Here is a 72,089-nt window from a genome sequence, read left to right on the forward strand (position 1 = left end):
TATTGTTTACGTCTATATTCTAGGGATCATTTTTATTTATTATCTCATTGATCGATATGATTTTGAAATTTAAAAGTATACTCGTGTAAACTTTAGTCTAAATTCCTTATTGCAATAGGAAAATAACAGGAAAAGAAAATTATAAAACGTTCATTATCGTTTATATTTCCGTCATAAAAGTGTGAACGTCATAAAGTAAAAGTTACTACAAACTAAGCTTTTGTAGCGAGTTGAAACTTAATAGGTCATTACTTAGTGAGTAGCACGAAAATGTTTTCATAAATATTATGATCTTATAACTCTTATTATTGATGTTATATCCAACACAATAAACTAATACTGTTGTGTAGTGTAGTAATGAGGCATATGGCATATACTACATACTGTTATATTTCTGGAAGCACTGGGTCAAATAAAAAATTGTTTTTGTATTAGATCGATCGTCCACTTAGCGAAGAAGGCTTTATAACATGACGCCACAACCAATTAAAGCTAAGTATAAATAAATTTGTGTAAAAATAGAGATGTGTACTTTTTAGAGCTTTCGGTGAGTGCGCTACGTAAACTGTGGAATTTACGCAATTATTTGTCGTTAAATTGTCTAAATAAATATAAAAAATAAACTTGTTTAAACAAAAAAATGAAATTATTAAGAATTATTGCTGACATTGCGATAGAGTTGTTGGAAAGGACTGGGTAGCTAGCATTCGTTTGTTAACATATTTCAAAAATCGGACATGCTGTAGTATGCAACGTTCACTGACAATTGACGGGTGTCAATATTACATATTAAAATGTATAGTTACATCTCTTAATATTACCACGTTTAAAGCTTAGATATGAATCTAAAAGGGTATTTCAAAGTATTTAGGTCTTTGAAATACCTTGAATTCCGCTTTGAACGAAACGAGATACTAGCTTTTATTAGTATGCTATGTTCAAGAAAACTGGCACTGCACCTAACGAGATCTCACAGACACTACAATTTGTAAACACAAAAATAGAAAATACATAAAGACTGACGTTTTCAATTACGCGAATATCCTTTGAAACCAATTTCTATTTTCTATTTAAAGCTTTTGTACTACGAAGCTATATAGGATAATAGTGAGCTTTTAATAGACAATACTTGAATGAATAATACCTCGCGAAAGCTAAAATGAGGCATTGACTAAGTTCTGACGCAATGCGAGTTGTTACCGTGTGCAAGGTTGGGTTGAATAAATTATAGCGCAATTTACATTAAACAAAGAAGATAACACATGGTGACATTCTACGAAACAGCTGGAGTCTTCCAAGTTTTGACGGCTGACGATTGTGACAATTTACCATCACTGGAATATAATGGCTGTCTAGATCATTTTATGTTGATTAATGTGCCTATTGAAATATACTCAAGAAAGTGAAGTAATGAGCGAGTTTTTGTAAGCATAAAAATTCAACTTATCACAAAATTGATATTTATTTTTATTTTTAAATTATACTCAATCTACTGACCTCGGTGTGTAATGGCTTGTTACACGAGTATGCGGTAACATTGGGTCGTCATGTGTGAAACGTGCCTAATCACGCGTTTGTAGAACGACGGTACTTACTTCATTATTATATATCACATAAAATATACCTAAATAACTTGCTTTTGAATGGGCCCTCTATGATATTTGTGTATTCCGCGTATTGAGCTTATTTCCAATATAAAATATACATAAGTGTAAACACTAAGCCATGGAGGTAAAAATGGTTTAAATCCTTTATAGTGTAAACAAAGTTATTTAAAAAGATGCCTAGAACTCTTGTCCCCGATCAATTCTTTAAAATCGATTTACTAATGAAGTTTAACTTAAAAAAAACTCGACATGCAGTAACTACAACGTAAACAAATGACGGTGCTTAATTTTGTTTTCAGGGTACAATTAAGTAAACCAGCATCAGTTATTAAACAAAAGAACAAAATAATTTAATTAAAATTCTCGCAATTGTCTAGCGCGCGTACTGAATAATAACAATAAGTTATTAACGTTGTTCTGATTTACGGAATAACATTGTTTTATTTCAATCCGTAATTAAATTTAACTATAATAATTTTCTACGACATTGTAGTCGACAAGTAAAATTATAACAAAATAAACCACTAAACGAAAATATCCTTTATCCGTTGTGTTAAAAAAAGTCTATTCCTAAAATGTCTTTGTATTGCATCCGGTAATTCAATATCAGTTTTAATCTCATACAATAAACATCGCGAGGCACCTCATATCGGAGACGCAAATATCCTCCTGGCAAGGCTAATTCTCTTAAAGAATGATGATCAATAAAATAGATACAAAGGTGTGTTTGCCAAATTCACAATCGTGTATTACATTTCACGCTTCAACAAATAGTTTAAAAAGCGATATTTTGTAGAACTCTAATTTTATTCACGTTGTTTAGTTAATGTAGTTTTTAAAAAATTCTAAAATCCAACATCGTTGTGAAATAAATAATATATAGTTAGTTTTATCCTTTTCCACCCGAGTTTCGCAAAGCTTTCGTTTGTTTTTGATAACACGTTTTATTCGACGTATTATTAAAGCGTATTTGAATACATCAGACACCTACGTTACAAAGAAAAAGACTGTAAGTCTATTTCTGTTATTAGATATTGAACTCGACATGAGGCATGATGATAATGCCTTATTTTCTTGAACATAAGTTTTAGACAAGCGTCTGCCTTTTTTAGCACCCCATTATAAGCTTATAATGGGGTGCATTGCTGTGCAATTAAATTTTACATAACTCAATTAAAAACTTTGTTATCATTATTTTTTGGTTTTTTTAGGAAGGAGCTGTGTCGCTAGCTCGATAAAAAGTTAAGCCGGCGATATCAAGCAGATAGCAGCTCATAGGTGGCTAGAAGTTACACAAGAAGGGTGGGGAAAATCAAGGAGGTTATACCTAAATGGAGTCTAATTTAATTTTTGTAAATTGAAAACATTTATAAGATACTAAAAGTCTTAAACTAAAAGATACCAGCATTTCTAACAAACTTAATTTAACAAATGTTTATAATCATAATTGTTGCAGTTTCTAAATTAATGCGATTAGTATAGTTAGGTTGCTTAAGTAAAATATGTATAAGCTTCATCTTTATTCCAAAACGCTTTTCGAACCCATCGATTTCTAAGATATATTCAGAAAGATAACCCGCCAATGAATTATTTTTCTCATAGCTCAAGATCCGTAAGGTTGACTATAGAAGGGCTGTTTCGAATAAATAACAACACTAACTCTGAAACTCGGAGACTTGGAAACATGCCAAATGTGTAAATCAATTAAGCTTAGCTAACTTTTCGGTTCTTGCCTTTTGCTGCGATGGAAACAAAAAAGGTACAATGTCGTTACCACTACAATTATATCTTTATGTTCAAATATAATATATGTCAGGGAATGCTTGGATTATCAGGGAATGTTCTGATCGAGTCAATTGAGATTCCTTCTATTACTTTTAAAAATATAGTTTAATTGGATTCCATTTGTTTTGTTATTATTGATTTGTTTCATAATTAAGTATCATTACTTAACGAATATTGATACGATCACTTTCCGTGCGGCTTGACCCCTTAGCGATGCGTAGAGATATTGGGTCTCTCTGCATCTTCCACGGCATTTACCATGGGGAGTGTTCAGAAGAGTTGTTCGGTCTAATACCCGCAGCTGAGTTCCATTCCACGTCAAGGCAAAATACAAAATACCATCCGTATCACCGTCGTTCCACAACTGAGCGTTTTCTAAGGCAGTTTTTGCCACGCACCACCACTATGTGGAACCAGCTGCCCACTGAAGTATTTCAGAACCAATTCGACTTAGGGTCCTTCAAGAAAAGAGCGTACCAATTCTTGAAAGGCTGGCAACGCACTTGCGAGCCTTCTGGCAATCTGAGTGTCCATGGGCGGCGGTATCGCTTCACATAAGGTGAGCCTCTTGCCCGTTTGCCTGCTATTACATAACGACCAATCAGAGCCGAGCAATACCTAATGTAGAATCGAGGAGGTGGAGGAGAAGTACCATCTTGACTTTGGTCAGTGCGTTCAGGGAACGTAGGGTCTGTTGTTCATTGTGGTGATGAGACGTTGGATCGAGTACGGTCTATGTGATTTGTCGTTGAGTAGATGGTGATTAAAAGTTAGATCTACCTTGAACCTTCTGCTTGTTATAATTAAAGCTTAAAGGGTGTTTTGTATTTCATCTAAATTAAATACTATACGATAATTATTCGTGATTTTTGTGCTCCAACTTTACGCAAAAGCCGCTTATGACAATGTCCATAATGTTGGAATATTGACATTTCCATCATTTGGAAACACCTATATATCGGTTATAGGTGTTTTCAAAAATACGCCTAATATAAACTTGTGGATTTATTAAAGTTATACTACTAGTATTTGTAAAATATAATTGAAAAAATCATAAGAATATTTCTTGTATAACTTGCAGCCTTTATCTTAATAATAAATGTATACCAAACAAACCATTTGTAGTTTCGTATTATTCTTCATATTTTTTTTGTAATATCAGTGTATGCTCGTATTCTAGAACGTCAATAAAACTGACATCTAGTTTCAGGAGCAGTCAAAATATTTTTTCTGTATGTTGGACATATTTGGCAGAATATGGACCTAAAACACAAATTATTGTAAGTTTTCAGACACGTAACACAGATTTATATATATATATAGATAATTGTTCTTAATTTTAGAAATCAACGCCGGGGATAAATTTCGTTCGGGGTTGGATCAGTAGGAGAAAATACTGCCAATAGCAATAGATTCAAAAGCGATCAAAAAGAATCGAAATTGTATACTGTTCCTATTGCTATTGAGCATACGAACTTTACCATAAGTTCACGAACTATTTTTACTCGTCGATCTTTGACGGCACGAACACATACATTTACCAAATATTTACAGTACACAATTTGTAAAAAATAAAACAAATCTGTGGTACTACAACCTTTTTAGGTGTGGGCCTCAGATGTCTGTATCAATTTCATGATCATTTGTCAATCTTATAGGTAAGTCGGTGATCAGCTTTCTGTACCTGATCCACGCCGTCAACTTTATGAGCCTAAGGCCTTAAAACGTCGAATAATAATAAATAAGCTTTAATTTGACGTGCAAAATTGTATATGTAATGTAGTTAATATCCTAGTAATAATTGCATAAACTACTTTTATTTTTCCTGAACAAAATAGTTTTTGTTTTTACGACTTTGCTCCCCGTCGCAAGCCATTTTTTTTTACTTCCAAATGTGCGTGTATCCATTAAAAATACACTATTATTCGATATTGTATTACTAATTAATTAAAATTGCATTGACATAAGCTTTTAACTATGTGACATAACTGCAACCTTACCGCGTAACTTCATTAGCACTTTCAATTATTAATTCAATAATTACAATTTACAAGCTAGCTTAAACAAGGCATGAGCACTTTGTTATGGTTAAATTGCCGTTTCAAATATTATTTCGTAACTGAATCTTAAATGTATGACCAACGCATAGTGTTACACGGTGACAATGCATATCTCGTATTTCTCAGTAATAGCAATGTTCATAACACCAATTATGTTATGTTTCAATTAGCCAGTAATTATTAATTGCTACGAAGGGAAGCTAAACAATAACTAGTTCTGATATACTCTCAAAACTAGACCAAATATATAAACGTGTCTGTCATGTAACGAATAATAAATACCTACAAGGATTACATTGTGAAACAGTATTAACGGCCGTACCATCTGCTTATAATACGCTTCTTATCATTATAGATATCATTTATATTATATACCACTTGATATTTAAGTGCTGTCATACTGTGGCCGTGTTAGATAAATAATATCAATTCCACAGTAAGAGCTTTGAAATAAATCAATTTTGTAACCGGATGAAAGCTATTTGTATTATTATAAACTTATAATTTTTTTACATAGTTAGAGCTTTATCCATAAAAAAATGAATCAGTAAATTGCATTGATTTAACGACTAAATCTGTCTCTTTTCTTAGATAAACTGACAGGGAGTCGAAAGAGTACAATTTATTTGTATTCGTTTCGATAATTTTTTTATGAATAAGCGAGCTATTACAGGGTTATGTCATATAGGCAAAATTGTGAATTGGGCAGGTAAACATTTTGTTCTCCAAGTGTGTGTGTTAATTAAATATATTCTAATGCCTGCAATGTCAAAAGGTATTTCTATATTTACCCAAGGAACCGTTCTCCGAACACGGCACTAAGCCACAAAGGCAGCAATCAACAATTAACTAAGTCAGGGAGTAGTAAGAAGTAATTAATAAAATAAATTATTGGTCAAAGGAGGCTCGTTAAGGATCATAACTCACACTGACTAAACTATAATTCAACGCAATTTTAGGTTGCCCTTAACTTAACGTTAATTTCAGTATTAATCATAACTAACGGATAACTTGACGCTAACTCAATGCGTTGATGACGCTTTTGTTGGGTCTTCGTCGACTGTGTGTGTTGTGACGGCTATTTTACACTTTTTTTTTAAACCAGTCTTGTTTAAACTCTCGAAGAAGTCGTGGATACGAGGGCTTATTTAAAAAAAATAAGGTTTAAATTTTGGAATATGCATGGACCTACCAACTCAAAAATATTATTATTTCAAACACCAAACTTCCACTTTAACATTATGGTTCCCATATTTTTTTTTAATTAAACTCACCAACTTTTCTTTATAGCTTAACAAATATGTCCTATTTATTATTTTCGTCAACAACTATTCTCTTCTGCAAGTCATCCTTGTAATACAATGCTCGTAGCTATGAAGATTACATTTCTTACAGACATTTATTCTCAAAATAATCTTGCTAATTAACACGTTATCTCTGGGATAATGGAAATCAATGGATCCCTGGCGACTAAGCGTTATCAGTTTAGGACAATGACAGCTTTTACTTAATTACCGTGATATACTTTAATACTAAACGCCTTTGATAACAGTCAAATACTAACCCTCTTTTTCATAAAAACAAAATCAGTATTGCACTCTATTACCTAAAGCATTCTTACGTATTTTTTTGACAAATTATACAAAAATTTATAATGTAATACCTACTACTACTACCTAAATTTTCGGTCAATTATTTATTATGACTTTCATTGTGGGCTTACTCAACAACAAAGCTATGATAAGCTGCGATTAGCATTTCTTAATGAAGCCCCATCTCGTGCCACTATTTACAATTGGTTTAACGAGTTTAAGCGTGGACGTGAAGCAATCTCAATGATTATCCGCGTGAGGGACGTCCTTTAACATCGACTACTGAAGATAACATCAGTACTGTGCGATGCATGATAGAGGAAGATATGAGAGTGACCTATCAGTAGATACGGGCAAGCGTAGGCATTGGTATGAGTGAAGTTCAAAAAATATTACACGAACATTAAGGCGGCAGGAAGCTTTGCACCAGATGGATTCTCCATACTTTAACCGACGACCAGAAACACCTTCGCATGGACTGGTGAATATTTGACTATGGTCGAGATAATGAGCCCTCCTCAATACAGTACTGACCAGGCGCTTTCTGACTTTCATTTATACCCAAGAACTGAAGATAAAATTCCAGGTATTGATGCGGTGAAAGCGAAAATGCCATAGAAGAGACCCTAAGGAAGAATGGGCCCTATGCTTTTCTCAATGGTTCCATCAAATGCAACGATGTGTAGAGGGGAACGGTGATCACTTCGAAAAACAATAAAAGTATTGGCAACTTTCTACATTAAGCCGTTTTTCATTTTGTAAACATTTTCAGTCTTACCTAAGTATTAGGTGCATACTCCTTATTTAATTCCTCCTTATGTCTTTGCCTTTTGTAGACCAACAAACCAATATATATGTTCTCTGACTGCTTGCTATGCCATACTATTGACTATTTTATAATGTTACATTCACTGTTTTTTAGAAACTACTTGACACCCATCCAATACCTTAAACTTTTCGTTTAGACACCAACATGGTTTGTTAACATTTAAAAATTGTTTTGTAATACAAACAAAACTTCCACGTAACTTAAATTCAAAAATTTCTCGTGCTCTTTCAAAAGAATTCCTTCTAATGAAGTAAAGTTTGAAAAAACTCTTGAACCGCACCGTTTATTCTGGAAGTTCGGAACAAGTTCAACTTTCTTACATTGTTGTAGATCTTAGCGGTACCTATTAACTTGATAAAAATTAATAGAACTGGCAACACTAGTTTTCTAGATAATAGATAGAAAATAAAATAGGGAAGTTTACCAATTCGTTACATAACTACATATATGCTACCCCTTTATATTTATTTAAAAATTACAGAATTATTCTGCATGCTAAAAATACAGATTCAATTTCTTTTTAACGTAGAACTTAAACGGTTTCAAGCGTTTATCAAACACTTAAATTATATTTTTTATAACATTTTTAACGAGTTACGATTTTTAGAAAATATTTATTCACTATTTGCGATAGGTTTAATAAGGTGGGTAAGATTTTTTAATCAAGAGCTTAAATGCTACAAATCATGATTTGTAGCGTTTATTCTAAAGTGTACCCGAGTGCACAGAGGACAAAGCAACATTTACATTTTTTTTATTTATTTGATTACCCCTCGATAGGTAGGAAATAACGTGGAGACCGGCTTTGGGCGCTAGACAAAATTCGACGTTTTGAATTCTACGGGTGAGTGACCGTGATACAATACTGCATTAAGTACGCGTTTTAGTAAGTGGTTTCAAATGTTGGTAGGAATTAGCTACCGTCATTTATTATTGAAGGCAAATTAGTTTGAAAAATATTGTGGTTTTCTATGTATATATAAAACAATTGTTAAAAATGGAAGACATGAAATGAGTGATGGATCCCGAAAGGTAGACAAGACTTCTTGGGGATGATGACTGGCTCAGTTTAAGAGAAACAGACACGAAACCAGGAAGAATGGACGATGGTGGAAATAAAGGAAAAGGGTTCTGTTTCGAGAAGATAAAACGTGAGGCAGAAACTGAGGAAATGGTGTTACATATGCTCAGGTAATTAACAAAGCTAGGAACAGTATAGCTTTACCTGAGTTAGCCATAAGTTACAAAAACATCAGGATGGGCATCTTATTGAGGATATAAAGAAAAGGCAGATTTACTCGTCTGTAAATTAGAAGTTGCGCTGACAACAATGGCAAGAATTAGTAGGCCATTAAAAACGGTGTGTCTGAGTGTTAAAGGCCTTGACGACGCAGTTACTGCTGCCCTGCCGTATGTCAGTAACGTGATTGGTGGGGGTGGGTTTTAGTGTGTAGGCCTGTTAGAACGAGGCCACACTCTGCATTCCCGTCAATAAAATCAAGCAATGAAGAACGTACAAATTTTAATCTACTAAATATGTTAAACAAGATCTGATGACTCACGTTTTAGAATCTTGCAAATAGATGTACCAAGGATATGAACGCGACTACTACACAGTGATCAATGAACAAAGGTTATGTATACTAAATTCTGTTTTCGACATATCGACATATGTCGGCAGCATATACAGTTTACAGAAGCGATATTGTATATTCTCATTAGTATTATTATATTTTTAAGAGATTTTAATCATTCGTCATTATGGTATTGCCATATGGTTGTGTAAGTATAGTGCTTGTATTTTCTTTAATAAAATATCATAGATAAATTTTGAATAAAACTTAGAATAGAAACTAAAGTAAGTCATTTATTTATTTTAAAATATTGAATTTATTTTAAAGTTGCGCGTTGATCCATGTAAGAAAAGCCGTAACTCGCGTGTACACGGAAGGCGTGCCGCGTTCACATCCATCACCCAGTCCAAACGATACTATTCCGATCTGGAAACAAAAATGCCCGTGTGTAGAGTTACTTAAGAAAATATTATATGACTTCAAAAAACATATGTGTAGACTTCGATACGATCTATGACGATTTAGAATGAATGCCTTTATTCATACTAAAAGGGGAATCTTTAATAAGCATTGCAAGAGTTGTGCGGCGACACAAATACGCCTGTAAACTATGGAGACCTAGATGATAATTAAGAGGTTGTGACGGATGCTCGGCTGTGTTACCAATGAGGTTTTTTGTTTATATTTAAGACTTGTTCTTACGCGAAAGTACTGTAAATGAAGTCAAAATAGTGATGCTAACTTGGGGGATTTCCCCACAATTTTTTATAATAAGACGAGACATATTTTTAGTAAGGGGGATTTTAAGGAGGTACGTTATGGAAGATTTTCTTTCTTGAAATCGCACGATTATATACAATTTATATTATACAACCAACAAACCCAATTTATACTCCAAGCGTGGCTAGAACTGAAATATCAATAAGATATAAAAAAAATATCAAAACAATATACCCGAATGTATTTATACATATTTGAAATTACCCCACAAACCGAGTATACATCAACTACATTAGAAGTTTTTGTTCGATATTTTGGTGTATTTGAAGTAGGTTTTAGGTGGAACATTCTGTAGAAGTTGGCATCAGTGAGAGAAAATTTTATCGATTAAGTACGATACGCCAAGCACCATGGAGGCTTATTTGTTTTATTATTTAAATAACGAAACGAAACGAACTTTGTTCAATACATACCAACATGCGCTTATTATTGACAATAGTTGTCAAAGGTCCACCTGAATCACCCTCGCATGTACCGACTCGCTGAGAGCCATCCGTACATAGATGACTTCCGTGTATGGAAACGTCTGAGAATGTTCGTTGACAGACAGCGTTGGTCAAAACTTTCAGGTTGACGTGATGCAGTTGAGTGGTTTTTGGAAATCCGTTTTGATCTAAAAACAACATTTTGTTGTAGTAACAACTACGAATCACTAATTTTTAAACTTTAGTAGGATTTTTCATGTATATTTTTAATACATATAGCTTATACTACAATAGTTCATCAGAAACTCACAATCCTTCGTCTTTCCATAACCCGTAGCGGTAGCTGTCACTCCAGCGAAAGCGTTATTGACATCTGATATAGAGGGCAGTGGTATTGCTTGAATATTATCTGGAATATATCAGAATAGACATAATCGGGAATTAATATAAAATCCAAAAATCTTTTAAGATTTAAACTCGAATTTCGTAGTCTTTTATTGTTTCATATGTGGAGTAAAAATCCAGTACATAATACCGAGTGTAATATGAAATACTCGATAGTATTTATTGTTGTGACGTCAATGAATACACAATAGGTAAAGAATTAGTAAATATACTACGTCGAGCTCTGTTTCAGTAAAAACTTTGCTGTCGGATAAAACAAATGCTAATGTGGAATTAAAGCATTTTTGTATTTCATATTTTTAATAATAAAACTAATTTGTTAACATATTTTCGTTATTACATAAAGAATAATTCACCTAGTTACTAAATTAAGACATCACAGAACCGGCTAAAGTAAGTGAAAAACATCACAAATACTTACTAGTAAACTGCACTCTGGAAATCCTAGCAACCGCTATATCATTAATAATATTCTTATGATTCCAATATGGATGGACCACAACGTCATTAGTAGCAAGTCTAGTTCCCCCTGAGAATATAGTTAGAGTACCTAGCACAACGGTAAATGACCTAGCCTGATTCTCCCCGTCCCACCAACAATGAGCTGCCGTTAATACCCGAGTGTTTGAAACCAGAGCTCCACCACAAATTGACGTCCAGCCAGTTGTCAAAGTAGCTACTATGCCAGCCTAGAACAGATATTTCCAATAAAAAATTGAGTCCTCGTAAGATGAACTTTCTTTGTTATGTGTAGTGATACTTCGGATGACGTAATATCATTACGGGCTTTGCTTGACTTTGAATTAACCAATCGTGAGTATGACATGAATTCAACAATCATTTTAATTTAAATCAGTAAGTATTAAACACAAACATTCATATTCAACATACTGATAGGAATTACTGAAATAGAGCACATATATACAATGCATATAAAGACACAATTATCTTTAAAAATATTTTATTTATCCTACCTTAATTGTACTTATATAAACGTTGAATAAGCAAAGATACACGAGATGGCTCTGTTTTTTGTGTTACCTCGTCTTGTCTTGTGTTAATTTTACTTACAAAATAATACCTGATAAGGATATGTCGTAATGCTAGGCACTTGATTTCCTCCTATTATCCTTCCTATCTTCTCTTGCATCATCAAGTACTCTGCCTGCTTAATACCGACATCCTTATGATACCGAAATGGTACACAAGAACATATATTGAATAAAGCAAAAACTAATAGAAAAAACATCTCACAAACACCAATTAAAAAACTCAATAGTGCACTGTTTTGTTAATAATCTAATTGATTAATATATCCCTTATCAGTATCAAGATAAAATTGTAACAACTGCTGCGGGAATGCGGGACGAGGAACGCAGGGGTGTTAGTGATTGCGTTAGACTTTAGGTAAAAATAGTCTAAAAATATTAATATAACTACATATAATTAATATTTAATTATAAGTAGTAAACTCTATATTTAAAAAAAAATACTTAATGTTTTGCTCTTCATTTTATGAAACTTCAGTTTTTTTTTCTTACAGTCTTACTGAATACACTAATTTTGCCTAATTTAGATCCACACCGGTATTATCGCATTCCTTACCTCAAGGTAAGATTCACAGCTGCGACTTAGCATTAGGTATAAATCTCGTATATTAAAAACGCAAAGCTTAGCACAAAGTGTCGACTCTGAAATAAGTGTAGAAGGTACCTTAAAAAAATAAATAATATTATGATTTATTCATGTTCTTCACGTTGATACGTAGCAAATTGTGTTGAAAATAAAAAAAAAACAGTGAAGCAACGTAAAATGTCTACTCCATAACCGTAATACCATAATTATTACCCGTAATTGGTAAAGACACACCCAGATGCAAAACATCAGCATTCGTCTAGTAGCGATATTTTGTTGTTATGGCTAACAATGACATCATATATTTTATCTGATAACAGTATAAGTGATTAGCTTATTGAGAAATTATTATCGTATTAATTTTATTACAATAAAAATCTTCCTTATTTTTGGATTAGGTAAATCTTTACTACAGATTATATGTCGTCTAAGCAAACGAAAGAAAGTTGAAAGTTGTTAGAAAGCTCTTTACTTAGAAATGATGCTATGTTACGTTTTTGAATAACATATTATTTGCAATTTAAACACAGTAATAAAATAAAAATATCTTTAGACAGAGTCAGCAATTACACAACATTAACAAAGACACTAATTATACTGATTTTACAGCTGATAGTTTATGTTTAAATACCTTTTATCTCAAGAATCACTCGTTCTTATAATTTTGCCGTAATTTTCATTGTTTCTTTATATCATGTGTGTGCGTGTTTTTATGTTTTAAGTTTAATTATTTTGCAGTCAATAACTTCTTGCTAGGTTCAATAAAAAATATAGTATTCAAGACAGAAACAATAAATATTTATATCGATATAAAATTCTAAGTGTTTACATGGATATACAAACTACCAAGTTTATAATTGATAAGAGATGCTTGTTATTTATTAATTGAGGTAATTCAAATTCATCCAATTGGCTTCATCGTATTCTATCACGGCGCACCAAACTCCCCACTCTTTGAAATCAGAGTCCGAATTCATTAGGACTTTATAGGAAACCCTTCAAAGAGAGTTCGCTAAATTTATTTATTCAAAGGCAATTCTATTCTATTGCCTTCCTTATTAGTAGTAGGAACAATAGACATTTTTTTTTTACTGAAATACCGTTGTTTAGCCGAGTATAGTGTAAATTGTGTCTGTAACGAATGTTTCCGTCGGGCTTTCAAGCTGATTTGAAATTAAAAAAAGGAGTCGGTATGTTTTAGTTTTTTACGATAACATTTTGCCGCCCATATAAGTAAGAGGCTAATTCGTATACGCACATACCTGTTTATCAGTCACCCACGTAGTCCTGGAATGCGAGGCTGTGGCTAATCAACGTACAAAAATCCTCGGAACAGTGAGGTCGCTCCGCGAAGCCTGTGAAGTGCCCGGGATACTTCTGTGCTTCTGGAAGGAATGCTTCCGCGAGGCTGGCTAAATTAGCCAGGGCTTCTACGCACAACGGACCGACTACGCGTTTAAGTGCGGAAATTGAGTCCACGCTACCTTACCTTACCATACCTGTTTAAGTTAAAATTTAAGACACACATCATGGAGAATTCTTTCTGTGTGTATTTTTAGGTCTAAGATATGCTGGGTAAATACGAGTTACTAGGCTAAAGGAATATTAGTTAATAATCACCTTATATGGAACTATTATAGTATAATGAGAGGGATATAGCGTTCATACAGAAGCAATATCCGGTTTCAGCTGTACTCTACAAAGCCACGATAACGTACTTTGGAGGTGTCACATACAGTAATGTTGAATTAATAAACTTCATAGATCTAGGCCACAGATCGCATCCGTTTCTTGGAACATTTTTATTTCATAGACAAGTAGGGGATCAGCCTTGAAGTGACACATGTCATCGCCTCATAGAATTAGTTACGCACACAGAAAATCCATTGGTTCACGGCTGGGAATCGAGCCTAAAACCTTTGGGCTAACACAGCTTGAATTATAATGTATTTATGCATACAGCTTCTATCATAAGTATTCATTGTGATTCATATATTTAGTTAGTTAGGTTTTTAAATTTTCTATCATAAAGACGGCTGGAAGCTCTTTAGTCTCTAAGGTTTCAGCGACTGTAAGTTACGAAAGCAGCAGTAGTAGTACTAGCAACTATCACTGTCCGTTTTACACTAGGATATAATCGTAGTTAATAAAAAGTAATTTTAATAGTTAGCTCCGTTAAAGTTAAAGTGATAGACAAGTTAAAACACAGTTTTTCGAGTATTATTTTAAGTTCGAGTATTATTTTCTACATTGTGGGTTTAACAATTTTATATTTCGTCGACATTACATATCACTATGTCACGAACTTAGGCGCCTGCTATAGCTTAGAGCGTTACAAGATGATACGGTATTTCAATTATTTCCAAATGTGTCCTTGAGACGGGATTCAGAATTGATTTTGCCTTTATCTATGGAAAACATAATTTAGTGTTTATCTATGTGATTGTAGGTTAATTTTATCGTAAAGCCAAGCTGAATAAATGATCAAAATCAAATTCTCGAATGGGAATTTAGCAGTGTGACCAATTACCTTATTTATCAATACCAACTTTTAAATAAGAATATAGCAGTGATCGCGGAACAGCTTCGGCGGGCGACGTTCACATCACTGAAGTCATAGGTTCGATCCCCGACTGTTGCACCATTGCACTTTCTGTTATTATGTGCATCTAAAAGTCGCTCGTACGGCGAAGAATAACATCACGAGTAAACCGACACGAGCACAGAACGGATACAATGTAACTATAAGTTGAAACGCACAGTTATTATTATTATTTTATCCAGTTTATAACAGTATTTAATCAAAATTGAACTTTATAAGTAGTAAAGGCCATTTAAACTAATGGGGCGATGGGATAATATTGTCAAATTAGTTAAAGTAGACCATCCTCAAACTTTGGGTTAAACTTTAATGTTTCGCTATCCTAAGCAGTACCACTATTAATTTGAAATATCAATTATCCTAGTTAATATTATCCTGTGATCCATTTATCGTATGACCCGTCACTATTAAGAAAAGCCTTTATTTATAAACGTATTTCTCATGTGATGAGTTATAAGTAATAATAAATAAAGTGGACGGCAAGTTAAGTGGTGTCGCGCTGCAGCCCCTTATTGCTTTTATGTTAAATGGTTCATTTGAAGTGTAAAAGTAATAACTTCAGTTTTAACAAATATTCCTTTAGGAGAGGCCTAAATTTACTCGTGTCACTTGAAAACAAAACATAATCTTTGTAATTAAATAAACTTCATGATCGCTCGTACCAGGCCTGTTAAAATTATAATTTTGTTTGATAATTGTAAGACATCTTGTCATTTAACGGGCATCAAAAAAAATTATTTTTAAGTGAGGTGTTTGTTTCTCAAAGAAGACCTTTATATCCTATAAAACCGACCATACCTTGACGTCGAAAGGGTTGAGGTCTGGACCAGATGAGGGCCAGTTTTCAGCTCTTATAAAGTCCGGAACGTTGGTTTCAAGCCAGGCTTGGGTAGTTCGTGCGACATGATCCACCATCACTGACTACGTTGCACCTTTCCAACCACTTGAGCAGCTTCTTTAGAACTGTGAGTGTGTACACTTTATCATTTTGCTTATTGTGGTGAACTTTAATGGTGAAAAATGTTTCATCGATAAAGAGGATATATACCTATGTGCTTTGTACCTGCGTATCGCGACAAAAGGCGTTTTGATCGATTCCACACTCTTTAATTGTGAAAATTGATTTAGGGCATGTCCTGTATATCGACGATAAGCACCGAGCTTCAGGTCTGGTTTTCTTGGAAGCTTCATTTCTCGCGTTACTAATACCACGCGGCCGGCTCGATCTTTTCTAGTCTTCGACAGACGAAGTGTTGAATATACCTATATATATAATATATATATATAGGCTGATACCAAGCTTTTAAAGTATCTGTAATATGAGATATGACAAATGCACCAATTTGTGCAAAGCGATCACTGCAATCCTACTTTCTTAAACACTCGATTCCATATTGTAATTTGATATGAACACGATAAAATATGTGAAATGGCGCAAAAGTTTTTAAAATAATACACGTGTTCCAAATTCAAAATAATTAAAAAGTTGAAAAAATAAAAGTTTTTATGTAACAGTAATTATGTCAGACTAGTTATAGTATATAGTATGGAGCAGTGATGGCCTAGTGTCTTCAGTGTGCGACTCTCACCCCTGAGGTCGTAAATTCGATCTCCGGCTGTGCACCAATGGACTATCTTTTTATGTGCGCATGTAACATTAGCTTGAACATTGAAGGAAAACATCGTGAGGAAACCGGCTTGCCTTAGACCCAAAAAGTCGACGGCGTGTGTCAGGCACAGAAGGATGATCATCTACTTGCCTATTCGGTTAACAAATGATCATGAAACAGATACATGAAACTCAAATCTGAGGCCCAGACCTAGAAAGGTAGGTGTAGCGCCATTGTTTTGTTTTTTAGTTATAGTATATGACTTATATCTTAATTTGGTCATTCTTGACGCATATATATTTTTTCATCCAAACCAAATCGTAACTTATGTCACAGCCCGCTACTGTGATATTAAAAAAATGTTGTTGAAATTAGTAGAGGATTTGTATTCTAGCTGCTGAACAAACAAGATTAATATAGAATTTCGGCAACGCAGTTATAGATTTGCCTTTCATCAAGATCGCGAGATTGTTCTGCTTATCTTAATTCTTATATATATGGTTACATTATATACTCCCTTTTGTAACTAACGTTATTGATACATTTACTATATTATATATGAATTATTTTAAAGTATTTAGTTATTTTTAAACAAAAGCGCCTACTGAAATGACAAAGGCAAATATAGTAATTAATTGTAGGTTTTATTTTACACCAATTGAATTAAAAAGAAAATAAGTTAAGAATGATTAGATTTTGGATGACTGATAGTTTGACTTGAGCCGAAATATAGTTATAAAAATTATTCCTTATTGAAAAACCGATAATATACTTCTAAATTTGGATATTACTCGCTAGGCATTCCATATACATCAAAAAGCTTATGGTGTACTCTAAATATGACATTTTTCAATTTAAATTGAATAAAATAATAAATTAAATAACAAAGAACCCTTTGACGAAGACAGCAACGAGCTTTGAAGAGTTTTATTACAAACGTCAGAAAACCTTTTTGCTAATTGAATTTTATGAACCTTGCAAGGTGTAATATAAGAGAAAATATCAGAATTTAAAGTAAAGTTTCCTAACATAAATTTTCTTCCCACAAGTGACTGTCTGAAGCGACAACTTACCACTTCAATTTATTGCGATTTTAAACAGCACACTTCTATCTTTTTAATAACCTTACTCCTAATGTAGGAGTAGTCACATATATATTACTAAAGCTTCCGAATATTGCTTCTAATTATTTGAGCCAATATAATGTAGATGCGCTCGACACACGGAATTTTAGTGCACCAAATTATTTACTCAAAATGTGATATTAAGTTTAAATGCTATTGCAATATTATATGTAAATAAAGTATTATTCAGGTTATAAACAACGAATAGAAACATATAATGGTTGATATATATTGTTCTAAAGTGAAGGCCTACATACAGGGTTCGAACAATGGAACAACAATGATAAATTTGACTTTTCGTAAATTGCTAATATATTTCTTCTAGACCTTTATTGATTGAAAAAGTTAAAAATAGTATTGTCTTTTGTTAAAATAGCTTTTACACATTAGGAAAAACACTTTTTGAACGGATTAAAGCTATGTATTATTATTAAAAACGTCACCGTGACCACGCACGCTGAAAAGCACCCGTTTTTTTTTAAATTTAGAATTATGTAAATAATTATAAGTTTGTAATAATAATTCATAGCTTTAATCCGATCAAAAAGGGTTTTTCTTAAAGTTAAAAATATTTTCATCACCCATTTATTCTCTCATATTTCGACAATTAAACAAATAACCTTATCATCGAAACGCTTTCTTTATTTCAAGTACATTAAATTTTTGTGCCCAAAATCGTGTGCAGATTTTACATTGCAGACTTGTGACGAAGGCTTTTTCGTTTTTGTGTAAAGTTTGGTACATTATCCGGACGTTGCCTGTCTGGGCCGGATGGATGTGGGATGTTTAACCACAACAAAACATTTACAGGTTACCTAACAATTTACTATCAATATTAAATGGTACTAAATCTGGTACACGATAGTATAGAAGAGACGAAAATGAATGAACAGCTACATAATATTACGGGTATTTTAAAGTATCTATTTAAAAAAGGGTTCGCCAACAAGGGTTACAATAGAATCAGGCATGCTTTAAGCTTAATAATTATTACTAAGTAAGAGAATATTTACAAACTATAAACACGTGATTTAAAATGCAAGACATATAAATACTATTTAATTTTATTATATTTACTATATGCTAAGTATTTTATTTTTTTATATTCTTACCTATCGCACTAAAAAAGACACCTCAAAAAAAACTTGGTATGTATATTCTCCCGTGTGAATCCATGATATACATAAATTTCTTTCCAACAAGACCTATAGATTAATAGTTTCCTAGCGTTTATATCACTAAGCTTAGATTATATAGATATTTAAACGGCATTTTAATTTTTCAACAATTTGACTTCCTAAGTGTTAAGCACACAATGGCTTTGGTATAACGTTTTTGCCAACTTTTACCGCTATAAGTTCCACATTAATTAATTTGGCCTTTTTTCAATTATCTCGCAATTTTATTTCGAAGAAGTTTTAATGTCAAACTACGTCGTTTACTAAGTTTTGATTTGACGAACAAAAAGTTTAGAAAAGATAAAACTCATTTTTAACTGATCATTAAACACTTTAATCTTCCCTCGGATTCTAGAAATGCATAGAAGGAGTCGTGTACCTCCCACGTGACTCGACTACATTTAATTAACATCATCAAACATATAATTTTGTGGTAACTTCGCATACAGTCCCCATACCCATTAAAAATAAAAGAATACAAAAAGGTGAATTCAATAAAACCCCGAGTCCTTATCCTTGTCCTTAGTGCCATTATCCAAATGTGACCATATTAAGCCGATATCTCAGTAAATCGTATCGCGTCTTGCATTTTACGTATAATAGGTGGATTGTGTATACGTGGAATGACAATTTGTTTGTCGCGATGCAATGTGATTGTTCGCCGTATCTCATAAATTATGACGGAGTGCGGAATATCGCAATTTTTTGAGCTCTTAATAAACATTGGCAAATCACCGTACTAAATTTCAAGTAAGTGCTGTAAGTAAATTTTTATAGTCCTGTTCGGTCTTGCTGATCACAGGTAGGTTTGTTTGATTGATTTAAAGTTATATACGTATAAGTGAAGTAGAATATATTTAACTCGATATAGACAAAGTCATGGTCGGATTCATAATTTTTAATTTAAATAACAATTATATCATTCCCACAGATTGGAAATGGAATGATCGAAATTCGTTCACTTCGTCTTTCGTTACATAAGTATATATTACTGAAAACAGTTTTATATTTAAAAAAAGTAAAAATAAATATTCTGCATTAACGCACTAAAAATTCAGATTCCATTTCTATTTTAACATAAACATTTCAATGGTTTATAACACCAGCAAACAGTTAAAAAGTTAGAGAATATTTTCCCGCCAGTTAAAATGTAATTTAATTTCAGTGTATCCTTAGTGAAACTCCCATCTAACATTTCACAACTAACAAAGCAACATATGATTGACCAATGATTTTATTTTATAATCACTAGAGAGGGATGAAAAACGCACAAATAAAAATCTGAAGATCTGATGACTCACGTTTTAGAATCTTACAAAATAGACATACCAAGGGCCATCACACGTCTGTTGCACAGAGCTCTATCAACAAAGTCGTTGCGCCTACTAAATGCTGTTTTTTTTAGAGTAGAAATATTGTTTATTAAAAAATTTAATTGTATTCTATCGTAGGGTAGGAATAGTATAAGTATTTTTTATAAATAAAACATCATGGGTAAATGTTCAAGAAATCTTACGTTTCAATAAATCATATATTTGTTTTTAAATATAATATAATTAATGAATTTCTATAGTTGCGCGTTGATCCATGTACGGAACTCCGTAACTCTCGTGTACACGGAGGGTGTGCCTCGTTCACATCCATCACTCAGTCCAAACGATACTATTCCGATCTGGAATCAAATGTGCCGTGTACAGAGTTTATGTCTTACAATATATTATAAGATATTAAAAAAAAAAATTAATATTGCCTTCGATAGAATCTATGACTTACTAAACCTTTGTTATGTTTATATTTATAACTTGTTTCTACGGGTAAGTACTGTAAATTGAGTCAAAATTAGATCTAGTACCGTACGCCAATCCATGAAGTTAGCTCGGAGACTTATTATTACGTAATTATGTTTTATTATTACGTAATAAATAATAATCAATGGCGCTACAACTTCTTTAAGGTCTGGGTCTCAGATTTCTGTATCTGTTTCATGATAATTCTTCAATCGAATAGGCCAGTAGGCCATCAGCCTTCAGTGCTTGACGCACGCCGTCGACATTTTGGATCTAAGGTCAAGCCGGTTTCCTCACGATGTTTTCCTTCACCGTTCTAGCTAATGTTAAATGCGCACATAGAAAGAAAATCCACAGCCGGGGATCGAACCTACGACCTCAGGGACGAGAGTCGCACGCTGTAGCCACTAGGCCATCACTGCTCTATTATTACGTAATAAAATAAATTAAGAAACGATTTCGGTTAATACATACCAACATCCGCCTATTATTGACAATTGTTGTCAAAGGTCCACCCGAATCACCCTCGCATGTACCAACTCGCTGAGTGCCATCTGTACATAGATGACTTTTGTGTATGGTGATGCCCGAGAATGTTCGTTGACAGACAGCGTTGGTCAAAACTTTCAGGTTGACGTGATGCAGTTGAGTGGTTTTTGGAAATCCCTTTTGAGCTGGGAACGACAATATTTGTTGTTACTACAACAAATTACTAATTTTTTATACTTTCGTAGCAGTTTTCTACCATTAAAAACTCACAATCCTTCATCTTTCCATAACCCGTAGCGGTTGCTGTCACACCAGCGAAAGCGTTATTAACATCAGATATAGAGGGCAGTGTTATTGCTTGAATATTATCTGGAAAATTTCAGAATAATTAGATCTAAACTCAGATTTCTTAGTCATATGTGGAGTAAAAATTCTGTTCATAATACTGAGTATACTATGAAATACTCGATTATCCTCACAGTTTTAAAGGAAGTAAATTATTAGGTTAAAAAATTGTCTAGTATTTATTTTTGTGACGTCAATAACTAACAAAGAACACACAATAGGTAAAGTATTAATAAATGTACCACGTCGAGCTCTGTTTTAGTAAAAACTTCGCTGTCAGCGGATAAAACAAATGCTAAAGTGGAATTAAAGCATTTTTGTATTTCATATTTTCAATAATAAAACTACTTTCTTCTTTTCTTAATAAAGAAATTAAATAAAATAAATAATTATTTACCAAGTTACTAAATTGATAAATCACTGAACCGGCTAAAGAAAATGAAAAACACCACAAATACTTACTAGTAAACTGCACTCTTGAAATCCTAACAACCGCTATATCATTAATAATATCCTTATCATTCCAAGATGGATGGACAACAACGTCACTAGTCGCAAGTCTAGTTCCCCCTGAGAATATAGTTAGAGAACCTAGCACAACGGTAAATGACCTAGCCTGATTCTCCCCGTCCCACCAACAATGAGCTGCCGTTAATACCCGAGTGTTTGATACCAGAGCTCCACCACAAATTGACATCGAGCCAGTTGTCAAAGTAGCTACTATGCCAGCCTAGAACAGATATTTTCCATAAAAAATTGAGTCCTCGTAAGATAAACTTTCTCTGTTATAAAGTTATGTTTAGTGATACTTCGGATGACGTAAAATCATTACGTAATTTGCTTGACTTTGAATTAAACAATCGTGAATGTGACATGAATTTTACAATCATTTTAGTTAATAACCTAAGGGAGGTTTTAAATTCAGACCGCTTAAGAAAACAAAAAGAATCAAATACAAACATATTCTCCGATAACTGATAAAAATACTGAAATAGATCACATATATACACAATGCATATAAAACAGTTAGGATTGAAAAGATAAAGATACGTGTACGAGAATACTGTTTTGTTGTGTTACCTCGTCCTTCCCTTTGTTATTATTACTTTCAAAATAGTACCTGATAAGGATATGTCATAATACTAGGCACTTGATTTCCTCCTATTATCCTTCCCATCTTCTCCTGAATCATTAAGTACTCCGCCTGCTTGATACCGACATCCCTATGATACCGAAATGGTACACAAGTACATACATTGAATAAAGCAAAAGCTAATAGAAAAATCATCGCACAAACACCAATTAAAAAACTCAACAATGCAGTGTTTCGTATAATATATCGTTCGTAAAATATATTTGATCAATATAGCCCTTGTCAATATCAAGATAAAATTGTAACAACTGCTTAAGTATATGCTGCGGGAATGCGGGACGAGGTACGCGGGAGGTATTAGTAGTGATTACGATTGATTTCAGGAAAATGTAAATGTATAAACATATTTAATGATAAGTAGTAATATCTACAATCAAAACTGTTTACAACGATATAGTTTAGAACATACCGGTTATATTAACCAAAATCAAAGATCCCGGCGGGTAAAAGTATTAGGTACTTAATATCAACGTCATCGGCTCCAATGAGTAGTCCCTTCTATGTCGTTATAACAGATTTGCACTTCGTTTTATGAAACATTTCCTAGCAATTTTTACGTAAATGTTTTTTTTATCAGCCGTACTGAAACACTAATTTTGGTAGGCACCACCTCGTGTAATTCCTTAAAACTTAATTTAGACTGTCACTGGTATTCTCACATCTCTTACCTCAGGGTAAGATTCACAGACATAGCATTAAGAGTGACTTTTGTTTATCAATAACATACTAGGTTTGACACACAAAAGACATACTTAGCGTTCTACGCTCTCGATTTGAGAACTGGCAGTAAGTTTAAATTTAGAAGCATTTTTTTTTACTGACGTTCATTAATTTACAAGTTATCCCCATTAATATCTTTATTATTTTATTTTATCACGTTGGAGCATAGTAAATTGTGCTGAAATGTAGAAAATAAAGCAACGTAGAAAGCATACAGTATTAGCATAATTACTACCCGTAATTAATACGGACCCACCCGGGTGCAAAACTTCAGCGTTCGTCTTCGTAGCGAAATTTTGCTGTTATGGCTAGCAATGATATGATGATATGAATTGATTGAAATGATATTTTATCTGATACAGTATAAGTAATCAACTTGTTTTACGAATTATTAACATATTAATTTTTGTAGTAATTACCTGTTATTGATCAATATTTGTAAAATAATCCGAAAAAAATTTAGAAGCATAATTTTTACTGACGTTTACTGACTAACCTACATAAATAAATAATATTTAGATTTTTTTCATTTTCTTTACTTTGAATCATAGTAAACTGTGTTGAAATATAGCAAATAAATCAGTGAGAGCAACGTTGAAAACGTACTAGGTACTAATAACTTATCGTATTACTACAATTACTATCAGTAGTACAGACACACCCGGGTGCTTAACTTCAGTGTTCGTCTTATATCGTGTCTAGTAGTGTATTTGTTGTTATGGCTAACAATGATATGATATATTTTATCTGATAACAGTATAAATTATCAACTAGTTTCAGGAATAACAATTTAATTACATTATCTTCTTCCTTATTTTTAGATAAGTGCATCTTTATTTACATTATTAATAAAATCAAGTACAAATACGAACAACAAAGTACAAATTATCTGTCGGCTTAGTATATGAAAAATGTTAGAAAGCTAATTTATTACAATATTTACACTGCTGGGTTACGTTCTTAAATAACATATTATTGGCAATTTAAACAAAGTAAAAACAATATTTTAGACAGTCTAAGTTTGTTAATTACACAACATTAACAAAGGCACAGACAGTCAAAAGAGTAGTAAGTTAAAATCTATACTAATATTACGAAGTGTTAATTTATATGTTTAAATACTTTAATCTCAGGAATCGCTGGTTCTTATTATCTTGTGTTCTTGTCATCTGTGTGTACGTTTTTCTGTTTAATATTTAAAATTTTGAAGTGATTAACTTCTTGCTAGATATTTTTTTATATAATATAGTACACAAATCACAACCGAATTAAAAATACTGAAACCGCGAGGCAATGTATTCAATCCGATAAATATACATTAGATACATTTCAAAAGCGGTTGATTGCAAAAAATACTAAGTATTTATATCGATATACTAAATGTATAATCGATAAGCGATGCTTGTTATTTATTCATTTAGGTAATTCAAATCCATCCAATTGCCTTCATTGGTACCTTATCTTGAAGGACCTTAAGTCGAATTGGTTCTGAAATAGTCCAGTGGGCAGCTGGTTCATATAATTGTGATGCGCGGCAAAAACTGCCTTAAATAACGCTCAGTTGTAGGGCGATAAACGTCCAGATGATAGGGTTGGTATTTTGTATTCTAAAGGAGAACTATCGACCTGTCTATCAGTCTGTCCCGAAGGCTCCAGTGGCTACTTCACCTATTGAATATATCCTTAGCGTTCGGAATAAATGTGTTACCGCGAAAAGTCATCGTAGTGATTGTAGCCGTAGATTGTAGATGGCGCTGAAAACTCTTACGTAAATAAATATTACAACTTAAGTAATAAATAATAATAAAATAAGTTAAAAACAAAGATTGTCTCAGATTGTCAATACTTATTTGATGAGCGAGGAAAGAGCTTTGATGTTACTGTTACCAGGCGACAACTCAAATCTTTAAATAGCGCCTGAATAAACCCAAGAGTCCCTTCTCCAACGGCAACAAAAAACAATAAAGTTTTCTCATATGCTGATATTTGGCACATACATTAATGTAAAATTATTATGTAATAATAAAGATCCAGTTGTGCTCAAACTATGTGTGTTTTTCCCTGAGATTGTATCCGTTCCTTCGATCATTTTAGGTGACAAGCTTTCTGTCTGACTGATAGATTTTTGAGTTTGAGAGATGTTGGTTTTCTCACGACATTTTCCTTTTTCGTACAAATATATCCCAAATCCAAAATCGTCTACATCCACCTGTACAGACAGACAGAACGGATGCAATCTAACACCAAGATCCATATAGAGATGTAACGCCACTGGATTATCATAATAATTTATTCCAGCGTATTTAAAAATTGAAGCCATTTAAAGTGATGGGGCATTTCATTCTATGGGATAATATTGTCAAGTTCTTCACTTCAGTCAACTTCAAACTTTGGGTTAAACTTTAATCTTTTGCTATCCTACGCAGTATCACTATTAACTTGAAATATAAATTATTTAAGTGAACATTATCGCGTGACCCATTTATCGTATGACACGTCACTAGTATTAAAAGCTCTTTATTTAAAAATGTATTTCTCATATAAGTATTAATATATAATGATATTGCCGAGATAAGTAGTGTGGCGTTGCAACTCCACTTATTGTCGAGTTTAATCGTTAAAGTAGGAATTTCAATTTTAACAAATATTTCTTTAAGAGAAGCTTTAATTTACTCGTGTCGCTTGAAAACAAAACATAATTTTTGTAATTAAATAAACTTGATGATCGCTAATCAATTATAATTTTGTTTGTTATTTGTTAGACATCTTGTTGTTGTATTACTTATTATGAATTAAGGGGAAATTGGAATTGGAATTGGAATTTTAAATGAGGAGATTCTAACCCAAAGACTCAAAGTCGACACATAGAACTATGACTCCCGTATGACAAATCCTGTTTTTGACATAATGAAGCTAAAATTCGTCTCTGAAACTTACCCTTAGAGAAAAAGATTAAGATTGTAAAGATTACCAATTTTTCATCAAAGAAAAGGTTCATATATGTATATTACTTATAATAATTAACCATGGAATCGTTATTATTCATTATATATAGAAATATAATGAAAAATAACGATTGTATGTTCACTGACTTATATATTAATTTGGTCATTCTTGGCACTTATATAATATTTATCATTCAAACCAAATCAATACTTATACCATAGCCCGCAATTGTGATACTAAGAAAATCTAGTTGAAATTATCAGAGCATTTGTATTCTAGCTGCCGAACAAACACAAGATTAATATTCAATGTCGGCAACGCAACCTAAAGTTATAGTTATTTGCCTTTCATCAAGATCGCGAGATTGTTCTCCTTATCTTAATTCTTGTACATGGTTACATTATATAAAATGTATCTCACTTTTGTTACTAGCTTAAATCATTATTAGCGAATCATTATTATATTTGTATATGGAATTATAAAAAGTTGTTATCAAACTAAAACGTTTATTTCGAAAACACTGAGACTAAAAAATTAATATGATAATAAGTTTAGAATGATTTATAACGTGTCGCAACGTTCTGTTAATATTTTACCTGTCACAACAAATAAGATACAAAAGAATTAAAAATCTATGTTTGTGTATTTTTCAGCCTAATCTTTCTAACAAGACCGATACATAAATAGTTTACTAGCTATATCACTAAGTTTAGATTACAGTATTAGATTACAAAGTTATATAGGTATTTTAATCTCAATTTAATTTTTTTCTCTTGATGGATAAATTAGGTCAATCGGACTTCCTAAGCGTTAAGCACACAATGGCTTTGATATTGCGTTTTCGCCAACTTTTTACCGCTTTAAGTTCCACCTTGATTAATTTACCCTTTTTTAAGTTTTCTCGCATTTTTATTTCTAAGAAGTTTTAATGACAGGCTGCGGCGTTTATAAAGCTTCATTTATCGAACAAGATAAAGAGAAAACGTTTGCCAACGGCTTTTAAACTGACCACTAAAAACTTAAACCTTCACTCGGATTCTGATAATTCGTAGAGTCGTGTGCCTATCACAAGACTTGACTATATTCATAAAGAACATACACTAATTCTAATGTAAATTTGCATAATAAACTTGCATAACAGGTAGATTCAAGTATTTTTTGCATATAAAATCCCGCGTCCTAATCTTTGTCCTTACCGCCATTATCCAAATGTGACGGCGCATTTTTCGTGAATATTCTAAAGGCATTGAAAAGAAAATGTCCCTTTTAGCGTACGGAAGCTCAACCATATAGATAGCCCACGTCATCCTCTTATCCAACAAAAATGCTATTTTTGACCACTTTTTTAGGCTATTTAGATAACTGCGGTAAACATCCGGTTATAAAACCGGTTTATGAGACACCGGTTTATAATTTGTGTTTATTTCGCCTTTCAGAAGTGTTGAATAACATTTTTTTTTATTAATACATGACAAATGAGCTAGACTTGATGATAAAAATTAGTTGACATTAATTAATATATTTTGAAACTTTCTAATTCGCGCGATGTTTTATTCATTACGTTTTCTTCACCATTGTTCGTACAAACTCCTGCAAAAAGTTAATATTTGAAAAGATTGAATATTCCCCCGATTTTTACGAAAATTTCACATTTTAGGCTATATGTAAGTATTGCGCTTCCGTATGAGACCATTACGAGGAACGGTTAAAATACTTATTAAAGCTTTTATGATGCGTTCATACTTCCGGTTACCAAATGCGTATTATTATATATTAAGCCGATATCTCAGTAAATTCGTATTCTAGATATTGCCTCTTGAATTTCACGTATAAGAGCTGGATTGTGGAATTGGATATGTCGGTGGGACGTGGAATGACAATTTGTTTGTCGCGATGCAATGTGATTGCTCGCCGCATCTCAAGAATTATGACGAAGTGCGGGAAACCGCACTTTGTTGAGTTTATTGCTTTGGCACAGTTTCACTATAAACTTAAATTATTAACGTTAACAAATGACCGTACTAAGTTTCAAATAAATCTGAATAGAATACAAAAAGTTTGAATAATCTGTTTTGGTCTTGTTTACACGTAATTTTGTTTTATTGTTTACATTATATTTTTATTCGTTTTGTAAATACTAACATAACATGCAGAGAAATCCGTAGGATAACAAAACCTTCTCCTGAACTTTGTCTCTGAAATAAACTTCAATAACATACTGCGGAGTTTTAGTCTGAAAACGTTATTGCGAATTTTTAGAAGCTAATATTGCGTGCACTTTTAGGAATCATTTCTGTTTGGGCGAAAACTGTACAAAAGCACCGTTAGTTTCAATGTTATAAACGTAAAACAATAAATATATTTTACTCTACATAGAAAAAATCTAGGATTGATAATTTTTAAATTTAAATAAAAATTGTTTTATCATTTCCACGAATGAATGGTCGAAATTCGTTCATTTGAAATTTTGTCGATATTTCAGCGGACGCTTATCACAATTTAACCACGGTTCACTTTGTGTAATTAAAATTAATTGACAACTGTTTATCTTTTGGCATTGCGATCGTTTTAATGTGGTTTCCATAAATTCGTATCTTCTATATAGAAATCCATCTGAGTTATATTATAGTTAATAAACGTCAATGACGTTTAGTTATCCTTCGCGCACTTTAAACATGTTTATTATGAAGGTGTAGCTTAGTAGGTGGGTAGAAGGTTCGAACCTTTGGACTCACTACTTAAATAATAAATATTAAATCTTACTAACTAACACCTGTTCAATAGAAGTAGGGTGTCTAGCCCAATTCTTGGCTGTTATAAACAATAAATATGATAGCGAATCAGCTATCTGTCTTTTAAAATATGTAGGTAGATTATATCTATCCTTTGTCAAAAAGTAATGATTATAACTAATGTACCTATTGGTATCGATTAGCGTAAAGTTTTTAATATACAATGTAAATGTATGCATTGTCCGATGTCTGATGAAAAATGTGTCACATTATTTTCATGCTGTGTGAAGTTTTTACTATAAGGGAATGTAAACATCATCAGATTTTTGGTATTAAGTGAGCACAATTTTTCATACCAGCTAATGAGTTTTTTTGTTTAAATTCCCTCTATTGCCTATAAATATAATTAAATTATGAGTTTTATTTATCTAAAAGAGGCATTTGGGTAACAGCTGTTAATAAGATTTTGTTCCTTATTTAAAAAAATGGTTCATTTGTTGGCCTATTTGGTCACAGTACAATAAAATAACTCCTATTCAAGTTTAATTTTGCCATTGAAATATTATTATTATCTCTACATACTGGTGATGGCACCTGTACAGACAGGTTTGAGTTTCCAAACTCAAAGCATTGTGCTGCATGTGTGGAGATCTTGATAAGATCTTCCCTAGCAACGGAGTATTTCGAGACAATGCTTTGTGACTCCTGGAATTATGATACCATGGAAAGCGACAAACACAAAAACATATTTTTAGTTATAGTCCTTTCTGTGCCTACCACACGCCGCGCCGTCCGCTTAGTGGGTCCAAGGATTTGTGTTTCTGTTTCGTGATCATTTGTTTTAACTAAGCAAGTGGTCCATCTAACGCGGATAGCGCGCTAGTACGCGCGTTGCGCACATAGACAGAAAGTCCAGAAAGAAATGGTATGAGATCCGAAGAATTCAGAGTCAATCGGCTGTATATAATATAAGTATAAGCCTATCTTCTATGCGTTGAAGAACAAGTACTGCTCGATTTTCTCGCCAGATTTTTACCTGACCTCCCCTCTTCTTTTAACTCTGTTTTGGATACTAATTGATGGTTGGTTGGTTGATTACTCTTTTTTGCTTCTTGTAATGTCTACCGTGTCATTACAATTCCTGTTTGTTAACTGAGGCCATCTAATCTACAACAAAGTTATAGGGGTCGAAAATCGCCTGAACTGCTTCGAGAAAAGGATTTGACCCTGCCGCTTTTAGACTTGACACGGCATGCGCACTGCCGTGCCCCCATAGGCACCTCTGTTTTGCTTAAAATTTTGCTGTTTATTGACGAATTAGTTACTTATATCATATTATTAATATGTTATATAAACTAAAAATAAATGTTCAAATATGCTAGATTCCTCAAAGCTTCACATTTGGACATTCTTTTATGTGTCTCACGATGTAATACTAGAAAAAAAAAATTTACCCGGGATTTGACCTCACGATTTCAGGGTTGAAGGCTAAACTTGAATAGGAGTTATTGTCAAATATTGAAACCTATACATTCAATAAACGTTTCATATCCTGGCTTAAAAGGTCAAGCCTTAGATTTTTTTAGATCTGCCTAAGCCCCCAATCGATATGCTATATTTATTTCACTTATTAGAAAAACGGGCAGTGTTGGCCTAGTAGCTTCAGCTTGGGTCTCTGAGGTTGTAGGTTCGGTTGTGCACCAATGGACTGTCTTTCTATGTGTGACATCATGAGGAAACCTTAAACCGAAAACGTCGACGGCGTGTCAGGTACAGGCGGCTGATAACTTACTTGCCTATTAGATTAACTAATAATCATGAAACAAGTCAAGTTGCAACTTGATTTCCGACATTTAAAATCCCTGACCGTTGAAAAAACAAAAATGACTCAAAGAAAAGATTAGCAGCATGTTTCTGTGAAATTATTTTATTCTTATTATTGTTTCAATACGACAACTTGAGCATGGTTTTAATGTTGCAGCTGTGTGCTTGATAACAAAACATTAAAAACATGTTGATTAAAAAGTAATTGGCATTTATTATTGCCAATTATTCTCGTCTGTTCTACATCCTTATTTCCGAACTGCCCCCTTTTACAATAAGTTTCAATAGCGATCCCAAGGTAATCAACGCGAAGTTGTTGTGTGGGGCCTTAGTAGTAAATGTAATATTTATAATAATTCACAAAAATTTAGAGTGTTTACAATATTCTTAACTATTACTATAATAATAATTACAAACTATGGATCAATAGAAAACTAAAATAAATTTTAAAAGGTTGGTCCGTGTACCATTAAGGCTGGCAGCATTACCTTACTGTATTTGGGGTGCACTGTGCACTTGAACTGCACTGTCTCAGTCTAAGTCAAAGTCAAAAATCATTTATTCATTAGGTACCACAATGTACACAATATATGACCGTCAAAAAAATCATAGCTGTGATATCGCTCGATATAGAGGGCGCCTTCGACAGTGCCTGGTGGCCTCAAATACTGGTTCGACTGGTAGAAGAGGAATGACTTGCAACATAACAAAGATTATGAACAGTTATCTACAGGACAGCAGCATCATCCTAAATTGCGCAGGCCATAAAATCTTCAGAAGAACAAGCAAAGGATGCGTGCAAGACTCTATAGCCGGACCTACGCTCTGGAACTTACTGATAGACCCTCTTTTAAAGATGATCGATGATGAGCAGGTTAAGGCTCAAGCGTTTGCAGATGATGTCCTGCTTATGGCTGATGGAGACACGGGAGAGCAGGTAACCAATTGTATGCACACGTAAACGTAAGTTTAACAATCACAATGAATTAATTTGCCAATAATATTAACAAACAAAAGAAGGATCCTGGGCATAGAAATAGATGCTGCATTAACTTTTAAAGGGCACATAGACAACTTGTACACTAAGAATATATCAGTATATAGACAAGTTTCGAAAGTGGCAAAGATAGGATGGAGCTTACAGCCAGACGTCACTGCACCCTATACACTGCAGTGATTGAGCCTATAGTCCTATAATGATTTTTAAAGATGCCAAAACAGCATACAAACAAATCAAGACAAAGCGTTTCGCAACTCACATGGCGCATCCAGGCTGGCCACGGGGCCTTTGGACACTATTTACACCGACTCAAACTGAAGACGAGCCCCGTTTGTGACTGTGACGACAGAACCGACCAAACGGTGGTTCATTTACTTGGGCTTCAAGGGCCGATGGAGCTCGAGACTGGCATAAGGACAACATGTCGGATACCGGGATGGATATCCGACATGTTGCTTAGGCACAGATCGCAGCTGGAAAAATTCTGCGGCAAGATTGTCAAACATGTCACTGACATTAAGCACGAGAGGTAACGCAAGTGGCGCCGGTCAGCGAGATCCGACTCGCCCATGAATATGACGATGATATTTCCGGAGCAGTTGTCGCCCGGGCCCGGCCTGAGACGCCAACCCTTTAAGTTAATAATGTCCCTTTTTAAGAAAGGGGAGACATCGTCACTCCCCTGCTACCTAGCTACTCGGTCACATATCTGACTGACTGCGTACCCTATAGGCTAGTACGTAGGGGTCCCTAAAAAAATGGTGAAAAGCTTAACAGGCACTCGATGTTGATTGATTCACAAACAAAGGATGCCATTTACTGCTTTCCGTGTCGAATATTCGGGCTAGAAAATACAAAGATTGGAAGTGAAGTGAAGGAGTTTGTTATTGGAAATACTTGGGTGATTACCTAAAGTCTCACAAATCAACTCGAGAGCAGATAGATAAGAAAATTAAAATAGATATTTCGTTTTTTTTCTTAATTTTAGTTGTTTAAATGTTTTTATAATATTATTGCAGCTGGCGTCAGACGAAGGCACCAGTGTGGTATGGAGTTGTTTAATGGGGAACATATTACTGTAAATATTGAGGTATGTAAAACAGAATAGAAATGAGTTTATTCATTACAAAAATGTATTACAATGTATCAGATTTAAGCCCCTTTTAAGTAAAAATACCTGTGTCAGGGTTCTCATCTCATAACAAACTAAATAGTTAAAGTTGAAATTTGAAGCTAAAACTGGTTAAATAACACAATATGCGTGCTCCTATTTCACAATGCCTCCTGCTAATAGTCCTCTTATTTTTGACAATCTGAGACAAATCTTTGTTTTTAATGTATTTTATTATTATTTATTACTTATGATGTCATGTGGAACATGGTGTAATGGTTGCAGCTCCTTACAAACGTTGTAAAAAAACTTAGCGATTAAAAAGAATGGCGGAGAGTTTATTGCCAGTTCTCTCTTCCGTTCTACGACCTTGATTTGACCTTGAACTGGCAGTGAATGTAAAATGAGAAGCATTTAATATATATTTCTTTTTTTGACGTTCATAAGTGAACATTGTGTTACATATAAGAATAAATCATTTTTGACTTTGACATTGACAATATCATTGCATTATGCCCATAAATCGTTTATGCGAAATTGTTTTACTGTCAGTTGCATGGCCCGGTTATAACATTTCCGCAATTTCAAAGCAACGTTTACTTTGATAGAAACAATCAATAAAGGGGTTAAGGCAAGCCGACTTTAAGCCATCTTTGCGTAAACAGGAATTTTCGCCGCAACTCGCTCAAATAAATGCGAGACTATTAATCTTTCAGCTTATTTTGTTAAGGGTATCTTTATACTAATACAGGTTAGAAGAGATTCCTTTTTTCGACATCATTATTTATATGTATAAATATAATTGTTAGCCAATTCGAGTGTAGATATAAGTAGATCTATATGTACAATTACATCTAAATAAAAATGATAAAAAAATTACTACAAAACCTTCTGAATGCAATGTTTCTTGGGTCAGCCATGTGCTAGAGTAGCAGTACTGTGATGGAACCATTGTTGGTAGCGGCGAAATAGACTTCTGAAAACTGGATGTATGATAAAGGCTGTGTATTACCACGTCGGTATGCAATACAATAATTGTATCAATCAAAGGTATTACCGTCATCTATGTAAGTTTTAGTTTTTTTAATAATGTTACCTATGCACAAAGATATTTAACATTACGATCGAGGTTCAAGCTGATAATTTTCTAAAAATGATATTGAATATAAAAAGTGCCAAATTATACTACTTACAGTCTCTATTAAGGGAAAGACACTGTGTTGGTGTGTACTATGTAAGATTAAAATAGTTTTTATTTGTTGTTTCATCTAACTTCCTATGAATAAAGATATGAAAGTGTCAAAACATATCATTATATAATTAAACATTTCGTATGTATAATAGATAATTTTAGGGAATTTAAGCATTTCACTATAAAGATCGATTCGTGTGAAATTTAACACATTCAATACGGTATAAGTTCCTTGTAACTCTTTAAGTTACTTCAGAATATCTCCAATGCATGATGTATGTGAGCTTTTGATGCCGTACTCTTGTGATTGAAAGCTTTAATTTTTCATGGCGAAATGAGATAAGTTCATAGACGATATACAACGTTATATAAGTTACATATTGTTAATTTTTTAAACAATAGTAGACGATACAAATTTTCTTATATTATAAATAATATAGACAACAATGTTACTCCACTAGTATTGTCTTTTGTTAAAATAGCTTTTACACATTAAGAAAAACACGTGATCACCGTGACCACGCACATTGAAAAGTACGCGAAACGTCGGGAAAAAATTTTAAATTTAGAATTATGTAAATAGCTATAAGTTTTAATAATAATACATAGCTTAAATCCGTTCAAAAAGTGTTTTTTTTAACAATGTTACTTGTAATGTCGAAGTACAGAGTATTTATTTCTTAAAGTTTACCACATTATTATAGTACTAAATCTATGGTATATGTAATATTTAAAAAAATACAATTTAAATTTATATGTACAAAAATTAAAACTTTTGTTAAGCAGAAGAAAAAATACCAGCAAAACAGCGGAGTTCTTATCTCGAACCTATCGAGATAAGAAATTAACAATGCCGGATAAGTATTGCTTAATTCGAAGAAATCGCGAAGGATTCGAAAGACAGGTGCCTGAAATCCTGGGTTGACGGAGTAGACAAGGCGATATTTATAATGAATTCTGAGTGAGAATGATAAGAGGCGCGAAATTTAGGCATTATTAAAGACATGTAGATATCATTACCGTTATTAAATTGAAAAAGTTAAAGTATGTAAGTAAAGTTTAGTCACTATTTTATAGAAAATGAGATAACTCATCCCATAAAATTAAGGGAGCCGTGACCTTGCAAATTGTAGTGTACGGGTAGGATATGTATGACAGTAACAGGTATTGTAGAACAGTAAAACTAAAACATTTGATTGACGGAAGACTGCATCAAATCAGACTTAGATAATTTTAAAATTTTATTTATCGTTAAAGCTTAGATTGTGGATTTTTTAGAAATGTACTTCATTTTTTAACACTATTTAAATTGCAGATACGTATAAACTTAATTTTTAGTAATTTTTAAAATCCAATCTTTGTAATAAATCGTTCTCAGGAGGCACTTGTTGCGCTTGCGCTGCATCTTGGAATTGTGATAATCCCGACCCCTTCGTTGTTGAATAAGAATTCGCTAATGGACCGACAATGTCAGCCTAATAATATAAAATAGTAAAAATAACTTATGTTTTTGTTTAATGTAAGAAAATTACATAATATATAAGGAAAAGTGGAAATTACACATTCTAAAGATCAGTGCAAACTGTTACCAACTCAATAATTAATTGATTCCTAGTTCATCATAGAATTTCTATATAATCTAAATTCGTACGACCACTTTCTAAGCATTTTGTTTATTTAATGAATGATTTAGATTTAAGGCCAGTAAATTAAATTGAGCTACCGTTAACATATAATCTAATATATAAAATTCTCGTCTCACGATGTTTTTAATTGAACTACTAACAAATGGTTTGACCCATTTTCGTGAAATTTTAAGTGCACATTGGTTTGGGAATTGGTCAACATTTATTTTTCATCCCCCTAAATGTTTAGGGTGGGTCCAAAGCCAAATTTTGTTTTTTATTTTCCAGATATTTGTTTATGATACAAAAATACATACAACCCTTAATTTTCATTCCTCTACGACCATCCCCTATATTTTATTTCTCAATTAAAAACTCTTAGGTTTTATAGAGAAAAATTCACAGAAAATCTCAAAAGTTTTTATTCCAGAAAACCCAACAGTCTCTGAAGTATCATAGCAATATGTTCCATGTTGCTTTGTACTAAAAATTTAGGCTAATTAAAATCACATTATGGAGAAACGGCAGTTAGTAGTGATAGATTTTGCAGAGTTTCTTCAAGTCCCAACAAGACAAATTAGACTTACATCACAAAGGCCGCTAAGTTTTACGTCGCTCAAGGTGCAAATAACTTCCTTAGTTAAACGTAAGGAGTTTAATCATTTTATCACATTCAGCATTCGATATTGCTGTAACATTTATTATGTATTTGATACAGTCTTGGGGAGTGAGGCTGCAAATTTAAGATGTATTATTATCGTGTTTAAATTATGAATGATTACCACATAACAACCCAAAATTCGTGACATTTTTACATATTAAAATCTGTGTTAATCTGTCTATTACGCCTTTATTATTAGTAGGTTTATTAATACAAACTAAAACCAACACAAACTTTGCATAGGCACAAAGAATGTTTAATTAAAGATTTATGTTGACGCCTGGTAGATAATACCGGTGACCTCAGTGTTGGTGCTTTTTTCGATCAACGAATAAGTACCGCAATATAGCGAGGAAATGCTGCCAGCGTTTAAGGTACACTGCCACAGGGACCAAACTTTATAAATTTGTTTTAATTTTCTTTTTATAAATTTTTAATTATGAAAAGAAATTATATCAAGGCCCAGCAAGGCAAGACGGTATACTTCACTCCGGGCCACCGCTTGCGTATAAAGAGCAAATTCAGCTCTACATGGGATACTGTTCTCACCTCTGGGTGGGAGCTCCCCAGTACCAGCTCCTTCCACTTGACCGTATTCAATGAAGAGCAGTTCGAATCGTCGACGACCAATCCCTCTTCGAGCGGCTTGATCCTGTGGCGCTGCGTAGAGATGTGGGGTAACTCTGCAACTTGTCTAATTACCATAGAGAGTGTTCGTAAAAGTTGTTCGGATTTATGAGCTGCAGCTGAGTTTCATCATTAGACGGCAAGGCAGAATACGAAATTTCACCTGTACCACCTCGACGTCTGTCGTTCCACACCTGAGTGTTTTTAAGGCGGTTTTTACCGCGCACCCCCACTATGTGGAAACAGCTGCCCACTGAAGTATTTCCGAACCAATTCGACTAAGGGTCCTTCAAGAAAAGAGCGTAACAATTCTTAAAAGACTGGCAACGCACAGGCATTTCCTCTGGCATTGAGAGTTTCCATGGGCGGCGATATCACTTAACATCAAGCCTCATGCCAGTTTTCCCCCATAAAAAACCCAAGATTTATAAAGAAAAAAGTGAAAGGCAAAGTGGTTAGGTTGAAGAAAAGTAACACGAAGTATAATTTCATACACGAGCAGAAAAAATCATTTTCTGGTTATTTATAAGATATTTTATTTTAATATTTATCACCAATAATTCTCTTACGTATTCTCTGTATACAGACCTTAACAATATATACATATTTATTAAACTTAGTAATGTATGAAGAAAATTACTTACTTATCTATTAATAATTGAAATAAGATATTTTCCATCGCGATCTTGGAAAATGCTATTGTATGGCATAATGTTACAGTATAATAAATAATTAGGATTTAGGTGTAATTTCAAATAATTCGTGTCATTTAGTTTTTCTTTCTCAAAAATATAATGCATTTGTGGAGAAGAATGAAGGTTATTTTTTAGCTTTGTCATATACAAAGAAGTATACTCCGATTGATTAAATATTTATTTAAATGATTCGTCTCATTATTCCTCGAACATATAGTTTAGGATTTAAATTTGTAAGCAAATTACTGAGGTTAATTTGTATTAACTTTTGAGTGCAATGACTCGGTGTCGGTTGACTCTTGAAGATTGCAGAGCGCAAAAATAATCAGTTCTCGCAGCACACATTATAGTTCTATACGCATCAGCAAAAAAGGCTAACTTCATACACACTCTTTCGCGTTCTGGTTAATATTGCGTCGGATAAGAGACTACATACATATTATTTATTAATTCCACATAATATTATCATGTTTGTAATTACATTTTAAATTATTTTTATTAAAACTTATCGACTTTAAAACGACAACTTTTTATCGATACTCGCAAAAAAAAATCTTGTTTGTTTCGCGCGTATGTGTACGTGCACGCAGGTAACCTGGGAGTAGTGCATCAGCCATGACTGTTGTTGGATGCCCATCTGCTTAACTTTTTATATATTTTATTGTATTTGATCAAACATTCAATCTATTAATTATATTGTTTTTTAACTTTAATTACACAATTTGTTTTTTCTAATGAGCAAATTTATTTTTGTGCTTACTTGACACCTTTTACTGTTATAATTATTATATGCCCTTTATACAATCTTTATTGTGTTATAATTTATTGTAAGCGTCAAATTTTCTTGTAAAAGACCAAGAATTGTAGAAACATTGAATATTTAAAATGAAATTGTATTTTAAATAAAACAAAGACAGTGTACAAATAATTGTTATGTTAAAGTTAGTCAATTATTTCATTAAAATATATAAATGAAATTCGAATGGTAATGTGTTTCTTAAAAAGGTTATTTTTATAGAAAATAATAATATCGGCATCATTTACAAAACGTACCCTAAAGAGATTGTGTGTGTTACCATGGCAACGAAGTTTTCTAATTTGGTTAAGTTACCACGGTAACAACCGCAACAACTTTTCCACAAACTGGTATAAGTTTACAGTACGGATTTATAATATTTCACAGCTTGTTACTATGAAAATGTCTAATACAACATTTATGTATATTTGTATACATTACAAGATAGCGGCATTTTAATTTTACGCGAGCATAACACAATGATGCAAGATTCAAGTATGATTGATGTTCCTTTGTGAAAAAACTCTTTTGTGTTTAATCTATTCAATACACGAGGAAAAGAGTTAAATGGAGCAAATTCCCATAATGTACACGGTTTACTACATCACTGTGACTCTGAACAAACGAAATATAACAAATCTAGAGACCAATTATTTTAATTACACAAACAGCATAATTTATAGGACACCGTCATTGACAACGAACCATAATCAATCGGGTAAAGCTATATACAACTAATAGGTATCGCTAGTAACACTAACAAAAATTTCATAGTAATGACATTTCGTTCAATATTCAACAATGATCGGTTGGTGGGTTACAACTCAAAATAAATTACAAATCAAAAAGATTTGTTAACAAATACATTATGGAAATGTAAGAATTTCCTATGTAATTTTATTAAACATCCGTTTGGTACTCCGCCGTCGCATTATAATATCTCATCACTTATTCCTTCATTCATTCGCCAGTTGATTTTCCTCGTAAAGCCTAAAATACTACTAGAAGATTCAATTAATTTTATAGTCAAGATAGCCGAGTAAAGTAGCTAGGACACTTTATTAGGTGGTGTAGGAAATTAGAAAACGTCTCGTTACGGTGGCTTAATAGCATTGTAAAAAATAAAGAAGGTTAATTAAACGTTTGGGTTAAAATAAAAGCGAAACGAACTTTAGACGAATATTTAGTTAGGCGTTTAGTTTTACGAACACATAACTTCTGAATAAATTTTATCGTTTGATTTTAATGACCGATCATGCGAATAAAAACAAAACTGACGCGAGCCTATATCAAAAACATACTTGGTTTTATTGGAATTGCGCCTTAAGAATGTTTGTATGTAACTCTTTAAGAGGTTTTTTTCTGATATAATTAAAACATGTCTACGTTATAAAACGCTACATCTCCTAAAATCAGATGAAGAACACCATCCCAGGACGTAAAATAAAAGGTATAAATTAAACAAAGCCTCTCGATGATTAATGCTGCTTAGTCGTTTTAATTAGGTAACTTTCATAATAAATTTCGCCAAATGAAATTTACTACGAGTGTATACATAGTACAACGCAATTTGGGGTTATAACGGTCTCGTCTGTCCAGTCTTGAATGAACTGTTTTTTTAGAAAAGAGGGCAAACGAGCAGGTGTCTCACCGGATGTTAATTGATATCACCCATGGACACTAAAATCCAGTGGGGTCGCAGGTAACGCACTGGCCTTTTCTTAAAGGACCGTAAGTCGAATTGGTTTCGAAATAACTATAAAAAAGTTAATACTTAAGTTAATTTAATTACTACAAATAAACTATTCCATAGCTATATTTCTGGTTGTTCAACACTTTGCTTTATTTGCCTTATAAAGTATAACTTGTTATTCATTTATAAAGTAAGCTAATACGCAAAGAATCCATGTAGTCTCTTTAATTAAATCTCCAGTAATTAAAGTCGTGTCAGATGAATCAATAAGTTCTATTGGTTCATCAATCTTCGTTTTTTATTTAAATAAAAAAATAATGCTGTTTACATTTTTTATAGCTTTATTTATAACTCTGTCCCCATTCCACATTTTACAAGACTTCAGCAGTCTTATTCAGCGGGATTATGCCAGTTGTTTGCATACCGACATTGTTAAGTGGACAAATTATGTAAAAAATTGTCATGTCAGCGTCATGAAATTTGCTTTTCGATATGTCGTGTCGGTTAATTAATTATTTAAATGATTTTTAAACGGATATAAACACGAAATTAATACATTATGTACATAACTCAACGTTTCGACTGCTTGCAATTGTTGTGAGCGAGAGACTGTCTCGTCTAGATGACAATCTCAAATATAACCATATAAACGCCATTAAATGGATAGTTGACAGTATTAAAAATAAAGTGTAAAAGCGTTATGGAAATATTTAGTAAATAATTATTATTTTATCAAAAAGTTCATAATTTTTCTGACATAGCGAGCTTGCAAACAATGTATTCGTGTCACGTGTGTAATTCTTATAACATCTTGAAGTTTAATTTCGTCGGATACCGTTTTTGATCTAAATATTATGTTATTTAAGAATGATAACTTTAAATTAACTTTTCAAGCATGGTAAGTCATAGTGACAGGTTCGCGCCATCTTGCCTATAAAAAGCACTTATCGGGTAATTGAAATTATATTGTTTACTTGAATTTATAAAAAACAATGTGTGCGTGTACTAGTGTAGGTGAAACTTCTTTATGACCTTATTATATGCAACTTTACAGAAAATGGTTAAATAGGATAAAGTTTAACAGAAGGCTTTTATTATCATAGGCATGAATACAAATAATACAATTCTTTCATTTTACCTTATTACTACAAAGATTATCACAGAATTTCTTATGTACTACTAATCTCTTCGAATCAACCGTCGTAGGGACATAAAAAGATGGCGCGTAACGGAAAAATGTGACGCCTAACGGAATAACGTGACGCGTAATGGTATTTTTTTTTACAACACCGATAAAGAAGTTTCACTTCAATAACAATTAGTGTAGGTTCTACAGTAACTAATAAGTATTCTAAAATATTTTTTAATCTTATCAAATAACTTTTTGCCGCAACAGATTGGTAATACCAACTATGCGACAATAGATGGCGTTAAAATTAAATATTTTTTTTATTATTTAGTTTAGTGATGGGTCAAGCGATATACATATTAGTCTTAATCACTGCGAATGGTTACAGTCTACTACTGTTTTGTTGCAAAAATTTTGTGGCAAATTCTAAAGTTCACAGTAAAAGGCCAACAAAAGATGACATTGTCTTTGAAATACGAGTTTTCATCAACGCTAATGTTGACGTTCTAGTTCTAAAATGAACTTGGCTTGGTGACAATGTTAAACGAACGCGACGTTCATTATGTTGTGTCATTGATGAAGCAGAAATAGGGATCGTGTCGCGTGATTGGATAAGATATACTCGTCAATCTCAATTCTTAATCTTTAAGTAACCCAACTCAAAGCTAAACTATACAAAATATTGCTAATATTGTTTTTAGTAAACATACAACAGAATAAGTTATATTGTAATCCATCCTGTCCTAGTTATAACTTTGGGATATAGATTCACTTTCTATTGAGAAGGTTTGCGTTAAGATAATGTATATAGATATTGTACTAAGGAGCCTTTTAAAACTAAAGAGCAGTTTCAGTTGTCCATAAACGGTCAAATCTGAGTAAGTGATAAATAAGTAAGCTAGATAACTTTATTAATTATTGTACTTACCGGGTCCCATCATTTTGCCCCTCTAAAGCCTCTTTAAGTAAGAAACAAAATCTGTATAAGTGACGTCATTATTTCACGCGTGAACCTCTATTAAAACCAAATGTGTGTCTGTTACTGTTTTATTATTGTTCCTTCGTCAAAGTTATAAAGCATACGCTTACCTGCTTCGAAAAAATATTAGCCCTGAGATTAATGTACTCTTGGCCATGAAATTTGCAAGAAAAGCATGCTATGCAGTGAGTGACGTAACTGTCAGAAACTGCTGCAAGAAACCTGGGTTCAGTGTCTGTATAGCTAAATTTGCCGTATTTTATAGACCTCTATATCTGAGACAGACTCAGGTCATTTGTGCTCTCACTAATCAAGATTCAACGCGATTAATAATTGCAAAATTAGTGTTACTACCGTCATCCGACATAAATAATATTTAAACACAGTCAGTGTGCACGTCCGGCTCAGGCGCCGATCAGAGAACTACTACTGTCTAACACTTTTCCTAGTGGGAGTGCCATGCTGTTGCTTTCGGGCTTCAGCCAATCGGGCAGGCACGACCGGGGCAGTACCACTGTCTCACAGAAAACCGGCGTGAAGTGATGCAATAGGTTCATCTTATTGTACTCGCGTTTCGTGCGGTGAGTGAGACTCCCGGAGCCCATCAATTCCCCCCTCCCCCAGAATATGAAGATGCAGTTTAAACAGAGATTACCCCAGGGGGGTACCACACGTTTCCGCTATGGAGAATCCCCCTCTGAGCGTCCATCATCGGAACAGTCAGTATTCGGTGGTGGATGCACAGGCTGCCCTTCGTATTCTGGGGTGGGCAAAAACTGCTCAAAAAACTATAAGTTTCGATCTCGGGGCAAACGGAAGAATTTACCGAAGGCATCCCCTTCCACGCTCTCAGTGGACTTTACCAATGTTAGGGGGCTCAACTCTAATCTTAACGCGGTTCACTTTCACCTCGAAACTGCGAAGCCGGCCTTATTCTTCCTTACTGAGACTCAGATATCCTTCCCGGCTGATACTTCCTACCTCTCCTACCCGGGGTACAAATTGAAACATTCATTTGTGCCGCGGGCGGGAGTTTGCGTGTACGTCAGAGAGGATATCTGTTCTCGTCGCCTCGGGTCGCTTGAAGGAAGGGACCTATCTAGCCTCTGGCTGCGCGTAGACTGCGATGACCATCCGCGATTCTACGCATGCCTGTATAGGTCCCATAGCGGAAATACCGAAACTGAGCGACTCATTGAGCACATCCAAATGGCTACAGATTCCCTGCTCGAAGGGGTTCCTACCGCTGAAATCGTGATACTTGGCGATTTTAACGCTCACCATGCCGATTGGCTCGGTTCGGAAACCACCGATCACGCGGGAAGATCCTTTCACGACTTTGCTTTAGCTTACGACCTGTCACAAATGGTCCCTGCGATTACGCGAATACCAGATGTGGATGGTCATAAACCCTCTTTGTTGGACCTTCTGCTGACCTCACATCCGGAGACCTATCAAGTCTCTGTTGACCCGCCATTGGGTTCATCGGATCATTGTGTGGTCCGGAGTACTGTGCCTACTACGCGCCCTCCTCGGCCCCGTTTTTCGGGTTGTCGTCGTATTTGGCACTATCGGTCAGCAGATTGGGATGGGATGCGGTCTTTCTTTGCGTCCTACCCTTGGGGGCCTATGTGCTTTTCGTCGGAAGCTCCAGATTCCGTCGCTGCCTCTGTCGCCGAAGTGGTTCTGCAGGGCATGGAACTTTTTATTCCATTCTCTGCGGTGCCGATCGGTGGCAGGTCACAGCCCTGGTTTAAGCGTTCTTGCAAGGCGGCATCGCGTCGAAAGCGAGAATGCTTTAATGCATGGGCGGAGGCGGCGATATCTCGTGATGCCAATACCAGCGAACATAAAAAAGCATATAACTCAGCCTCCAGGTCCTTCAAACGGGAAATCGCTAAGGCAAAGTCAGAGCACATCGCCAGATTTGGCGAGAGATTGGCCCAACTCCCTTCTGGGACCCGAGCCTTCTGGTCTCTCGCCAAAGCTGTACAAGGGAATTTTTGTCAGCCATCGATACCACCGCTGCACAGAGAGGATGACTCGCTCGCCCACACTGCGAAGGAGAAGGCCGACCTCTTGGGCTGTCTCTTTGCGTCCAACTCGACTTTGGATGACCGGGGGAGATCACCACCGGCGATTTCGCGGTGTGATAACTCAATGCCGGAAATCACATTCCAGCAACGTGCTGTTCGCAGAGCACTATCTTCCTTGGACATTCATAAGTCGAGCGGGCCGGATGGTATCCCTCCAATTGTGCTGCGTACATGTGCTCCTGAGTTGGCTCCGGTCCTGACGCGCCTTTTCCGGTACCTGTACTCGCTCGGCACTGTCCCGAAGTGCTGGAAGATCGCTTCGATACATCCGATCCCTAAAAAAGGCGATCGCACTGATCCATCCAACTATCGCCCAATCGCAATAACCTCCTTGTTCTCCAAAATAATGGAATCCATTATTAATGGTCAGCTCTTGAGTTATCTAGAGGGCCACCAGCTGATTAGCGATTATCAGTACGGCTTTCGTCGTGGTCGTTCAGCTGGTGACCTTCTAGTATACCTTACTCATAGATGGGCAGAGGCAATTGAGTCCAAGGGGGAGGCACTAGCGGTTAGTTTGGACATAGCGAAAGCCTTCGATCGGGTGTGGCACAAAGCACTGCTCTCGAAGCTACCAGCCTACGGGCTTCCTGAGAAATTATGCGACTGGATCTCCAGCTCCAGCCGATCGGAGCATCAAGGTCGTCGTCGACGGAGCCTGTTCCGACCTTAAACCCGTGAATGCTGGGGTCCCACAAGGCTGTGTTCTGTCCCCGACCCTGTTTCTTCTGCATATCAATGACATGTTGCAACTTAGCAACATTCATTGCTATGCGGACGACAGCACTGGGGATACTCTTTACACTGGCCGGGCAGGTATTTCTCGGGCAGTTGTCGATGAGTACCGGAACAAACTTGTGTCTGAAGTCGAAACTCTTTTACGTGGAGTCTCGGACTGGGGTAGACTAAACCTAGTCCAATTTAACCCCAAGAAGACACAAGTTTGCGCGTTTTCCGCGAAAAAAATACCCTTTGTCGCTACTCCTCTTTTCGAAAACACTCTTCTTGAAGCCACAGCCAGCATCGGAATACTTGGCGTTGACATATCGAACGACGTTCAGTTTCGCGGTCATTTGGAGGGAAAGGCTAAATTAGCCTCCAAAAAGCTTGGTGTGCTCAGCAAGGCGAGACGGTACTTCACTCCGGGCCACCGCTTGCAACTCTATAAAGCGCAAATACGGCCCCACATGGAATACTGTTCTCACCTCTGGGCGGGGGCTCCCCAGTACCAGCTCCTTCCACTTGACCGTATCCAACGAACAGCGGTTCGAATCGTCGATGACCAATCCCTCTCCGAGCGGCTCGATCCTTTGGCGTTGCGTAGAGATGTGGGGTCACTCTGCATCTTCTACCGCATTTACCATGGAGAGTGTTCAGAGGAGTTGTTCGGATTAATACCTGCAGCTGAGTTTCAGCATCGGACGTCGAGGCAAAATACAAAATTCCACCCGTATCACCTCGACGTCCGACGTTCCACGACTGAGCGTTTCTCAAGGCAATTTTTGCCGCGCACCACCGCTATGTGGAACCAGCTGCCCACTGAAGTATTTCCGAACCAATTCGACTTAGGGTCCTTCAAGAAAAGAGCGTACAAATTCTTAAAAGGCCGGCAACGCACTCGCGAGCCCTCTGGCATTGAGAGTGTCCATGGGCGGCGGTATCACTTAACATCAGGTGAGCCTCCTGCCCGTTTGCCCCCTATTTTATTAAAAAAAAAAAAAAAAACTCAACGATCGATTCTACGCACTACTGACAAATTGACTTTAACACATTGACAACTTACAACCTGTAAGATTTCGTGATGTTGCCATTCTAATAAAACGAATGGCATCGTGTTCGTTTATAACGTAATCTCTGACATAAATAAAAATTAATTTCAAAATATGTTGTTAAGCGTAAAAAATCTAAGTTTGTGGTTGCAGCTTTTATATAATACAATTAAATCTTAATTTATATAGTACTGATGTTTAGAATTAAGCAGAATTAAAACTTGACTTTCTTCGCGACCTAGCAAATTAAACGACTGAAATACGAAGGCTTATTCCTAATTCATCATGATCTGTGGCACATATTTTTACACGAACGAAGCTGGCAACACCTACTTTAATAAATTAAAAAGTATACCCCAAACGTCATTTTACAAATAAGTCGTTTATGAAAAAAATTAATACAAACGCGTACAATTAAACAAAGTGACATTACAACGGCAACGTTTCATCTCGACAAAAACAAATAACAATTAAACATAAAACATTCCGCACGTGACTGTATTCCTGAAATTGCCCACGTGGATTATAAGGTTGATACCCGTCTAAGAATATTAAAATATAATTTATATGTTCATTCGTTGAGACGTAATATGTCGTTCAGAAAGTATGGATGTATGTTACTCATTGCCCGTCGCAGCACAATAGAACCATAGAGAATATGCCATTAATAGCAACTTACTGTTTTAATTAGAATTTTGAATAAGGCACTGAACATACATATAATTATCAGAACAGCAATTTACTGTTAATAAAGCTTTCAGTAGACAAAGAAAAGTAGAAAACATCGTGTAACAATACTTACATGGAATGTGACAACCCTATATTGTGTCTCGATAATAACACACACACAATTTTAAACCCTATTCTGTAGACTTAAAGCCTGTTATGTCGAATGAGCGCTTTTAAAAGTTAACATTTGAAATACATGTTACTCTGTGACACAATGAGTATAAAGTTTCTAGTGCAATCTTCTTCTATATTGACTCTAACTTTAAAATATTACGGAAACAATTTACAATTAAGCAACGATTGCTCTGCAAAACATCAAGAAAACCGATTTTATCTTTAATTTATTATTTTATTTTATACTGTTATATGAGATTCATTCTGATGGGACGGAACATTGGCGTGCAGCCTACATCGCCTGATATTATTTTGATGGGACAGATTGTTGGCGTGCAGACTTCATCACCTGATGTATTTTTGATGGGACAGGACATTGGCGTGCAGGCTACAAAGGTAAAGGGTACAAGGCTTATAGGGTATTCCCTTTTGATCGTCAAGAATACATATACATATTTAAGAGTTTTCAGCGACATCTACAATCTACGGCTACAAGTACTACGATGACTTTACACCCTGAATCGCGGTAACAAAGTAATCCGAACGCTGAGGATATATTCAAAAGGTAGCTGGAGTCTTCGGGACTGACGGATAAGCAGGTCGATAATTCTCCCTTTAGTCTTAGGTCTTAGGTTTCATCATCAGACGTCAAAGCAGAAAACAAAATACTAGCCGTATCAACTCGACTTTCGTCGTTCGTCGTTCTACAACTGAGTGTTACTTAAGGCAGTTTTTGCCGCGCACCACCACACCACAAAATAAGGCGTAGACACACGTAATACACACGGCGTAGATACATTCGCTGGTTAAATGCAACGTTTCAAATTATTCCTTCTAACAAAAAACGTATTTACGTACAAAAAACGCTTTTGCTTCATTAAGAACGACAATAGACTCTATAATTTAAAGGGAATTCTTCCTTGGAGTTTACTAAAAGCCGAGCGGGTTAAAAGGGTCTTGCAATTTGTAATTTGGACAAAAATACTAAAGATCAAGACACACGTCGGGAGAGTAATACAAATACCAGAAAAATGGTTTTAGGATTGTCAACGGAGCATAAAATACATTTTAGCCCCTTCGCATATGACTTAATTAATAAAATTTATATGTCCTCAATAAAGAAATAACAGTTATAGGAAGAGAGTCAACTCTAAAGTTATTTTTATAGAACAGGTGGCAAACTGTTTGAGACACTGGGTTCATATACATGCCTATGTACCTGGTGCATCGAATCAAAGGAGATTTTTGAACTAAATGTTTTAATAATTTTGCTAACATAGTTATAAGTGTCTCTGCTAACAATATATGGACTTATAATGGTCTGAAATAAATGATTTTTATTTATTAAACGGCCTCCGCTCATGGACACTCACAATACCATAAAGCTCGTGAGTACGTTGCTTTTCTTTTAAGAATTGGTACGCTCCTTTCTTGGTGGACGCTAAGTGTAATTCGTTGGGAAAAATCACGATGTTTCGCTACATCCGAGTATAACTCATTAAAATATTTACCGTCGTTCATCAACTTCATATATTTTAAATAATCATAATTATATATATATTCGATAGTTTTATAAATTAATTTATTAAAATAATACTTTAATTTTTGAATACACTCGCATGTAAACGGGCTTACGCCGTACAATCGCGTTGATAAAGTTGTCAATTTAATAAAGGTTTGTGAATCGTAGCTCCTACTAAAAGGGATCTTCATACATTCAAACTTTGTCTAAATGGATACTAAATTGCATTAGATGGGATGTGTCCCGCTAAATTATATCTTCATTTAATTTATGAATATTCATAGTTTAATATGTATATGCTATTAACATAATTATATGGATTTTTAACTGGTTGGCTGTTTAACGTATTTTTAATATACCTAACCTAAGATTGTATTTACATTCACTTGAATTGCAACCTCCTTTATTATATATAAATAAATAATAAATGCACTCTTTTCTATATTTCGCCTCTTTCTGTCATATTGCGTTTACGCTATGATGAAAAGAGACGATTGAGTAATTTAGTTAAAACGCTGCAATTAGAGTGATTAAGTTTTATGCGGCAATATTATTTTCCTTTTAACCGAATTCTTTGGACACTACACAAACAAGGTGCTCAACCGTCTAATATCAATTCAAAAAAACATAAAATATTCAAATTTGTTTATCAATTAGAATAGAATTCATAAAGTTTACAATCAAATATACAGTATTTACAATATTCTTTACCTACATAGTAATAATAAAATAATCAAAAATTAATAAAACAAAATTAAAATAAATTTAAAAAGTTTTGTCCCTGTGGCAGTGAACGCTGGCAGCATTTCCTCGCCGTATTGCGATACTTATTCGTTGAGCTAGGAAAGCACCAGCTCTGGGGTCCCGGTACTATTTTCCAGGCGCCAACTAAAATCTTTAATTAGTGCCTGCGCGCATGAACCCTACAGCCCAAGAGTCTCTCCTTCAGAGGGAACAAAATCGAAGTTGGACGAAAGACAAAGAGAAATATATTTGAACCATTTGTTATAGAATAGAATATACGTAGTTACATTCTTCATACATAAAGTTTCAATTCAATTGAGTTAGTTCATAAATGGAAAACCTCTATTTGGCAACAAATAGCAGAGTTATTATTTAACTGTGGCACTACTTCCGGGGGGCAGTGAAGCGCTAAACCGGAAATCCGGTGTGTGATAACGAATTTTAGCGAGTTAACACAAAATTTACTAACTTTCTACCACTATGTATGTTCTTAAAGCTTTTAAAAGTAACTTATGAGCTTGGTAACTCAGTCGATTGAAAGTAGTATGAACAATAATTGGAAAGTTTCATAAGTTGTTAATTTACACATACCAGTTTTTTGATTCCGTTGGTGAATCTCTTTAATAATTATAGTTTGAGTTTATACATAATTGTTTAGTAAAAATGTTAGAAGAACTACACGAAACGATACCTTTAAAAATAAAGCTTGAATTTCTTTTAGTTAAAAGATATTGCGTCACATTTCAATCAAACATATTCTTAATTTTTCATAAATAATGTATACAAGATTGATTAAACCAGATATAGTATTTGTGTCTCATGAAAAGATTCAGAGTGGAGATATAGGGTAAACATTTAGCCTCGTTTCTGAATATACAATATATCGCCATGACACGTGACTCTTGTATGCCATAAATGTAGTCATAGTTCGCGCCATACTCTAAATTTTATTAGAGTAACCATCTGCTACCTCTTTATGATAAGTTCTAGAGTTCAAGTCCCAGGTAGAATCTAAAAATACGCCATTTCGACTTTTACTAAACATTTATAAGCTCTTAGGAAATAGTTCCTCGAATGAGGAGGTAAATCTGTTCGTCTTAACGTACTATGGTTTGAAGTAAGTTAATGTTCGAAACTCAAGAACGCATAGAATTATCAAAAAGCCTATAAAAAACATGGGTTTAGATAATCAAAGGACTTCACGAATGTCACTGTGATACTGTTATAATTCCGCGATTTGGGCTCCCTATGTAAGTAAGCGTAAGATGATGTCGTAACGGGTATAAAACCTTTTGTACCCACTCATGATCCGAACCTTTTTATTCTTAGTTCAGTTAGCTACAACGAGCTTAGATAACGCCGAGAATTCGCGCTTGCGATATCCTTAATAAAATTGTTACTCGGCAAGGACAGCAATTCAGTAGTACTACAGTGCCTTAGCTTCGATGTGCCTCGTCAACAGAGGCGACATCGTTACTTCATGTACAAAACACTTTGAAAAAGGGGACATATGATTCGATATATCATATTAATAAATTAATTACATAGGTTACCGAACCTTTTTTTATTATTCGATAAGTGATCTGACTAAAGTTTTAGTATTTGTGAGCCCCTATAATAATTAGTAATTTTTTTAATTATGTAATTCTTTAGCTTGTTTTTCCTGTTTATTTATAATTTCGAATTATTTTTTATTTCCCATAATAAACATACAAGCTTAACGCTATATCTTAAAATAATGGGCCAAAACCCATTGTTTCACAACTTTTCGAAAACTTAAACACAATTATATTTAAACGGAGCAGTCGCTACGAATTTGGCAACATTTTTTTGGCGTTTCTCCAACTTCTTACGTTTAAAAGATACACATTTATTTCTTAGTTTTGTATCAGTCTTTACTAATATAATGTTGTCGAGTTCATTTTTATTTGTAAAACGTTTTTAACATCAACAAGAACATCATAATTTTATTCAAGCCCTTCTAAAGATGACACACTGCAGTCTACACACCTTCAGATTCCTTTTATTAAATGTCATCTTACTGTTGGCCTAAATGGCCCTGACTATTTGGCTCGGGCTGGAGTCTAGCTCGGCCGAAACGGAGGAATCATGCGACCTGCGAGACTGGGACCTCAGGGTGGTCGATCACCGAAAGGATGAAAGCTCACTGGAGTGGATGTAGTGCAAAGTAAAAGACCCTGCATTCCCTGGCAAAGGCGGTTTTTTCCCTAATCTAACTGTGTTATGCTATCTGTAATAAGTTTTGCTTTTACGCACCAACGGGTTGGGTTAGGGTTTAGCCTTGTCGAAGTGGTATGGTAGGGAGCTCCAGGCCATGGTGTAGATCAACGTTCCTCTCAACACCGTAACAGTAGCGATTCACCGGCGAATTCAATTAAGGTTCCAAGTCTACACCTACACACGCTATATCTATGGTCTATATGTTCTAGATGTACAGGCATAACTGCGTTCCTTTCCTTTTGACCGTAATGTGTATAAAATTAGGCTCAACGAATTTTTTAAATGATCGCGTGATTATCGTATGATAATGTCATTCCTATGTAATTTCTTTACTCATCTTTTTATTTTAATAGCCAAGTATATATATTATATATAAACTATTTGATATGTGTAGCATTCATAAGTCAAAACATCGAGTTACAAAAACAATACAATATATTCATATAAAACCATATGAATATATCCGTTAAAAAGGTTATATTTAATTGTTTATATAAAACAACAGGCCGCTAATGTGTTTAGTTTACGGTGAGTAAACAACGGAATTACCGCTAGAATAAAAATATTATTATATTCCTGTTTACATTGTATCTTCGTAGCACTATTTCCAACAAAATAAACTACACAAACGTAGAATGTACGAACAATTTTCCGTCCAAGTTTTAATTACTCTGAGCGAAAAATTCAAACAAATAATTCACAATCAGTGCAAATACACAGCAGTTAACATAAATCAGGGACAACGTTTTTAAAATATAAACGAGCCATGTATTTTATGACTCAATATATCAATTATCTACCTTAATCTTGTTTGGGATTTAAGTTTTCGTAAATTAAGATACATAAGCTTAAAAAATAGTTAAATGATATCAAAAAGGTTTACTAATATTTTATTTCACACATACTTATATAATTAAAATACTGAACCTGTTTGTTCCGAGTATTTTAGCATAACATAAGGATAACAGTATATGTTGCTTTTTTATACAGCAGGTGGGAAACAGGCAGGAAGCTCACCTGAATTTAAGTTATATGGACACTATCGATGCCAGAGGGCTATAAAGTACGTTGCCGGCATTTAAGAATTGGTACAATCTTATCTTCATGGAGCCTGAGCTTAAATGCTTAGAACGACGGCCGTCAAGCTGTGATGGGTGGAATTTAATATTCTGCCTCGACGTCCGATGCGCCCAGAAGTTGGTGCTCCATGTGAACAATAGAGCTACACATATATACTAACGGATATATAATTGGCAGCTATATATTTATCCTGACCAAGTATACCAAGGCTATTAAATGTACTAAAGTAATTAAGATAATAATAAAATTGAATTTTCTGATAAACTCAATACATCCTCTGCGATCCTACAAAAAATATTGATAACCTTTCCTTAAAGAACTAGCATCTAATTTATTTAAATCTATTAATCCGTCGCTTCGCTTATCAGATGTCAGATCTTCTTTATGTCCTTGTGCTTTTAGAATCTCGCATAACTACGAAGAATGAATAAGACAACCGTAAAACCTGAAAATATAATATTTTGATGAAAATAAACCCACCCAAACTTACGCGACTCACTGTTCTGACAGTAGATTCTAAAACATACGTATTTAAGAGCGTAGCAGTTATGCTTGCGAGTTACAATCATAAGAACGTGCATTCAAATCCCGGCTGTGCAATAAATTTTTCATTGAATAGAAGTTTGTGTGTGCCATATGCCTTAGGTCCAAAAATCTATGTGTTAGACACGTGCTAAGTAGGTGATTCTTACTTACAAAAATAGTCATTGGAACAGATGCAGTGACTGTACTCTGTAACTTCCAATAGCGACACTGATACAGATCTTCTTTTATATGAAATTTCAATGTAGTTCTTACAATATCTATTTAAATTTCCTAGCTATTGGAAGTTACAGAGTATGGTGGCCGCTACAACCGAAAGAATGTTGTAGGTTGTACTAGTTGTATCGACTATATCATTATACATATTGTATATTCATATAACTCCATATAAGGTCCCTCGATTTCAGGACGACTCCCTCCCTAAAGCGTCGAAATCAATTGGTTTTTATTGGTATAGCTTATCTTCCATACAATGATATACTACATAGCATTACCCCCGCTCTCAATTACGACAAGAATTGAGTAATAAAGTACTTTTTAAATAGCTAAAATTAGTAAAAACTGCCCAGCGGTGTACGTAAGAAATTCGTTCTTTTGTTTACAAATTGGGATTGCTTGAACGTGTAGACTGTTGTGCACTATGACTTATAAGTAGGAGTCATAAAATGCACAGTCCCTCCATTGTCTTTTTAAATAGAGTTTACACTGTATTGTACTTATTTATTATTTAAGTCGCAGAATTATTTCGGTTTGTTACCCACTGAACTTACTTCAAATATAGAAATAAAAAACACTGAAATACTTATCGTAAAAGTATATATAAATAAATTACGAAAATCTTACCACTAAGAAATTTTCATATGACAAATTGATGACCCCAAACGCTGTCATATAAAGTGGTTTCTGAGACTGTTGGAGCGTGACAACTACGAGTTTCCGAAGACCAGGTCTAATCTCAACCTTCTCCCATCCACAATGAAAAATGGCTGTAGGGACTTGCAAGGCCTGTAATGTAAAATCCATGTTAATAACGTCTTCAAATAGTTCCTTAATATTATCTTATCTTAATCTTAATATATATATAAATCTCCTGTCACGATGTTTGTTTGACTCCTAAACTACTGCACCGATTTTAAATTAAATTGGCACACCGTGAGCAGTCTGGTCCAACTTAAGAGATAGGATAGCTTAGATCTTTACTTATAGTTGCAATTTTATTTTATTGCAAATTATTTGTCTATAGTTATTTGCCAGTCACAATTATCTGTTAACTCCAAAAGATTCTAACAGATGTCGATACTCTTCGCCTGGTTTGAGTAAGTAATCATAGCAGTGCCATCGCACTGCTATGGTAAACCGACAAACGTGTCATAATATAAGCTACAATTCAATATCATAATTACCACTTGTTATTGAGGCTAAAGTATAAATTAAATTTATTTTGTAGTTAACGAAATACCGTGAAATTCAATTATTTCTACTTTTTAATTTTTGGTGTTAGCATAGCCATCCACGTGTTACTTAGACCGAAGTGTAAATGGAATTCAAATTATAGTGACGATAATACAGTGAAATTATTCTTTCGTGTCACGGTATTAAGGCTTACTAAAACCACATTATGGAGAAACGAAGTTCGCGGGGGCAGCTAGTTTACTATATACCTCAAATATTTAAGATATGTCTTTACATAACAATGACGATGAGGACATTTAATTTCTCAACCCTGTAGTTAATGAAAACTATTAATTGCGTAATTAATGAAAACAAACAATCAAATCTTACTTATTAATATAAGCATATAATAGCTTTATAATATTAATATTTACTATAACAACACACTTTGTACCTCATTTGTAATATTAGCCGAATATGTCATATAAACTCCAGTTAAGATAACTATAGACATATAAGATCCCAAACACACGAGGAGCAGCGCCATATCGGATCCAGCATACTAAAATAACACGGTAGATTTAAACATGAAATTAACATACATTACACTATTTAATTATGATAATGTACGCTAACTAGCTTTGTCGGCGCATACTTCATTAACTTTATACTGTAAATTATATTTTTATACGGCAAATTTAATCTAGATAATGAGTTGGAAGAACGATTTATCCACTTTAAATGAATTTATATACTGAACCTTTAAATATTATGAAGACATTCTTGTATCATTCTTTATGTACAGAATATGAGAACCCAAAAAGTGCTCTCAGTGAGCTGGTATATGTCACAATTCATTACTGTTTTTACATACGAAAGGATCGGAACATGGGAGTCCTAGTACGCGAGCTAAGTCTTGTATTTGACTCCGATTTCGGCATATATTAGTTGACTATTATTATTTACGGTTTGAAATTTATACGCAAAAAAATATGATATGTGTCAAGCTTAGCTTAAGATAACCTTGTCTAAAGAATATCAAAGAAGTAGATACAGTCCGAGATCAATACCTATATAATTTACTCAACTATTATTATATCAATATAATAATAGTTGAGTAAATCTCGGTTTGAATTTCATAGGTCACCAGAAGGGACTTTGATCCTTTCAAAGGCTTACGACATAGGTCCAACATGAAGAGGCCATTCCGAGACTACACATTAAACAACTGACGTTATGATATTTGTATTTTTGTAAACGGAAATTTCACAAACAAAATTTTAAATTACTCACCACAGATTTTAAAAGTAAGACCACTAACAAAGTAATGCTTTCAACGATTTGAACACTGTAAATGCTTCCAATAGTGTTTTGTACATTGCGAGCACACCTAACGACAAATTATTTTAAGTATAGTATAACTGTAGTCAACAATAAAAATACTATAACACACACATGTATATATCTATATTAATTTGTTGTATAAGGTCCTTTTTGGGCTATCTTATAAATCTCTTGACAACTTCTTAATAAGCAGATGTGTTTATAAATTTTATTATTATTAACTGAAATCATACCATAAAGCATGCTTGAGTAAAATGACACCATCCAAAAACTCCTTCTCAAACTCCTGACTACTATTAGACTTCTTGCCAAGACTCTCGAAAAACATTCGAACTCTTATAAACTTGTACTTGATAAATACTAGAGTACATAAGCAGAGATAGTCGGTGGACTGCATGATGCAGATAATGTACCAGAAGTGAACAACGGATAGGAATCTAATAAAATTGACGAGGAGCCCAGTGTCGCTCGCCTTAGGGTAATAAAGGACTTCAACCCGAATTGGTATGTCTGAAATGTTTAAATAAAATATAATATGAAAACACTTCACTTTGTTTTGAGAACCCTTCTAATATTTTTATTGTTCGCCTAGTGCTTACTTTAGAGTCGCGCTTTTAATTAAAAGTTCAAAAATCGTGCATCCAAACAGTCACTGAGAGTGCGCCGATGGAAATTTATTCGTAATTAATACATGCATGTACGGTGAAAGAGAAAAATAGTTTAAGGAAGTGAGCAACAAATGACGAATGCCTATAAAAAATAATCAAAACTTCAGGAAATAAATAAAATTAAAAACTCAGTGAGAGAGACAGAGTCAAAATCCGTGAAATCATCAAAAAGTGAACTTTGATCTTTTAATAATTAATTTATATATTTTAGATGTAAACTATTAAAAACCTAGTTCAGCTTTGTTATAATATTTATATATGAACACTTCGTTGCACTTATTATAAAAAGTGAACACAATTAAATTAAAAGAAGGGCAACTGGCGGCCTGATCGCTTTCGAGCGATCTCTTCCAGGGTGTGACACAACACACTGTGAGAAGAGACAAAAAAATGTATTAAATTGGATAAGATAGGCAAGACTATACTATCAGATAATACCTTCCACAAAATAATCCTTGATGCCATAAAGCATGAGCACCGTTGCTGAAAAAAACCCGCAACAAACAACCACGTAAATAACTTTTGCAGCTCTTATAGCTTTCTTATTCGACTTTTGTGTTACCTCCCCCTCTAGAAGTTTCTTGAAAAATACCTTAATTTCTTCTTTTTTCGCATAAAGTATTATAACTTTGAGAATTATTGCTGGCAAACCATAACTAAATAAAAGCACATCATTACTTTCTTTTAACGTTAAATCTGTTCTGCAATTTGCTGCCAAAACATTGACCGTGAAAATAACCCAAAATATATTTACGATGAGGAAGAGTGCTTTGTTTAATATTGGATATCTTATTTCTTGTTTTTCATACCAACAGTCTGCTAAACCCAAGCGGTGTATGACATTGCAAATTAATTTTAAGTAATCCTTTTCAGTAACTGGGAAAGCAATTTTCCTCTTTAAAGCCATTTTCTAAACGTTTTAACTTACGGACGCCTTGTAACATGGACTACGCTAAGAAGAAAGAAAGCACGAAAACTGTTCTTATTCATGAGTTGAAGCTTAATATACCTCAATTGGTTTTCGAACTTTAATTGTTACGAAAAAATAATCATTCGATAACTGTTTAGAAGCTAAATCAATTAAAACTTTTATGAAAGTTTCGATTAACCGAAACGCCCATTTACCTATTAGAATTGTAATTTGTAGGTATTGAAATCAATAGAACTTCGTGACATTAAGGTAACTCTAATGATCGTTTTTTTTAAAAATAATTTACAAAAAAATATACAATTGATTGAACGAAAACATAACTTACATTTTTAATACAAAAACAGTATAAATATTTACAATATTCTTAAGCTGCATAATAGTAATAAAAAATCGGTAAATAGAGAACCATAATCCATATAAAAAGTTCCCTGTGCTAGTGTAGGTACTTTAAATGCTTGCAACATTTCCTCGCTGTAGAGCGATACCTATCCGTGGAGCGAGAAAAGCACGAGCTCTGAAGTCACCAAGTACACCAAGCTTATTTAACTATAGGTTACTAATTATAATCAATTCGTTTAAAAAAATATTATATATGTTAGAACCTCAGCCAATCATTTACTACTAGAACTTTTTTAATACTTAATGTCCTACGACCCCTGGATAGGGCAGAAGGGATCCACAGTGAGTCCCCACCGTGTTCCTTGATGAGCTTCATATTTAACTTCGCTCCAAGCACTGGCTCCGGAAACAATTATTTATTTACGATATTAAATTATTTTAAAATCAAACGATGGCAAGAGACCGGATGGTATGAGTTTGATTCCATGGAAGATGAGCTGCAACCGATGCCATGGGCAGACCCACTGGCCCCTTCCATCTACATGGAACCAACAGCAGAGCTGGTGCGGCTTGTGATGCAGCTGATAAAGCATGCAATTACAGGGGTCTAGGCTCCGAATATGATTATGCCCATTCGGTGTCAAGACTCTTGGTCCCTGGGGTCCTAGCGCTATAAAGCTTTTAAAGGAAATAGTAAAAAGGTCAGTTAACATTACAGGAGGCCGAAGAGCTAGCAGTTCCCTCGGACAAATAAATAGTCAAGCTATTAAAAGGGGAAAACGCTGCCAGTATCTTCGGAAGGGACTCCGTTTAAAAATATATTTTAGTTATTATTATTTTATATATATTTTATAAATCAAAATCCATTTTTTTTAATGAAGTGATATATTTTAAAACTCAACATATAGTACACCGATCAATTATTATTTATACTAATTGTAGGTCATTAGTTATGGACGAGGACCTGAACTTAACTATAAATAAGGCCCGAGCTTAACTATAATAAATACCTATAAGAAATATTTTTTGGCATTTCAGAATACTTTGTTTTCAAGTAAAACATTTAAATTTCACATATATAAATTACACTTGGCCGAAAGTCTCGAATCGTCCTAAAAATCCTTCTAACTCGTGTCACGGGCACTTCAAGTATTACGTAAGCACTGCAGGGGGCAGAGGGGTCTTTGATTTTCTTATTTGGTGATTACGTCAACTGTAATTATTTACTTTTTCACACATACACATTGTCTAAGCTTGAATACGAAGTGTATTTTCGAGGATTCCTACAAAACATTAATGTGTTTATGTGCTTTTGAGAGCTTTGCTTACTTATGCCGATAAGAAGAAGGGGCGGGATTAATAAAAAGACAGCTAGATAGGGAACAAATTGACGTGAACTGTAAATTTGTGTGCGTCTATCGGGTAACGATATTTTCTAAGAATTTGCACATTATCATACTAAAAATCTAAATCAACAAATTAAACTCATTACTACATCACAAACTTATTACTGAAATAAAATTTATAAGATATATTTTTCTATGACATTCTGTTCCGAATTGTTCCGTTAACGTGGTAGCAGCCACTTTATACGTACGTGTATTGAAACTAATGAAGAATTTGTTGGATTTGGACGTAAATTATTTACCTATTAACCCATTATTAAACATTTCTGCTATTTTCTGGAGCATCACTAATATAATGTATTTGTATTTATAATCATTCTCATTCATGCAACTCTTTCTTTGGCCTTTTTTGATAAATAATCGACTAGTGTAATTTTTTTAGGAACATAATCTTCTTTTACCACCGCTTTTTGACCTCTACTTCTTACTAGAGATTTTGATTTGTCATCCCATCTTCCATCCAAAATTTCAAAAACATCATAAAATGTCGGTATGGGTAATACAGGAGGAGAGTAAGGCTTTTCAATTATTTTACTCGTTGTAATCTCTGATTTCTGCGACTTCCCTATACTACTTTTTAATTCAGGATTCTCTTTAACATTCGTATGTTTCAATGGTATAGGTTTGATATGTTTATTGTCTTTATGAGTTGCTGGAGCATGTTTTAGGCTAGGTATAACCTGTTCCATCAGTGGGGGAGGCGGCGTAGATGGTATACAATTGCTGGAGCTAGGGATATATGAATAATAATTGTTGTTATTCAAATAGGGCCTTATTTTATTTAGCGTTGGATAAGATAGATAGGGATTATTGTAGTGATAAGTATCAGGCCAACCACATGTGTTTGTGTTTTTATTCCAGTTATTTTGCTTACACGTACTATGTCTTTCATGACCGATGGACGTGTGGGGTCTTAAGTGATCACTGAGTGCTACATTTTTAAATCTGTGTTTAACAGGTAGCTTATAATTGCCGACATTCATGTTTGATCTAATTTTTGGTATCTTTTGTCTGAATAAATTTTCTAATTTGAACTCTCCTCCGGTGATAGGTCACAAAATACCTGTAACGAAACATCTAAAATTAAATTTAAACAAATTTATCACTATTTTTTTTTAAATATCTCACATATGTCTTTTGTGAACGGGAAAAAACTGAAAGAGGTTTCTCGTGAATTTTTGTGTTTATTTAAGCATAGCAACTTCGTCGGTGGACCGATCTGGATAATATATCAAGAGATATCAAATGTACCCGATTTGACTATCCTATAGATGAAGTTTTAACTGAAAAAACAGGAAAATTCTAAAACCCGCGCTATGACATGGTCATTCATCGCTTATAAGTAGACAGTTAACTAATCTAATTAGATGAATAACAAAGATTTAGATTAAAGATGTGTGGTGGCATCTAAGGATGATCCAAATATTATATTAATTGGATCTTGATATCTTGTGTAAAAATAATTTTATTATACACGTAATTCTCTAAATATAAGGCAAATCAAACTTTTTAGTGCAGTTTTTGCAGTCGATTTTATTAAAAGGAAATTATTAATTATTGTTCCGCTCCTACTGATAATAGATATATAGCCTATGTTACTCGCCGAAAATAGTACATTATTATATTTGTGTTACCGAAATAAAATGAAATTGGTTCAGTATTTTAGAGATTAGATAAATCATTACAAACTAATATTACGTCTTTATAATAGTGTAGGTAACAAAGAACATTCAAGTACGTTATTTATTTATTTATTTTGGTAATAAATAGAGTTAAGGTAGAGTTTTATTTTGTAAAGTGTGAAGCAATAAATGAAGGTACTCCAAGAATCGACCTGACCGGTAATATCTATTGAGACGCTGCAAATATAGTGCACAAGACAAAAGTGTACTCAACTCCATAACTCTATACCCCGCTGGATGGATGGCTGATGTCCATCACAACCAGACTATTGCAAAAGCAACGTATTATAATAATTAAATTTGTCGTTAACTAATTAAAGATAATATATAAAATAATAGACTGATAAAGAAATTTTGCCCTAGATTAAAAGTTTCTGATTCTTTTACAAGATAATCTTCTATATTTATACCTAAATTATATTTATCAACGTTTATTGGTAATTTAGAAGGGACTTATTTCATCGAATTGTAATCACCGATTTATAACTGCAGTGCGGCGGCACAAATTACGGCGAAAATAGTTTAACACATTTAGATTGGTTACATTGAAAAATAAAATACGTAAAGTATATTTAACTAATCAAAGACCTAATGTCGTATATGCTATTAAAGCTCATTTTAGTAGGAAAAATTACAAAAAGGTACCTCGTAAAAAAAATGGCAACATTTTGTTGTGGTAAGTTCGCACGTGATTTATCTAACGTCGAAGACTTTTCGCATGTATCGACTTCGGCCAACTTGTTTGCCGGAAACTTTAACAAGTTACTACTCAATTAAATTTATCTACTTATGTACAATAAGATGATAAATGACGTACCCGCTTCTTCTGATAATATTACCTCACAAAATATTCACTGACTTAAATTTTTGAAATTATTTAAAGAAATAACCAATGATTTGAAGCAAATTAATATATCTGGCTGAACTTACTGGATGCCTGAATTTATTTTTATGGGAATTGCTTATATTTACGTTTATTACTTATTAACAAATTAGATGTGCAAACAAATTAACAACACAATATAATCACTGCCAAATTAAACTAATTAGCTAGTATATTATTTGTATATACTAAGAAATTCGTCAAATACAAATTTTGTTAGTTAACAACAGTGAACCAATAGAAGTGTTCAATATCGGTACTAACTATTATTATTTAATTATATTAGTATATGTAATTAAATACAACAAATGAAAACAAGAAATACACTCGACAACATATCTTTCACTACATTTAATATCCAAAATATCAAATCTGAAAGGCAACTGCATCCAAGCAGGTACTGCTGGTACGGTTTCCAGTGCTGTAAAATTATAGTATATTACAGATCAAAATTATCATATCCACGTGGATAATTGCTAGTTTTGCTAAAAAGTAAAGTACATTCTGCGTATCTTAGTAGTTTACTATCCGTACAGTATTATGAAATTATCCTATGTACGATCATTGTCGTATTGTTGGGAATGCTTACCGGTATGTAACGCGAAATAATTTGAAAAACAAATGTCTTGTTGGTGACAAGGATTAAGATATATCTACTTTATTCATTTTATTTACACTTCATTACACTATAATAATAAAAAAATGAACATAATTAAATAAAAAGGAGGGCAACTGGCGGCCTTATCGCTTACGAGCGACTGTGAGGAAAGAAAAAATAAATATGTATTAAATAACATAAGATAGGCAAGTAGTGCAAAAATACATGTTATATACATTTATTAAGACAAAACTAAACAGGAACAAAAAAAACAAACTAAACTAAAAATATGATACATTAAAAATAGAAAGTAAAAAGACACATAAATGACGATAATTTAAGATAAGTCTCACGTCAGTTAGTAGTTAGTAAGAAAGTTAGGGATACGATGTGGATAGGTAATGTTTGTACAGAAGATGTTTAAAGGAAGATAGAGAAGGAGTTAAGACGGGAAGTGAATTCCATAGCCTAACTGCAGAGACCTTAAAGGAATCGCCAAGAAAGGAGGAGTTATGAGATGGGATTTCAAGGGTATAGTTTTCGGCAGAGCGAAAGCTATACTTTAATTTTACAACAGAATAATATCATATTTAATAGATAACGTCTATATATATAAAGTAACTTTAATTAAAAAAAGTCTTCTTTTCTTTATTGACCACTTCTTATTGGCCGTGTTCATCGGTTAAAGAATTCAAATTTAAAAAAAAACTGAAAAAATTAATACGCGTAAAGTGAACGTCACGTATTAATTTACGCGATTATAACTACGTCAGACAATAAAATTTTATTTACGTAACTAAAATCGACCTTAGAACAAAAAATTCCTCAGGTGGTATTTTGCAAAGGAGTTTATTTCTCTATTAATTGTCAAAATCTTGCAAATAACATACGTGGGTTTTATTAACGATTACTTTTTTTAAATTATGTATGGTTATAAGCTAAGGAGTTTGAATAAGCTACAAATTTAGATTTAATCTTTCGATGACATCAAACTTATAAGAATTAGTTATTTTGTTTGATGTTTGTTGTCTTAATTCTTCTGACAAAATGCGTTTCTGTAGAAAGACGAACCATTTAGATTTTTAAATCAGGGTTCCCGACCATACGATAATGATCGTACATGGGATAATTTCATAACACTGTTCGGATGGTAAACTACTATGATACGCAGATGGTACTATATTTTTTAGTAAAACTAGCACTTATTCTCGTGGGTATGATAATTTTGATCTGTATTATACTAAAATATTACGGCTTGCTTGGAAGCAGTTGCCTTGCAGATTTAATATTTTTGGATATTATATAGCGAAAGAATTGTTGTTGATTGAGTTCCTTATTTTTATTTGTTGTATTTAATTACATATACTAATATAATTAAATAATTATAACTAATACCGGTATTAAACACCTGTAATAGTTCACTTTTTTTAGCACACATTCTTAACTAACAAAATTGGCATTTAATTAGAATATTAACTAAATACAAATTTTGTTAATTTAATTATTATTATAATTAAAAAAAATACTACAAGGGATATATTTCCCTTAATTGAAACGCCACAATTAACGAAAAATTTATTTGTAAATCGTCACTAATTTTACGTCATCGTTCGTAATCACACGAACGTCAACTGTCAGTTTTTAAAAATCTCGCTAAATGATTAACATTCTGCAACCCGTATCTACAACACCCTACAATGGTGGCAAGCGGCTCAGAGGGCTTTTCATACTGCAGATGGTAATTACGATAACTCGGTGTGTTTGTGACGTGAATGAAAGTCCCAGTTTTCACTGACATCGGCTTAGATAGTCCTTTCAAAAGAATTTTTAATTTTTTTCAACGACTTCAAGGAACCTGCGTTTTATACATCAAAGAGTTTTTGTCTGCAACGTCGTAGAGAATTACTTGACTGAAATGATTTTAGCTTTACATGTCAAACATATTAGTTGACCACAAATAAACAAAAACGGTCCATTAAACATATACCTCAGATAATATACACTATCTGGGGTACTGCTATATACCAGAAATGTATAAAAGAGTCGTTTATCGGTAAAGGAACTCATGGCCGTGTGTAATACCTTTTCAGAATTCCTATTAAATGCGCCAAAACTTGTAATACAGGTCACTTTTCGGTAGTGTATTTTTTTCACAGTGGGTCCAAAGTAAACAAAAAGATGATTTGACATTTTCGTAAAACTTAATATTATCTTAAATATACCCAATAAATAACCATAAATAGCTTTTCTCACGCAAAGACTGATCAATACCAATCTAATGAAATCGAATCTTACAAAAACGCAAAATAAATTTTAACTCTGCAGGAGTTGAGCTTAAGGACCTCCCGTAGAACAATTTTTTACCCCATCTAGCCCCTAGTTGCGTTTGATGCACGACTTTTTGGCCAACCGTCAACCGCCAACAATATTTGACTAGTTCTTGCGCGGTGCTACTCTAATCATATGACTTCCATTCTCAGCAAATACTCCCGAGATGGGGATCGGTAAAAATAACAAATTCAACTGGGAGAGTAATACTCGTCCCATAGAAAATGTATACAGATTTAATACACGAACCGATTAATTTGAAATTTTTCGCTTTCAATTCTTTAAGTTCAAACTTTTGTTAAAACATCGCGTATCGATCTCTTACGGCTTTGTCAGACCGTTGGCGTCTCTAGGGAACCAGATGGAACGTTCTAGATTTTATAATTTTTCCTATATCCCCAAACTGATGGAAGTTGAAAACTCGCAATTTTTCTACATACAGCATAGCATATTCGAAACAATTTAGTTTATCTTAGTTTGTTCGTGCACCCTCCCGATACATCATCAGTATGGGCGGCCTGTCAGCTTTTTCGTAGTATGAAAGTCAGCGACGATGACCTTTACACCAGATTCAAGTACACCGATGTGCTAGCCGACCGAATAGATGACGCCTTCCTGAATTTTAGTCACAAGCCGATTTTAGCCAAGTATGGCTATATTATTTTTAAGTTTTTTGGAATAATACTTTCATCCATCACATTATTTTCCTCTACTCGAGTCTCATATGAAACATTAAAACTGGCTTGGTAGCCACTCCCACTCTAATTAAACGCCAATAATTAATGAATTTAGTGTAGTATTCATGTATAATAGTTAGTTAATAAATTGATAAACAATAGGGTAGAGGGTCTATTTGAACGACATTGTCTTAATTTACCTTTTATTTTAGTTATATATGGGCTCCATCCCTGTATTCAACAATTCTGGTAAATCACTCTGCAGTGCCAGTTGGAGTCAAACCTGGATAAGGGAGAGCTCAAGGGACCGCAACCGCTTTCTTTCGCAATTTCTCCTATAGAGGTTTCTCACTGACGCGAGTTACAGAAGAGGTCTATCTCACTTATAGAAGTCTATAAAAGTACGAAAAATATGACATCATTAGAAACAAAATATGTTTATTACAAATTTTTTGAAATAGTAGCTGAACATAAATGTTTAATCTAATTAATATTATAACAAAATTTACTTGAAAAAATCTGTTACTTAACGAATTTATAGTAAATATTTATGAGTTAATTTATTTTACTATTCTGTTTTTAAATTTTGTGTATGTTTTTGAAGTTCATTAATTCTTTTAAATAAGGTTTGATCCGCCGCATATTAATAAAATTTGTGAAGCGTCTCCAACGCCTTTAAGCAACTGCTGTTTATGAACTGACTGTATTGATAAACAGGTCGGTACGCATATTTGGCTATTTTAATAGAATGGGTTTTTAAGGTAATAACAAAACAATAACATAAGCACATTTGGTTTAAATTAAGTAAGGGTCATTTATACAGGTTTTATATCTTCACTCATAGAGGTTTTAGGAGGGCAAAATTATGGGACCTGGTAAATGCTATCACTAATAGAGTTTTCTCGCTTATCTTTTTTCATTTATCCAGGTTCGACTGAATATTATTATTATAGTTGCTTGAACGTTGTAGTTGCGAAGATACAGTGCGAACATTAGCAAATATTGTTTTTATTAATTTTAGTCCATAAATGTGGTCACTGCGTTTATGGAAGTTTAAGTAATAAATACATTGTTAAAACATAAAATAAATCTATATATAAATCTATATAAATCTATATATATATATATATATATATAAATGAATCCCTATTTTCCTTGGTCATGGCATTACGCATGAACAGCTGGACCGATTTTTTGTTGTATTTGTTATTGTCAGGAGAAGTATGTAAAAAAATAAGAAAATGGCACGGGAAGTTAGAAATTTTTTGTTACGATAGCAAATTTATTACAATTTAAACTTTTTTCATGTAACCTTAAGGCGTTTGACATAACATTGACAGAATGCGTGCTGCAAATATCGTCAAAGAGAATGTAAGAAAAGTTATTATGGCTTAAAACAAATGCTTCAATCAGTTATTATATTGATTAAATAATTACAGTCCATGTTTTTCACATGGACTGTCACATATGTCGCCTGTTCCCGTGTCGTAATACCAACAAACTATTTATATACGCGCCAGAAAAACAATCATATAATATTGTTTATCATAAAGCAGTAGAATAATAAACACTTTGTTTCTGAAATATTGTTTAGTTATTATATAAATTCGAAATAAATATTCATTGTTAAGACAGAACAACGTCTGTCGGGCCCGCTAGTAAATAAAATAAAAATGTGTTTATTCATTATAAGTACATATGCATTACAGTGTGTAAGATGTGGGAACCATTTTAAGTAAAAAAAATACCTATGTCAGGGTTAATTAACTAAATATACACAAGATTTTTATATAATATATCAATTGTAATATACTCTTTTAGTTTATTCAACTTTAAACATCAAAATGATTTAACTGTTAGTTCTAAGGATATTTGAATAAAGCGATATTTCGTAGAAGCCTACTTACTTGAAATCCACGAATGAATTTATCAGTTGAACCAGACACGGTCTCCTCGACAAGTAACTTGATGATATGAATAAGAGAACCTTATTGTGTCTTATAATGTTACTAACATAAATACACCAGACAGCACTATAAACAGGGCTATTGTACATTTGGAATTTATTTATTTATGATCAAAATTCTACATCCTTCCATACATTTTCACACTTTACATTAAGTTGTGATTTTTGGCTAATAAAAAAAAATTTGTACATATTAAAAGATTAAGATTTGTTTCTTTTTACATTTTTTTTTCTTTACTCTCTCTATATTTATTTATATACAGTCTTTAAAACGCCGCTTCGTTAAGGGGAAAATTTCTTAACAAGGAATGACTAATATGTCTGTATTATGTTTTCGGTAGTTTCAGTTTCATGGATCACTTTTATATGTATAAAACAACTTAAGGGCCTCTAAGCGTAATGGTCTTATAAGTGTCCCCTAGCTGAGGGATATCGGGTTCGATTCCTGGTCGGAGCGCAAGTTTATTTCCACAAATTTGAATTTGTTCTCTGGCTTTGGGAGGATTGTGCGTCACCGGGCGAGTGTTTAAACCGTATATGGGCACGGTCGAATTTATAAGGCAAGCAATGAGTATGCTACCTAATAAAAACAGATTGTTAAGTTTAGGATGTATGTATCAGTATATCCTATGCCGCGGATGGTAATTGCCAGTGGTTGGCGATTCTACCCGCCCGTGTTTCCTGGGTTGAATGGCTAGTGCGACCGGGGAGCTCAATGAGGTTTGGAGGTCCCACATTTGTTCTTTTTAGGTCTAAAACAACAGATGCTTGTAACCAGAAAATTGTATTATCTGGTTTCTTCTGTTTTGTTACCGCACGGGGCAGATATATTGCACCTATTTATTTTTTAAGGTGACTTTTGTATAAGATGCGTGATATCGGCCGTGAGGTGTATCCAATCATTTTCGTAGTACTATGTCAAACTTGGTTCGTTTTTAATGTCAACTTGCGAAGAGGAAAACAGACTACGGTATTTCTTATCATTACAATCCAGTATACAGACTTTTTGATCAGATAAACGCTTAGTTATCGTAACTTTTTCAACGGTATGTACGCATTTGATAGTTTTATTAATACAACCATAGTTGGCTATTTTTATGCTTTTTGTATCAAATCATTGACTTTATCACTTATAAAAGAAAACATATTATATGGACATATCTGACTGTTTATTATAAGGTGAAGGCTGGTGTAGCGGAGCAACAAAGTCGCTAGGTCTATAGAATTAGAAATATAAACGTAGGAATAATGGTGACGGTTACTAATAGGGACATAACGCACCATCTAAATATGTGTATCTATTATGTAATTGTCTAGCAGGGTATAATTAAAATGAGAGAGTGGACTGTATTTTGACACACGGTAGAAGGGAGTTCTCACTGCTATGGAATAATATTGAAAGAAAAACCACACATGCCTCATTGTTGCGCTGCTGGTTTGAAGAGTAGATAGAAGATACAATGCGTGCGGGTATGCACTATTGAAAAATATTGAGTTAGATACCTAATATATTTACGTCACGATTATTTCACTGCGAAGTATGCGCTAGCGCAGCGACTGTTGCTCGGCGGCTTCTCGTGTGTTATTTACCACGAGCGACAGGGCGACTGTTGACGTGTTACCACGTTGAGCGCTACATGGCGACACTTCTTCCGCAGAATTCTTTGTCTCATTCCATCACCTTTCCGCGCGAATTGTATTCGAAGGTAAGGGATGGGAATAGTAAGGGTAGGTGGTCGTGTGTTAAACCAAATACATATTTTTATGTGGACTTTACGTGGCACAACCAATTGCTATATGTGATTTATAATATTTTATTAATAGACAAGTTATATCGACATTATATGCTTATCACAAAGCCGACGATTTTTTGGATCTAAGGCCTCCTTGCGATGTTTTCCTTCACTTTACGAGCAAGTATTCAATGCGCACATAGGGAGAAAAGTGCACAACGGGGCTTGAATGACCTCGAGATCGTACTGCTACAAGCCAATAATAAGTATACTATAAATAAAAACACTTTGTATGAAATCAACAATAAGGTTGATAACTTCTGACATAATAAAGCGAATTCTCAGAAAAACATGTTGCAGAAATACGCTTATATAGCGCGCTTTAAATGATAAACAATGTTACAACTTGTTACCTTTATGCAATTTCATTTTCAAAATATTAAAATACCATAGCTTCTGGGTGGAATTTCCAAAACACCTTTATTGGAAGTTTTCATCTGGTCTCCTTTAACCGTCGTGTGTCAGACATCAATAGCGATGCCGTAACAGGATTGTAATGCTGATAAAGAGTAGTCTACCTTATCGCATATAGGTTTGTAAATGACGTAACAAATATTTCTATAAAAATATTTATTTGGTAACCATCAAACTAAAACTCTGTATTTATATAACTAACAAAATTACACTTTAAAAGACATAAAACGACGACCGACGAGTAGATTTTAATGTACTGTATTTTTTTTTCAATAATCAATAATCTAAGTCGTAACTTAAACGTATCTCAAAAAAAATCTATGTCAATTAAACAAATTGTCACCCAACATATATATTAGATAAATATTTTAAAATACTGAGCTATAAAACGTAGCAATCAATTGCAATTGCAAACTTCATCAAAAAAATCTAAAACTACTAGATTAACATAATACTGTCATAAGCTTGTAATAATGACCCTCGAGTCTGTGGGGTGTAGAGTCATGGGGCATAAGGGATCAGCAATAAACGGTTGGGTGCGGATATGACCCCCAACTGGTTTAATAAGAATTTGGGGCAGCAATCTCGCTAGGCAACATTTCATTTGAATTATTGCAAATCTTTTACCTGAAAATAAATAAACATTATTTGTAAATTAATTAATTTTGGATCTAATATTGTCATTTGAAGCTTTGGTGTTGGCTGGCAATTTTTTTGTAATTTTATTAGAGGTTTATCTTCAATTAAAAGGGTAATTAAATTGAGAATTAAAAAGCATAGGGGATATTAAATGTCAATGTCAAGACTATAAAAAAGACTAGTGATAATCACAATATTGTTAAAATGTAATCTAAATCCACATATAAAACCTCTTCTTGTTTCAAATGGTGTAGAACTTGCATATCTCTAAAGAAAAACAGAGTACAAAATTTAAATTTGACAATAAACAGAGATCTATACTGAATTAAATTTACTTTTTTGTTAATCATTGTCTTTGCTTAACAACCCCTTACGACGAAATTCCGATAAATCAATACCCCGATTCCACAGGGAACATACTACGTCTGAACTGATCAAATAGAAAGACCACCTAAAGCTGATTTAAAATCCCTTCAGTGATAATAATTGTGTAATATCACTTTCAATTAGTTTACGTCAAATTGACACCCGTTTCGACGCGTCTGCAGTAATTTAACCCAACACTGGCCATAATATAAATACATTTTAATTTAAACCTTCACGCCTTATTTTAAAGTGCAAATTCATATTGTTGTATTTAGCATATTTGCAATATCAAGAAAAACTTTCTTACCGCCTTGTTACTAGCACATAACAAACCTTAGTAGTATTTATCTATTATATTGCACGATATATGTCAATAATCATAAAATCACTTTTTTGGAAGATTAAAAATATATATAAAAACTAGAATTGTTCTACGAAAAATATTATGTTAGTTTAAGCTTAAAATTTAACGTTAACACTAGTTATGTAACCCAGCATTAGTTTAGTAAATAATTAGAAGCATTGACCAAATGTTAGCCATCGTTGGACATATGGCACCAAAAACATACCCACGTACGACATGGAGCTTCATAAATTATAATACAATATTCTTGTTTCCGATAATCTCCAAAAAGGTCGAATTCACTTGTGTTGAAGTGTCACTCATTCACTTATTGCTCTTAAATGAGCCAAAGTAGTTTCTGTTAGTTACATCTATAGATTTTAGTAAATAATTAGAAGCATAAAACACATCGTTATTTAATTCATATTTACATAGAGGAAGGATTCTCGTCAAGAACAGGTTTCTTACATGGGCTATCTATGGTGCGTCAATGTTTCAATTGATTAATGACATTTTACGTGCAATTTTAATAGTTTGATAGTTATAATGTTAAAGTTTATATATCACTGGCTTTAGTGTATATGTTAATTATTTAAATAAGTTCGACGTCCTGGTGGACAGAAAAAACTGTGTCCAGTTTGTGTTTCCATCACACCAACTTCCTTTCTATGTAAGATCATTTATACAACAAATAAATAAATAAATGTTAACCATCTTTGCACATATAGCACCCAAAACTCATGCCCATGCACAACATGGAGCCTTTATTTTA

The 72,089-nt window shown here is 33.7% G+C and overlaps 4 protein-coding genes and 1 long non-coding RNA gene across 6 annotated transcripts in view; 1 reads left to right on the forward strand and 4 right to left on the reverse strand.

Moving 5' to 3' along the window:
• Nucleotides 1-9,722: 9,722 nt before the first annotated feature.
• LOC123707126 (collagenase-like) lies at nucleotides 9,723-12,340 on the reverse strand. Its single transcript, XM_045656936.1, has 5 exons — nucleotides 12,139-12,340; nucleotides 11,479-11,746; nucleotides 10,963-11,061; nucleotides 10,641-10,840; nucleotides 9,723-9,873 (listed from the first exon to the last, which is right to left on the reverse strand). Exons 1-5 carry the CDS (start codon nucleotides 12,304-12,306, stop codon nucleotides 9,769-9,771), a joined length of 840 nt encoding a protein of 279 aa, XP_045512892.1. The 5' UTR covers nucleotides 12,307-12,340; the 3' UTR covers nucleotides 9,723-9,768.
• An 8,361-nt stretch (nucleotides 12,341-20,701) lies between these two features.
• On the reverse strand, nucleotides 20,702-23,214 carry LOC123707009 (collagenase-like). Its single transcript, XM_045656751.1, has 5 exons — nucleotides 22,948-23,214; nucleotides 22,290-22,557; nucleotides 21,753-21,851; nucleotides 21,468-21,667; nucleotides 20,702-20,878 (listed from the first exon to the last, which is right to left on the reverse strand). The coding sequence occupies exons 1-5, from the start codon at nucleotides 23,113-23,115 to the stop codon at nucleotides 20,774-20,776; spliced, it is 840 nt and encodes a 279-aa protein (XP_045512707.1). The 5' UTR covers nucleotides 23,116-23,214; the 3' UTR covers nucleotides 20,702-20,773.
• Nucleotides 23,215-31,467: 8,253 nt separating this feature from the next.
• LOC123707293 lies at nucleotides 31,468-33,804 on the forward strand. 2 transcript variants are annotated; one of them, XR_006753472.1, is made up of 4 exons: nucleotides 31,468-31,655; nucleotides 31,772-32,139; nucleotides 33,222-33,292; nucleotides 33,599-33,804. It is a non-coding gene; the product is annotated as an uncharacterized LOC123707293 (long non-coding RNA). The 2 variants fall into 2 exon arrangements; XR_006753471.1 differs by having other exon boundaries at nucleotides 33,222-33,804.
• A 19,583-nt stretch (nucleotides 33,805-53,387) lies between these two features.
• LOC123707807 lies at nucleotides 53,388-57,859 on the reverse strand. The gene is made up of 6 exons (XM_045658156.1): nucleotides 57,391-57,859; nucleotides 56,518-56,794; nucleotides 56,234-56,330; nucleotides 55,395-55,502; nucleotides 54,392-54,553; nucleotides 53,388-53,450 (listed from the first exon to the last, which is right to left on the reverse strand). The coding sequence occupies exons 1-6, from the start codon at nucleotides 57,857-57,859 to the stop codon at nucleotides 53,388-53,390; spliced, it is 1,176 nt and encodes a 391-aa protein (XP_045514112.1).
• Nucleotides 57,860-70,154: 12,295 nt separating this feature from the next.
• LOC123707634 (probable cytochrome P450 6a23) overlaps nucleotides 70,155-72,089 on the reverse strand; it is a 10,909-nt gene continuing 8,974 nt past the window's right edge. Inside the window, exon 8 of the mRNA XM_045657865.1 lies at nucleotides 70,155-70,596. Coding sequence (XP_045513821.1) covers nucleotides 70,427-70,596 — 170 coding nt within the window. The 3' untranslated portion in view covers nucleotides 70,155-70,426. The remainder of the gene's footprint in view (nucleotides 70,597-72,089) is intronic.

This window comes from Pieris brassicae, chromosome 3 (genome assembly GCF_905147105.1).
Source record: "Pieris brassicae chromosome 3, ilPieBrab1.1, whole genome shotgun sequence".
Taxonomy (NCBI): domain Eukaryota; kingdom Metazoa; phylum Arthropoda; class Insecta; order Lepidoptera; family Pieridae; genus Pieris; species Pieris brassicae.

Excerpts from the sequence above, each read along its gene's own strand:
- LOC123707807 (XM_045658156.1), bottom strand. The coding sequence starts at position 57,859 with ATGGCTTTAAAGAGGAAAATTGCTTTCCCAGTTACTGAAAAGGATTAC. Across the intron at positions 56,795-57,390 it reads CAAGGATTATTTTGTGGAAG|ACATACCAATTCGGGTTGAA; the intron begins GTATTATCTGAT and ends TAAACATTTCAG. Across the intron at positions 54,554-55,394 it reads CGGCTAATATTACAAATGAG|GCCTTGCAAGTCCCTACAGC; the intron begins GTACAAAGTGTG and ends TTTACATTACAG.
- LOC123707009 (XM_045656751.1), bottom strand. The coding sequence starts at position 23,115 with ATGATTTTTCTATTAGCTTTTGCTTTATTCAATGTATGTACTTGTGTA. Across the intron at positions 21,668-21,752 it reads TTATGGAAAGATGAAGGATT|CTCAAAAGGGATTTCCAAAA; the intron begins GTGAGTTTTTAA and ends TGTCGTTCCCAG. Across the intron at positions 20,879-21,467 it reads TCAATAATAGGCGGATGTTG|ATCGGAATAGTATCGTTTGG; the intron begins GTATGTATTAAC and ends ATTTGATTCCAG.
- LOC123707126 (XM_045656936.1), bottom strand. The coding sequence starts at position 12,306 with ATGTTTTTTCTATTAGTTTTTGCTTTATTCAATATATGTTCTTGTGTA. Across the intron at positions 11,747-12,138 it reads TTACGACATATCCTTATCAG|GCTGGCATAGTAGCTACTTT; the intron begins GTATTATTTTGT and ends TATCTGTTCTAG. Across the intron at positions 10,841-10,962 it reads TTATGGAAAGACGAAGGATT|ATCAAAACGGATTTCCAAAA; the intron begins GTGAGTTTCTGA and ends TGTTGTTTTTAG.